This window comes from Biomphalaria glabrata, chromosome 13 (genome assembly GCF_947242115.1).
Source record: "Biomphalaria glabrata chromosome 13, xgBioGlab47.1, whole genome shotgun sequence".
Taxonomy (NCBI): Eukaryota; Metazoa; Mollusca; class Gastropoda; family Planorbidae; genus Biomphalaria; species Biomphalaria glabrata.
This window is the reverse complement of record NC_074723.1, coordinates 533,879-594,826: the sequence shown is the minus strand read 5'-3', so window position 1 is coordinate 594,826 and position 60,948 is coordinate 533,879. Positions and strand designations below refer to the sequence as shown.

Here is a 60,948-nt window from a genome sequence, read left to right as displayed (position 1 = left end):
GTTTATCATAGTGTGCATCTTCAAAATCGACACTAGCGGCTGGGGAAAAGGTGGCACTGGATAGATCCACATGGAGAGAGAGCATAAAGGAAGGGTCTCCGATTGCAGATGCCATACACAACAGCAGCAGGAAGAAAGGTGACAATGCAATAGTGGCTGGTGATTACATGTGACCACAGCTGTGTATCAATTGGCCTCTTTAGCCACACAAGAAGTTGCAAAGGGAAAAGATCTTTTCTCGAGACGTAAAATGCCACAGACATGAAATCTTCAGGCAGCATCTAGATCTAATTGATGTTGTCAGCATTAGAATATATGTAGTAAATTTAAAGGCTGTTATGGTTATTTTTCTTTCAGCAGCACTTGCAGGTAGTATTATTGGAGTTTCAGAAGTTGTTGATCTAGTTGTATTCAAAACAGGGCTGCAATCAAGAAAAAGAAATACAAAATGTTAATAAAAGAAATAATTCAATTGTCTGAAAGTAAACATCTAAATATAATGTTCTTTAAAAATCTATTGTTTATGCGTGAAGAGTGTTGAAATTTTTACAAGTCTATAGATTGCATTTTAAGAATCATGTCATAATAATCAAATTAGAAAAGTCTAGATTTAGAATTATTAAATAGAGATATAGAATCTAGATCCAGCAAGACCAGCAAGTGAAATGTAGGATACTAAACAAAAAAAGTTCGTCAGTTTTTAGTCAGTACAACATGAGTCATACTCTAGAAAATAGATCTGAGCCTAGATTCGACTAAATACCTAATCTAGGCAAAAGACAGAGAGGAATGGAGAAAGACGTTCGACGAATCTTTCATGGTGCCCCAACGGTCCATTAGACTAAGTGTAGTTCTTTAAAAACAATTGTTTATGCGTGAAGATAGTTGAAATTTGTTTACAAGTCTATAGATTGCATTTTAAGAATCATTTATTATAATAATAATCAAATTAGAAAAGTCTAGATTTAGAATTAATAAATAGAGATATAGAATCTAGATATAGCAAGTAAAAATGTATGATACTAAACAAAAAAGCGAAGCAGCGAATAGGAAAACAAAATGTCACGAAATTTAGGAGGGACTGAACAAAAACAGTAAAAAAAAAAAAAAAAACAGTGTACCAGCTGTAAAGGACCTCACAACTCGGCCAAAATTAAAACTGGCCAGTTCAGGTGTGTGGTCATTACTCGATGCACTTGTAACTAAAAGTGTTTATTCTACTTTGGCCGGCCACTTCGCAAAATGCCGGGGAATCCCTGGCCAATACCCAATTTGCGGATTCAAGTCTGTTAGGTATTGCTGTAACGATAATTTTCAGCTTGCTGCTTTTTCAAGAAAATGCCCTGCCCCCGTCATCTGTGTGTGTGTGTTTTTTTTTACTGCAGTTTCATTGTTAGTGTTATTCCTCGGCTCGTGCGAAGCAGAACGTTGTGACACCGGACATTTTGGTGCTAAATGTATTTGAATCATTATACATTTTCATTTATTATGTCTTTTAAAAAATGATCCTTTTCAATGTTTTGTATGTTTTTGGACGCCTCCAAGCGAGAGTGTGGCGGAAATGGAATAAATCGCCCTGGCTGCCTACAAAGATCAGTGTCTATCAAGAACTTCGAAGAAGTGGTTCTCCCAACTCTTCTATAAAGATCGGAGAAATGGGTACTATACAGAAAGCAGATACTTCTTGAAGGCTTTTCCCAATGACTTCTGCGCTCCTTCAGGAACATACGCCGGCAAGAGCAGTATTGTTCTTGTGAATGCGGTATGGACATGATATAGGTATTGCTTATAATAGTTTGACAGCGACGCTGGGCATGGCACGTATATCGTACTGGGGACGACCGTATGCCAAACGCAATCTTTTGGTAAGATGAAAGATGGTTGGAGTCTTTGGAGCAAGTATCCAGCCATGCTTCACGCCATTCTTTACAGAGAAATAAGCTGATATGTCACCATTGTATCTGATTTGACTCTTTTGAGACTCATGCTGTTGGTTCAAAATAGTAGGAAGGCATCCGATCCAAGATAGTATCCTACACACGGCATCGCGTACTCACTGTGCCAGATGTTTTGGTAGTAGATTCTAGTAGCAGTAGTTTTTGGTAGTAGATTCTATATTTATAGTAAATTTACAATAAAGGTCATTCATGCAAGAGATACCAAACATTGTATTGACCGGGTTTCTTAATGTGTTAGTTTGATTTTTACATGAATTGTTTCAGACACGGAAAAAAAAGTTTGACCTATTTTTAGTGAAAGTAGACGTGTTATCATTGCAGTTCATGCGCGCACATATTTCTTTTCGATCATTTACTTTTTGTATAGAAATATGCTTCAGTGAAGGTCAGATATTGGAATAATTAGATTCTTCAACAGATTGGATTATTATAATCATATGGGTATTACAGGCAAAGTTTGGATTATTTATTACGCAAAGGTAAGATTCTTTTTCTTAGAAGAAAAAAGAAATGACATGAACATCCAACTTCATGAAAAGATCTATTAAAAAATGTTGGCCTAAGTCCATATAAAAAAGACAACTTACAAATAATGAAAAAATAATAATACTGTATAAATGTCTCTGTCTCTCTTTCTATGTATAGGCCTATATAAAGCAATAAATATATTGTTGTAAACCTGGGGTGACACAGATGGAGGTAGTGCTGTGTATTTTTAACCTACCCAAATCGCCACTGTCCAGCGCAGGAAGAGCGGTCAACTGTGACCAGTGACAGTACTCGCCAGTTCGGCAACGACCTGTGTGTAAATATTACGCACGCAAGTCACGGCGAAAGTGATCAACTGGAGTGGTCAAGAAGGTTCGAGTAGGCCAGTAGAGACACTATATAAGAGCGAGTGTGTTAGAAAGACTTTTTGTAAAGACAGTGTTAATGTTGTTGCCAATTGCGATGTATTTGTCATTAAACTGACTGATCTGATACTTTGGAGCACTGAGTTGTGAGGTTCTTTAAGTTCGTTGTGTCGTAAGGTGCAGTTAGAAGAGAGCCTGAACAGTAGGAGAGACATAACAATATAGATCTATATACGCAGGGCTTTTTTTGTGACGGAAGGCATCGCTACGGAGTACCGGCACCTTTTTGGAATGTGGGGGAAAAATTATTACTTTTCTTGTATTTTAACGTAGATCTATATTATTAATTTATTAGTAGTTAAAAGTTAGGCAATCAATCACTGAGTACCGGCACCTATTTTTTTTTTAATAAAAAAAAAAGCCGTGATTCCTTCATTGTGAAATGCTTATTGTTCTATTATAGTACATTATTGACACGAGACATGAATTCGACAATTATTTGCATTACAAAGAGAGCAAAAGATTCTGACGATGGCATTGATTCTCATCTTATAAATTACTGACGTCACTTCAAAAAAAAAAGATGATGATTACATCTTACGCGTGTCAATCTAGTCATGCATGTTATCCTATGACTTAAATTCTGCCAAGTCATTGGTTTTCCTGACTGACTCAAATAACCCATTCAATGCTCTAATAGCACAAGGAAAGCACTTACTTTTAAGTCTTCTATCCTAAAGGTTTCTAAATTTAGTGATTTTACAAAAGGTGTCTAATCAAATAAGAATATTCGTTTGCTATGAATCTCGCTGCTCTATTTTGTGTCTGTTACAGTTTGTTCACTTTCTTTGAGTTGAGGGGTTCCAAACAGATGCATATATTCTACTATTCGCATACTATGAATAACAGCACAATAAACCACTTTTTTTTTTTAAGGCAAAACAAATCAAAGTCGATTAAAACTATTTTGTTATCTCAAAAAATTGAGAAACTATTTTAAGCTTACTTTATGTATCATCATTTGTAACTGTAAGTGTTCTTACATAGCTTATATCAATTCAGCCTATCTTAATGTTTTCTTGAGTTGATTGCTGAAACCTAACCCTTCCTGCCATAAATAGGCTTACTGCCAGTGGAAGTGTATTTTCAATGTACATTGACAATCAGTGAGCGAAGGCTTAAGCTAAGCCAGAAACATAAAAATAGTGATATTTCTCAAATACAACATGCAGCCCTGATTGATAAACTGACAGTAGTCCAATTAGATACTTTATATCAATAGTCATCCCTTTTACTGCTTCGATGCTATGTGTACTTTAACTGCAGCAATTTGAATGTTTCGTGTTTGCAATAGCTAGTGTGTTGTAATTTTTTGTTTTATCAGAGCATTCGGGTAATCAACCCTAGGGAAAAAAAATGTAACACTTTCATTCACATCCCCCCTCTCTCTGCCCTAGACTGAACACTAAAAGTTGGACAGTAAACCATTAATGTGTTGGATTGGTCAGATAGACCTAGCTTGTATAGTCGATGTCTCGATACGTCGACTAGTTGCTATATATGATGAAAAGACTGCCTTGTATTTTTCCTTGTGCGTAATACTAATAGCGTTGAGTTGTCTAGCGATCAAATAACACATCTGTCAATGAAAAATCTAGATCTGGGTGTAATAAAACGGTTGCCTGACCTAGTCAGGAAAACCAGTGCAGACCTGCCTACCAAAAAAAGTCCTAATGCGTAACGCTGATGGTCAAAATGCGTATTTTGGCACCAGAATGCGTAACACTTACGAAATCCACTATTTTGTCATATTGTTACGAATCTCACTATCCAGGCTCTCTGCAAACTGCACCATACACCACCAACTTAAAGAACTTGACAAGTCAGGGCTCCAAAATAACGTAAAGGTTTAATGTCCATAAATAACAGCCAATACTGTACAATTGGCAGCACGTAGAACAGTACAAATAGCTCTGCGATAACAAATATCTCTCCGATAACACCGTTTCGCCGTATCAAGTCTTGCACTGGCCTCTCCGTCTCGTTCCGGGCTTGCACTGGGTTCAACAGTTCGGGACTGACTTCACACACTTGGGCTCGTTGTGTCGGACTCGATCACAGACCAAGATCAAGACGCCGTTCGTCTCAACTGTACTTGACAGTACTCCGCACTGAACCGTCGTAATGCTCCGTACAGAACTACACCGTTGAACTGTGCTGTAGTCGACCGTGTTCTGAACTCCTGTCGTGAACCCGCGACTGAACCTTGCTGTATTGAGCCCCTTTTCTCGACTGTCTTGACTGCGTCGCCTCCGCTCTTATATAGGGTCCCTACTGGCCTTCTCGAACCGGACAGAACGCCGCTCGACGTTTCTAGGTGGTCAGTTGACTACAACTCTCGTGACGCTGCGATCCTTCTCGAACCGTCCTGTTGACACGACTCGCCTGACAGTCGTACCTCGTCACGGTTGACCGCTCGTCTAGCGCTGGCCTGGGGCGATTTGCGTTGGCTGACTACACACACACACACTACCCCCATCTGTGCCACCACCAGGTTTATAACAATATAAATATATATATATATATATAATATTAGATCTCGATGTCATGATTAGATCTACAATCTAAATCTAGATCAATACGACAATAGAGATGATATCTAGACTAGATCTGGATCTATGTCTATATAATGAATATAATCTACTCTAGATCTGGGTTCGAGAGTGTTACCGATGCCGTGGATCCGCTACAAACGTAGGTCTACTCCAATCTTTCGTAGGCCTACCTTCATCCTTGATCTATTCTATACTAAGACTAAGAATCTAGTCTAGATCTAGACTAGATGGTAGTAGATGTTATCGATCTAGATCTGGACAATCTAAATCATACTACAACTAAATTGAATCTCTAGTAATGTAGAGAATCATGACATAACGTAATGACTAGCTAGATCTATTCCTGTATAACAGGTTATCTAGATTCTAGATCTTGAATCCAGATCTAGATTAGATATCTACAATGTCACTCAATGTGTTTTGAATCGATAGCACTTCGATATTTTTTTTCTATACAAATGAATACGGGAATCAGGGATTCAACATAATTACTTTCTACTAATGAACTTACAAAAAAAAAAGTCACGTTGGTGTATCAGCTAACTGACAGTACCAACCTGGTACCAACCCGCCACTTCCTCACTCTCGCGTTCTTCATTTCTAGACTAAATCTAATTGCTTTTAAGAACCAATCAACGTATAAACCTGGACACAATGTGTTCCCCCACCTTTTCTGTCCTCCCCCCCCCCAACAGGACGGTTTAGCGTGACCTATGTGACCGCTCGTAAGCTAATCAAGAAAGGGAAAAAAAAAAAGGATACGAAATGCGTAACGCGGCGGGTTAAATGCGTATTTGCGTACTGACGGTCATTTTTGGGACATTTCGCGTAATGAATACGCATTTTGCGTAACGGTAGGCAGGTCTGCCAGTGACTTGGCAGAATTTAGGTCATTGGTTAATATGCATGACTAAATGCATGACGTGTATGACGTAATCATCTTTTTTGAAGTAACGTCTGTATTATTATATAAGATAAGATAAAACGGGACCTCAAAACAGTGAACATTGATACTGGGAAGACATAGCCCTAGAACACTACGCGGAGAGAGATGGTGACCAAGAAATGTATGGACAGTGAAAAATCACGGGCCTCAGCTCTGGAAGAAAAGCGTGCCATACGAAAAATGTCCAGCTCATCTAGATAGACCAATAAAGCGAAATAGGCCACCTGTTAATGCGTAAAATGTGGACTAGAGTGTCTCTCCACAATAGGGCTCTACAGTTATATACACGAAAAAGTGTTCTGCGAGATTAACCTTAGTCGTTGTACGACTGAATGAGGCCAACACTTTTACACAGGTCAAATGTGTCTTACCCCGCCCTATTTTTGAAAAATGGATCTAGCGTGCACCAGTTACGTGTGTGTAGGATTTTTTTAAATTTCAGATCTACTTGTGACTATTCTAATATAAGCTATTAATAATACCGCTCTAATATTGACTATAAGATAATTATTTATTATTAAACTGTATAATTATAACTGATTTAAAAAATAAAATACGCATTAAAAAAAAACAACTTTGCGTCCTGAAAAAAAGACCACGCATTTCCCCTTTGTTAGCACCTCCTACCAGCACAGTTGACTACACAGTTGCGTATTCCGCGTTAAAACGGCGCCTTCGACATACACTGAGGTCACGGTTAAAATGCACAGAACACCTTGTGATGTTTTTGCTAAATCGGAAGGCGTGTTTCACAGACTAACCAATCAAATCTTCCTAGGCTTTCAAGTTAGGCAGACTCTAGAAGCACGTGTAGTTGTTAATGTCTATTATTTGCGGCCAAAATTTTAGGTGATCATATTCAAATCATCATTGCTCATTACTTCAAATCACTACACCTTACAGTAGATTATATCTAGATACAATAGAGGCACATTCCTAGGCCAAATTTCTACAAATGCTCCAGCTTCCCTAGTGATATTAGAGCATGGAATGGGTTGCAGAATAAATGCATGACGCATAGAGGTTTAAAAAAGACCATGCGTTTTTATCGCTATAACAATAGGTCTCGTTTTTTATATGTTAATAAATTAATAATGAATCTAGTATTTATTTTATAATCAATATAATAGTAATTATATCCAAATAGTATAGTTCTCTCTTTTTAAATTAGTTTAAAATAAAAAGAAAGGGGGAGATATAGAATGTAGATATGGTATTTTAAAATTTCTTTGGGTGAGGGGAAGATACTATCAAGTAACAAATCTCAAGACTCAATCCAATCACAGCCATCAGACCAACACACATTAGAAAAAGTTCATTAATAGCACAACACACAGGTGTATACCAGGCCATCTACACAGCCCCAAAACATTGCTCTAGTTTTATTGACAATAATGATGAGAGAAAAGGGGGAGGAGCCAATTATTGATCGGTCAAGCCGTTAATTAGGTCACACACTAAGCATGCTAGTACGTTGATGCTTTTTGTATGTGTGTGCAACAGACACTGAGCGTGCTCTAAGATACGTTTTCTTTTTTGGTCAACTAGGTGGCTTGGAGAAGGCGGAATTTATCTAGAATCTAGATGTATAGGTAACACAGTTCACAAGCTATCATAGCTTTTTAGCCCCTTCCCCGGAAAAAATATTCAGTACTGACTTTGGGGCCTTTTTCTTTTGTCAGACTGTGTTATAATATAGACTATAGAGATAATAGACTACATAGATTAAAGATACTTAGAGTAAGTTAGATCAGCGCATGTTTTGTTTTTAGGTCAACCAGGTAAACTGATGTGTCCTCGAATGCCTAGGGGAGGGCGGGATTATCTAGATCTATATACTTAATATAGACTATAATCTATACGTAGATCTAGATTATATTCATTATATAGATCTAGATCTCATTCTATAGTAGCCTTTACTATCATGCTATGATTTAAACGTATTTTTAAAAATCCTTTTCTTTTTCTTAGAAACAGGTTAGACTAGGCCTACTCACTGTTAGATCTAGATGGTAGACCTAGATTCTAGATCTATATAGACTAGACAGTCTAATATTCTTATAATTTAAGATCGATCTAATTATCTGATCTAGCTAGACTAGAATTGACTAGATCTGATCTGAATGGATTGTCAGGAAAAAAAAAGGATTTAGTCGGCTTAGTGGCTTATACTGTAACTTTAGTTTGGTCTTAGTGAAGTAATACTATTATTAATAGATCTAGTAAGGCTAAGGTACTAAGCCTAACTAAGGTGTTCTTGTTTTAGTGTTAGTGTTATGGGTTGGTTGTAGTAGTAGAATATTGTAGATCTAGACTAGTTTATTGTAGTGTGTTTGTGTCTAGTAGATCTAGTATCTAGGTCTAATATAGTACACAGTAGTTGTAGTGATTTAGTTAGATAGTTGGTTTTATCAGTTTGTAGATAGTTGGTTTGGTTAGTTTGTTGGTGTTTGGTAGTGGCGTAGATTTAGAGGGTTTTAGTTAATTTCTGGGTTCAGTTGTAGTGGTTAGTGTATATATATTATATTTTATTATTGATTTATTTTTCATGCAAATAAAGTATCGTTTTATTTTTAGTATTTCAAGTAAAGTTTTTGTTCTTGCTTTCATTTTAAATTTAGTTAGTTTAGTGTAGTCTAGTTGTCTGGTTACTTAGGCGACTCTAGCCCCTTGGTCGCAGACCGAGGTGCACAGATTGAGCCCACCCAGTAGCGCTAACATCTGCCTACTGTTATAAAATTTAATGTTGAGCAGAGAGAAAAGGTCTCTCTTGCGCCTCCTGACCTGCTCACATGTTAATTCACAGGACATCACAAACACATAATAATATGTCTTGAGCATAGGTTGTTCATCAGCCCTAGACTTGGGGAGGGAGGGGGGGGACTTTTTCTTTTCAATGTCAACATTCCTTCTCAGTCTAGTCTCTAACAGTGCACACCTACTGCACTACTTGAATGGTGGTGTGCATGGCAGGGTTATAACTATATATAGATAATAATAAATAAAACATGATGATTGTTATTCTATACTGATTTATTTTCTTGCAAAAACAAAATAATTTTTTATAATAATAATAATAAAAGTCATGTGACCTTCACATTCCAATATTGTTTGCATAGTTTAAATTTGTTTAATTTTTTTTCCCTATAGCCTGATGCCTACTTATGTACAGGTTATCCTGTTGAAGATGAGGAATATTATATTTGTAAGTCAGTCACACTTTTACTTTGTGTTGACAATGTTAATATATTACTGTAATATGCATGCCTGACTCATTCTAAGACAGGAGATCTAAACAGATCTCATAGCTCACTGTCTCTCTTTTGAATTTGCAAGTGTTATTCTGAGAAATGCTTATCTCAATTCAGTTGAAGAAACAAGTTGAAGTTGAAGAATCCAATGCATTTTATGTGTAAATTTAGTCATGCATGTTAATCAATGGCTTAAACTCTGCCAAGTCATTGGTTTTCCTGGCTGATTCAGGCAGCCCATTCCATTCTCTAATGGCACTAGGAAGAAGAAGCACTTGTACGAATTTGTTACTACATCCTAAATAGCTTGTATCAACCAAGTCCAGCACCTGTCATGCTAATATAACTTAAACTGTTGTAAAGAATACCATAGTTAGTTCTTAAGTTTTATAGAGTCCTCTCAGGATTTTCCCTCAATCTCTTGTGGCTTGAAACTGCTGCAGCTTGTTTGGAATTGGGAGTACTAGATAAATATTCATATTATATAACTACACAATGGCTACAAATGCTAAAAGTTCACATAACTAAAAGATTGTTTATTGATGTTACTACTCAACTACTTTGTATTGTGTTTGAATGTCACTTACTTTCTGTCTCATGAAATACTGCATTCTTCCTTAATCTTTGGACTTATTATTATAATTACCTTCTATCTACTTAATATAGCCTGTAGTGTTGTGACTTTGACTCTTAATATTTTATGTAGATTCTGAGCCTACTGATCATTCAAGTCTTAAGATATACACCACATTTCAGAAGTAAGTTTTTAAACCCTTACTCTTGTATTTTAATTTGTGTAATCATTTGTATTGAAGTGTCAACACTCTTATTACAACCGTTCTTTCTGCTCCAACTTCTAGGCCTCAGTTTGTGGCTGGAATATTTCTTTTGGCTAGTTACTGGTTTCAAATTCCACCCCAAGTGTCATGTAAGTATTGACATTTCATGGTAACAATGTAACAGTTCAACAGACATGCACATTATAAGAGAGCCATGTAAGAGAAGTATGTGATAGCACTGTAAGAGAGATATATGATAAAGTGTAACAGATCTATGTGATGAAACTGTAATTGAGATATATGATTAAGTGTAAGAGAAGTATGTGATAGCACTGTAAGAGAGATATATGATTAAGTGTAAGAGATGTATGTGATAGCACTGTAAGAGAGATATATGATTAAGTGTAACAGATCTATGTGATGAAACTGTAATTGAGATATATGATTAAGTGTAAGAGAAGTATGTGATAGCACTGTAAGAGAGATATATGATAAAGTGTAACAGATCTATGTGATGAAATTGTGATTGAGATATATGATTAAGTGTAAGAGAAGTATGTGATAGCACTGTAAGAGAGATATATGATTAAGTGTAAGAGAAGTATGTGATAGCACTGTAAGAGAGATATGTCTATGATTAAATGTAAGGGAAGTAATCATAATTTTCAAAATTATTTATTGACCATAAAATGTAAGAGCCCTAATATCTGGTCTTTTGGAATTGTTGAGAAATGTAAACTGTTTGCTATTCTTTGTATATTATAGCATATTGTAGCATATCCTGTAGATATCAGCTGTACTTTCCAAAAAGAGAAAAGTATATTCCCCTTTGCATATAGAACACATGCTCATAAACTAGGTAAAACATAATTTTTAAATTATAATTTTTTTTTTTTTTAAACCTAAAACAATTAAACTCCAAAATAAAAAATGTTTCTTTAAACTTAAATATTTTTATTTTTAAACTTAGGCAAAGTAATCACAGGCTATCAATACAATGGGACTTATCATGAAATAGGCAAAGGGAATCCCCAATGGCCACAAGTGAGTTCTAATATTGACACTACTAGTGACACCAGCATTAGTTTGATTTATTTTCTGCAAGTGTAAACTTACATACAGCCAACCGGCATCTTATACCATTTCTTTGCCGTTGACTCACAGTTATATGATTCATCAGTACCCTCAGAGGTGTCGCATCTGGCAGAGAAAATCAGTGGTACCATTGCAAGGGTGAGCGATTGGATGGTTGAAAATAAACTCAAGATGAACGAAGACAAGACAGAAATAATTAAGATTGGCACTAGGAACAATGTCTCAAAAGTTGAAAGCACAGATTCTCTCTTCATCATGATCTGCCATGTTCCTTTTGTCCATGTAGTGCGGAATCTTGGAGTTTTCTTCGACTCAACACTATCTTTCGACCCACACATATGTCAGCTCTGCAAAGGTCTTTATCTGCAGCTGCGCAGATTAGGCCAGATCCGACCATATTTAACAATGGAGTCAACAAAAACGCTAGCTGTGGCATTCATACTCTCCCGCCTTGACTACTGCAACGCCGTGCTAGCAGGTATACCTGATGACAAAATAGCCACGCTGATATGTATACAGAACAACGCCACTAGAATAGTCCTTAAAAAAACTAGACAAGATTCTGCTACTACGCTCTTGCGCACGCTCGATTGGCTTCCAGTGAAAGCGAGAATCGATTACAAGGTCGCCACACTTTGTCATCAGTGTATATATAACAACGAGATGCCCTTGTACCTTAGCAAACTGATTACTCCATATGTCCCCCAGAGAGCCCTGCGCTCAATGGACTCAACGCTTTTAATAGTGCCACATTTCTCCCTCAAAAGCTACGGTCTGCGGGTTTTTTCAGTTCACGGACCAAAGGTTTGGAACTCACTCTCCATTGATCTCAGACAGACAACATGCTACACCACTTTTAAGAAGAACATTAAGACCTATCTGTTTAAAACTTTTTTAGATTAACTGTCATTTTAGCTGTCGTGTTTGTGTTTGTAATCTTATTACAGCGCCTTGAGCCTACATTTTGTTTGTTAACAGCGCTTTATAAATAAAATTATTATTATTATCATTATTGAATAGCTTTGGTTCTAAGAAAGATCATTATGGCTGAAGAAGCTACTCTTACTTCTTTATCTAGTACATGAGGTTGAATTACTTTCTAGTCATAAATCTTAAAATACAAAGTTGCTTTTTTTTAAAAATATTCAACAAAAACCACTAAAAAAAAATTGGATACTAAAAACAAAAAAATGAATCCACATATTAATTTACTGCTTTTTTTTTTTTTTTGCAATAGCAGTTTTTTAGGTTATTTAACAAAAAATTATTGTTTAAAAAGTTTTCCTCATGTATTTAAAGAGGAGTTTCATTTGTCTACATTCTATTGGCCCACAATGATACTTCTTTAAAAATAAAGTTATCACATGTTTACAAATATAAATCCAAACCCTTTGAACAGTTTTAGTCTTAGTTTTAGTCTTAGTGGGAACTCCACTAATTTCTCTATTTTACTATTCCATTTTTCAACCAGTCTAAATTGATTCCATATCTGATAGTCTCAAAACATCTGGTAAAGAAAAGAAATAATGAGGATAAAACTCTTTCAGTTTTAAACCTTAAGTAAACACTTTTTTTTTCTCAATTGTATTATTGTTGATTTTCAAAACATTTTTTTCTTTTAATCTTGTACAGGTCAACAGGAAATGATGAGTTGTTCACTTACTGATGATAGTTTCTGATGCAGGTCAACAGGCCATGATGAGATGTGCAATTATTACATCATGTTCTACACAAATAGGTCTGTAGCTGACTCATCAGGAGATTGTAAATTCAATGAACTTACACCATTGACAGGAGATAACTTTCCCAAAGATGTTAGTGTTCCACTTCTACCCAATCCAGCTCTTGAAGAAGCAGCCATAGGATCTCACAACCATCCAGGAGTAAATCCCCCAGAACAAAACAATGGTCAGTTGGATTTTATTGATTAATATCTTAGCAGTGTCTGCTTGAATCCCAACTGAGCTTTGTGTTTGCTGACTGCCTAAAGGCAGCATGAAAACTTCCATAATACCTTCTCTCCCCCCCCCCCCCCCCCCCTTTTGTCCATACAAGAAATTTGACAGTAGTGCACTAAGCATGCTTTCCAAGCACTATATAAAGGCAATTTATAAAAGAATGAAGCTTTCTCCTTTAAGAAAAGATGAACTTGATGTAATTTATTTGCACACAAAGACCTTGGAGTTGAGTCTTCTTCTCGAGAAGCAGAATACATTGGAGACATTAAGAGGATTCTTTCAATGGCATAGCTCAGTAAAAGAGACTTACTGAAAGGCTTATTGACTTCTTAATATTTTGAGCAATTTTCTAGATATTTAAAATACCAACACTCTTACAAAAATACCAACACTCTTTAATACAAATAATAATACAAACAAAAATGTACAATTAATCAACAGAACTTTGTTTTCAACAATGTTTTTACAAAAATGGACATGATCTTAAGATGTCTTTTTCTCTCCTAGTTAGTCTACCTTTATTTGTCTTTAAAGAAATATTTCTCTTTTATAGATATAAATCCCCCTACTGGAACATAGTTGGCTTTCTAAGTGGTGGACATTATTAAATGGCACTTTTTTTTTTTCCTTGAGACTTCCATAAACTATTCATAAAAACTAAACATCAAAAAGTCAATTTAAAGGGCTATTTGATGGTCTTGCAAATCTTTTGTATTCATTTCAAACCATTGCAATGCTTATGTAAAATTCATCTGTGAAATGAGCTCTCCATACTTTAAGAGCAACTATTATTTTTTTAGTCTGACTTATTTGAATAATGTAAAAGTTTTTAAATATAAAAGAAATAATCTTTAGAAAGAAAAGTTTGGTGGATGTTAAGTTTCTATTCTACTCTACTCAACAGGAACTGTCCACTAATGTGTAAAAATGGTCAGTCCTCAATAATGTTTGCCTGGGCTAAGAATGCTCCTCCAACTGTCATGCCCAAAGGTAAGGAAAATTTAAAATAAATATTTGTGTTGATGAATTATTTAATTAATTATTAATGCCAATGTGCTCTATCAAACCACATTTTGTATGAATTGAACAAGGGAAGACTGACTGAGGTCTTATAATCCATCCATTTATTTATACATGTTAAACCCTTTAACAATACGCTAATTATTTTTATCAGACTTAACTAATTTAGAGTGACAACTTGATATTTACAGCTTTGGTTTTGCCACAAAAACATTCATAGCTCAGTGGTCTAAGCTAGCCAGGAATAGTAACCATTCATAAGACTATTCCTTAGTTCTATAGTTAGCTATCTACATGTTTTTATTGAAACCATTAAGGCAACATTTTCTTTACTTCCAGGTCATCATCTAACTAAAGACCCTTATATAATATAACAGTAATAACTTGTATTAATATTTTTATTTTCTACACCTTTGATTTGATTGCTACTTGATAAACTGGTGCATGAAGACCAGAATGTGTGGGATTTTTTTTTTTCTGCTTTACTGATGCATTGATTTTGTGTTGCAGCTTCTTAGTGCCATGTGAACTTAAAATGATCAAAAAATGTTTAGGAAATTAAAATAGAGCTATAATAGTTGGCAGTAAAACTTCCTCACTAATCTTTGGACTTGAAGACAAGCTTTATTATTATTATTAGTAAGTAAATTAAAACTATTGTTTTATAAGTAAATTATGCCAAAGTTTGTTTTTTTTCTATTTAGGTGTAGGTCTGAGAGTTGGCAGTAAAACTTCCATTCAAACTATTGTTGTACAAGTACATTATGCTCAAGTTTTTAAAGGTACATTTTATTTTCTAATGTTAATCTAAATTGAATTTTTTTTGTTTAAGTCACTGAGTTGTTGATGATTTTTTAAATTTTGTGTTTACATGTTTGAATTTGTTTTTAAAGAACATTTAGTATCTGAGCATTAAAAATAAAAATAAACTTTATAGAATCCTAAATGCTGCTGGTAAAATCATTGGCAAAAAACAAACCCCATTTGGTCGGTTGTTTGAGACAAACATCTATAAAAAAGCTAACAAGATCCTCGAAATAAAGAATCACCCTTTGTGTCAGGATTTTGTGATTTTATCATCACAAAAGAGATACAAGACACCGATAGCAAAGACTAACAGACACAAACTCTCTTTTGTTCCCCTGGCAATCAAATCATTAAATAAGAACAATCTGGTATAAACTTTGTCACATGTAAATTATGAGTGAGTCTGGTGTGAATGTACACTTTGGTTTCTTATAGTTATGTTTTTTGTTTGGTGTAATGCACAAATTGTAAGACAAATTTCCATACGGACAATAAAGATTATTATTATTATTATTAATAGAAATAACCAAAACAAATGAAAACTGCTTATCCTTATTATTCAAAACCAATATCTCAAAGCTCAAAATACCTTGGAATTATAATATTATATTCATATTATGGAATTAATTTAGAAATCAAACAAATCATTAGAGCTTAAAAATTATTAAAAGAAATTTTTAGAAATCCAATAGGAACATACAACTGAAATTCTATTTAATCTTAGCATTATAAGTTGATCAGGTCTAAAATAGAGCTGTTTAGTTTCTAACAAATGAATGTTTACAATTACTGGAGTAATACTAAGAGTAAAGTTACTAGGAGACAATTCAGAAGTAAAGTAACAAACAATATTACACAAGAAAAATACGTAAAAATACTTTAAAAAAAAAAACAAGCTTATATTAGTGTAATTGTATCAATTAGTTTGGATCGGTCATGTAATTAAATTTGTAATAGATCTAGACTAACAATAAGTCTGTGCGATTAGAAATATTTCTACCTATTGTTTTTGTTTAGCGCAATTTCCTGCCCTTAGCTCTCTCTTATGGCAGCCTCTTTGTGGAATAGTGTGGTGGCTTGTTTGAACTCAATGGGGACCATATTCACCTGTTGCTTGCAAATCCACTTTCCACAAAATAAATGTTTCCGAGCCGCCTCGTTGATACCATGGGAGCTGGAATCTTCAGAAGTCTTTCAACAGCTTGTTTTATATTTTTAAACGCTTTTAGCATTTGAAGGCTCTTAGCATAATTAACATTTTGCTTTTTAAAGTTCTATCTTCAAATTGTTCTAAATCTAGTTCATTTAATCAAGGATTTTTTTCTATTTCTTTTATTATATACTCTTCAATGCTTACTTACAACCTTCACTTCTAGGCCCCAGTATATTCATCATCATCATCACTCCTTTGAGTTCCTCATGGAACATAGGGCCTCGACAAAAACACGCCACTCTCCACGGTCTCTTGCTAGCTTTTTGATGGTGTCCCAGCTCTTCCCGGTCTTCTCTGCTTCTTCAAGTACACTGCGTCGCCATGTTCTTTTTGGTCTTCCTCTGCGTCTTGTTCCCAGGGGGTTCCACTCTAAGGCCTGCCTAGCTCTGTTGCTGGTATCTTTTCTAAGGGTGTGACCAATCCATCTCCACTTTCTCTCTAAGATCTGCACTTCTATATTTTTTTGTCCACTCATCTCCCACAGTTTGGTGTTTTCTACTTTGTCATACGAGTGTATTTTTAGGATATTTCTCAGGCATCTGTTGATGAAGGTCTGTATTTTTTTTGTTGTGGCTTCAGTTGTTCTCCATGTTTCAGAACCATACAGTAGGACAGCCTTGACATTAGAGTTAAAGATTCTTAATTTAGTCTTGTTTGAGATGTAAGGAGATTTCCAGGTTGGTTTTAGCTGTGTAAATGTCTGACGTGCTAGATTTATACGGCGTTTAATGTCTTCATCTGTTTTACCTGATATACTGACTACACTCCCAAGGTATATAAAATTTTCTACTTGGTCTATTGTCTGAGAATCCAATACTATGTCTCCGATTTGTTTATTGTTTACTTTAAGTACTTTAGTTTTTTGATGGTTTATTTTGAGGCCTACTCTTTTTCCTACTTCGCTTAAAGCTGTGACCTTTTCTTGCATATCCTGTAGTCTGTGTGATAATAGGGCTATGTCATCAGCGAATTCCAGATCTTCCAGCTTTTGTGTGAGAGTCCATTGGATTCCTCCCTGTTTGACTCCTGTTGTGACTGGAAATACCTCTGACAGCTTGCCACAGTGGGTTACTTGGCAGGTGAAACCATCATAAAGGTTCTTGATTATGGTTATTATTTTATTGGGGATCCCATAATGTCTCATTACAGTCCAAATAGATTCTCTGTCGACACTATCAAAAGCTTTTTCAAAGTCGACAAAAGTTGCATAGAGAGGAGATTGCCATTCAACACATTGTTCTACAATTATCCTGAGTGTAGCTATTTGGTCAGCACAAGATCTCCCTTTTCTGAATCCGGCCTGTTCTTCCCTTAGGTGTTCATCACATGCTCCCTTTATTCTGTTTAGTAGGATTCTGCTAAAAATCTTGCTTGGTACTGACAGCAAAGTGATGCCTTGCCATTTCTCACATTGTGATAGATCTCCACTCTTTGGTATTTTTATTAGCAAGCCCTTTTCCACTCACCCGGAGGTGTTTCTGTTAACCAAATTTTGTTGAATAGTTTGTGCATTTGGTCAACTATTTCACTTCCTCCTTCTTTTAGGACTTCGGGTGGTATGTTGTCAATTCCAGCCGCTTTACCTGTCTTCATTTGTTTGAGTGCATTCCTTATTTCTTCTTTTGTTATTTCTTCCATGTTTATGTCTAGTGTTGGTCCTGCATTTAGATCTGGTGGATTTCGTGGTTTAGGTCTATTGAGCACTTCTTGAAAATATTCTTTCCTTCTTTCAAGTTGTTCATTTATTGAAGAAAGTAGTTTTCCGTATTTGTCTCGGACTGGATCATTGCAATTAGCCTTTTTGGTACTGAGAAGTTTGGTGATTTTGTATAGTTGTTTTATATCTCCTTTACCTGCTGCTTCTTCTGCCTGTTCTGCCAGATTATTGTAAAATGATCATTTGTCTTGTCTAAGCATTTTGGTGACTTTCTGTGAAACTGCTTGGTAGTCTTGTTTTGATTGTTGCTTGTGGTTTCTTGTTTTTGCCTGTTTAGCGCATTTCCTTTCTTCGATTAATTTCCATGTCTCGTCACTAATCCACTGTTTTTTCTTCTTAGGGTTAAGGCTTAGTACTTCATTGCTTGTTTCAGTAATAATTTCTTTGAAATTTTGCCAAGATTTATCGACGCTTTGTTTGGCCTCATCTAGTTGTAGCACAGCAAATCTATTTTGAAGGAATAGTTGGAATTCCTTTTTAATCTGGGTGTTGTTGAGCTTGTCTAGGTCAAATCTTTTCCTTTTGTTTCTTTCTGTTTTATTGCTGGCCAGCTTCATTTTTAGTTTGGCAACAACTAGGTGGTGGTCTGAGCCAATATCTGCTCCTCTTCTGTTTCGTACATCTAGTAATGTGCTTCTCCAGTTCCGCCATATGGTAATGTGGTCGATTTGATTCTCTGTTTTATTGTCTGGTGAAACCCATGTTACTTTGTGGCATTTTTTGTGGGGGAAAATGCTGCCTCCTATCACTAATTCATTAAATGTGCAGAAGTCTGCAAACATTTCTCCATTTTCGTTTATGGTGCCAAGTCCATGGGTGCCCATACTTTTCTCTCTCTCTCTGTTGTCACTTCCCACTTTGGCATTCAAGTCTCCCATGACGATCAAAACATCTCTTGTAGGTATTTTGTCAACTATACTTTGCAGTTGGTCATAGAATGTATTTTTGTCAGTATCACTTGCAAGGTTGGTGGGAGCATAGCACATAATGATGTGAACATTTTTGAACTTAGACAAAAATTTGGCTCTAATTATTCGTTCTGAAACTGGTTCCCATTCTAAAAGACTTTTGAAAGCTTCCTTGTTTAGTAGTAGTGCTACACCATTTTCATGTAAGTCATCTTCTTTTTCCTTTCCAGAGAAGAGAAGGGTTTCTCCTGATTGCAGTCTTGTTTCACCGAATGTGTTCCATCGAACTTCACTCATTCCCAGGATCTGTAGTTTGTAGTTGGCCATTTCCTTGGCAATTTGTGCACACCTACCTGGTTCTAGTAAAGTACGGACATTCCATGTTCCCAAGTTAAATGCTGCCTTCTGAATAAGGAAGTGTTTCTTTTTCATTGGTTTAAGTAGAGTGGTCGGCCTCACAGGATTCGTTCGACTTTCCCTGCATAGCTTCATAAGTCTCCTTTGTGGAGCTCTACTTTCGCCTCTGACAATGTTTAGTGTTTGTGTTTTTGTTCTGGTTTCTATAACACTTTTTTTTTTTCCATGGACAGGTTGTTAGCCTATCGCACAACCCCTGTGTCCCGGGGAGGGGGATGCACCTTTTGTCTGGCCTCTTTCCTAACAGACCTGTCCGGCTTGGTAGTACCTGCCAGGAGTGATGAGCTCCCGCCGGTATAGCTCTGAGGGTCATTGAGGCACTCAAGCTGTCACACCACGGCAAGGTATGTGCATCAGGTGACAGCCCCAGTATGTTGCTGGTATATTTTTGTTGGCTGCTGGCTTCACCATCCCACCACATGTAAATTGTAAGAATTCTTAAATTCTATAGACTATTTTCAGTAGATATTATACCAAAGAAAAAGCTTTTTTTTTTGTTTAATGAAATTTAATAATAGTTGAATCTTTTTTTTAAAACATTATAAACACCCAAGGACATACATTTTTTTTTAAATTTCAGTGTACCCTGTAGATATAAGCTGTACATTCAGAATGGACAAGAGTATCTTTCCCTTTGCCTACAGAACACATGCTCATGGATTAGGTAAGAGTTAGAATTTTTCTCTTTTCTCCTCTTCAAGATAAACTATTTCACTTCCTCATGTCTCACACACTAACTAGAAAATGGATTAGGGTCAAACTAGATCTAGGTAACAGCCTTGTGCCTTTCAGTTCTCTTCCACCCTAACTATTGTTCCAGGTTGAGTCATCACTGGTTACCAACACAATGGTTCTTATCATAAGATTGGCAAAGGAAATCCACAATGGCCACAAGTGAGTTAGCTTGACAATATTATATTAACATTAAGAAATTATATGTAAAGACTAAGCAATATTTTCAAGACAATATCGAGCACTGTCTATTATATCCTTTGTATAGGCTTTTTACCCAGTGAAAGATATTATTGAAGTCAAACCTGGAGATGCTTTGGTATGTTTTTAGAATTCCTACTACATTTATTTTTTGTTATACATTCATTATTCTATAATGCTAGGACAAATTTGTACAAATACTCCTTCTTCCCTAGTGCTATTAGAGCATGGAATGGGTTGCCTGAGCTAGCCAGGAAAACCAGTGACTTGGCAGAATTTAAGTCATTGGTTAATATGCATAACTAAATGCATGACGCGTAGGACGTAATCATCTTCTTTTTTGAAGTAACGTCTGTATTATATAAGATAAGATAATGAAATTTTCAGTTAATGTGTTTTTTTTATTTGTTGAAAATTGAATTGTTGGACCTAATCATTTAAGAAATTACATCACATTCATTCTCTAGAAAATTGGTAAAAGTAAGATTGTTTTTTTTTTAAAGAATTTTTATAAGAAAAGTTCACTAAGCAATGTCTAGAACGTACTGATATTTTATGTTAAAAAAAACAAACTATATTGTTATGTTCATATGTTTAACTAGTTGTTTATTTCTTGTATACTAAGTGATTGGTTTTCATGTCTGTTTTAGGCAACCTATTCCATCTCTTTAGAGAGTATACACTTTAAGGCACTGCACATTTTAATGTTTTTTGTTGTTTTTTTTACATTGAATGATCAAATAAAAAAATATGATTGTTATTCCCAAGACATCACATTCTTTCATAGGTAAACAAATGTGTGATATTTATTTGCTAATTTCTTTTTTGTTTTCACTTCCTATGTAGGCTGCTAGATGTACTTATAACTCAAGTTCAATGGATCATACTGTTGGGTGTTGGGTTAGTGTATTGACTTGTATTGTATTTTCACCTCATTTGTATTTATTTTCTAAATATGTGTGCTGATAATAATTTAACCATTAGTTCAATAATTATTTTATTATTCATTCTTTTTAAATGTATTATACTGTGTTTAACAAGTCATGAAAGGATTTTTTCCAGTCATCATCATTAATTTAAGGTTTACAAGTAAAGAGGGGGCAGCAGGGTGGCTGAGTGATAAAGTGCTTGACTTCCGCACCAGGGAATCCCAGGTTTGACTCCTGGTCAAGACTGGAATTTTTAATGTTGTGATCTTTGGGCACCTCTGAGTCCAACCAGCTTTAATGGATACCTGTTGTTAGTTGGGGAAAAATAAAGGCGGTTTTCATTATACTTGCCACATAACACCATCGTTAACCAGAGGCCACAGAAACAGATGACCTTTACAACATCTGCCCTATAGACCACAAGGTCTGAAAGGCACTACATTTTTATGTAGGAAAAACTTTAAAGTATTAGTCCTCAGAAAATATACAACTTAGTAAGGGACTTGACTGTAGCATTTGTATGAATCTAATGATTGACAGTCCATTAAGTTCCTTCACTCATTAAAAAAATGTGCCACATGACCTTAATTTTTTTGATCCTCTTGTAAATTAATAATGTACTATTGAAATTGTAGTTTGTATACCATAATTAGAAGCAAACTAAATAAACCCAACTATTTAAAATTCTTATTGACAATAAATATATCCTTTTGCAGGTCTACAGGAAATGATGAGATGTGCAATTTTTATATTATGTTCTACACGAACAGCTCTGTGGCTAATCCTTCATGGCATTGTGGCACTAATGAACTTCCACAACTGACAGGAGATAACTTTGCCAAAGATGTCAGCGTTCCACTTCCACCAAATCCAGCACTTGAAGAAGCAGCCATAGGATCTCACCACCATTCTGGCATAAATCATCCAGATGAAGCCAATGGTTAGTTTTGTAGCATATAGAAGCAATTCAATTAATTGTTATGCATTGTTAAACCTTAATTTTGTTTTGTTGTAAATAGATTTTTTTCTTGAGCAATTAGAATCATCATTTATTTGTATTACAAGTGATATATTGAATACACTGTCACTTTCCAGAGAACTTGTACCAAGACACATAAACTCAAGACATATTGATGCCTTGTGCTAAGCCTAATACAGTAAGTGTTTATGAAATATAAAGAAAAAAGCTTATCCCACAAGCTGACATTCAAGTTTTAGATGTACTAAGAAAATATTGTGATGGTTGCTGGTATTTTTTAAATTCAGTCCTGTGTTATTTCTAAACAATTCTTTATCCAAAACCAAATTTTTAAAACATGGGCTAACTTTGGAAAACATTTGTTTCTTAATCAAGATATTGAGAGGGATTTATCTGTGAAGAAATTGAGTTAGGCATACTATTGTTGAAATGAGAAGATTACTGAAACTTTACAGATCAGATTATGTCCACCTGCTCTCCATTGAAAGTATTTTAACACAAGTAAGGGCTCAAGGTAGCAAATGTAATTTCCAAGATATAAGCTGCATGATCTGTGATAAAGTTCTGAGTTGTGTTCTTAGGAACACCTGACCAACTTATTGGTAAAACATTGAAAGGAGGTTCATTAACATATATGCAGTGCAGTGAACAAAATAGTTTGGCAGTAATGCATTAAGAACATCTGGGTTAACATTGACAAAAGAAATAGAACACTTCAACAAGATACACTGAGTGTTTCATTGGGAACGTTTAAGAAGAGAGAACTTATTCTGCAATTCTTTCTATTAATAATCCATCATGTTGCTTGTATCACCTTTACAAAAGGTTCCTTTTCACCTATTCCTTACTATTGCTAAAAAAAAAAAATCTAGACTTTAAAGTCAGTAAAAAAGTAATTGAAGATCAGATTTCTCCTGTCTCTACCATTACTTGTCAATACTCACACACACAACATGTAGGAATTAAAATGTTATCAAGAATGTCATGTTCTTTCTTTAAAGGTGTAGGTCTCAGGGTCGGCAGGAAAACATCAATTAAGACTATTGTACTCCAGGTACACTACGCAAAGATTTTTGAAGGTTAGTTTTATTTACTAATATATAAATGTAGATGAACCTATAAAATTGTATTCTATGGAATTATTGACAAAAAATTTAGACAATGTATTAGAATGCATTATGGGGGTGCGGTGGCTGAGTTGTTAAGTGCTTGGCTTCCAAACCTGGCGTCCTGGGTTTGAATTTCAGTGAAGACTGTGATTTTTAATTTCGGGATTTTTAGGGCACCCCTGAGTCCACCCAACTCTAATGGGTATCTGACTTTAGTTGGGGAAAGTCAAGGCAGTTGTGCTGCCCATTAACCATTGGCCAAAGAAACAGATGACCTTTATGTCATCTGCTCTATAGACCACAAGGTCTGAAAGGGAAACTTTTCTTTATTAGAATGCATCATTGAAATGATTTGAAAACTCAAACTTCAGATTTTTTTCCTTATATGAACTTAGTCATAGAAATTGATTAGATGTCATTGTGTCAACTAAATTGTTATTTCTCTTTCTGCTAACATTTTATTTCATTATGTATACCTTAAACAATATTTCATTCAGTGATGTTATTCCATAATGTTTTATGTAACACTTCAATCTATTTTCTTTAGTAACTACCAATATATTTCAGACTTAGAACCTGCAGATAACTCTGGACTTAAACTTTACACAACCCACCAAAAGTTAGTAGTTCATCTTGAAATAATTCTCTTGTATTAGATTATTATTGATATATTTGCCCCTCCTCACCCCCCCCCCTGGAAAAAAAAAACTGCATGTTTTGACACCTTGTATTTGTCATCTTCACTAGGCCTCAGTATGTTGCTGGTATATTTTTATTAGATTCTGGGGACTTCACCATTCTTCTACATACTAATTGTAAGTTTTCATAATTTTTTAAAAATATTACATTGTCTGCTTAACAACTAGTTTACTACTTTGAATTGTATTAGAAGATAGTGTGTGTGTGTGTGTAAATTATGTTAAACCTTTATGTATGATGATGGCCAATAGATTACTATGAACATTGCCAAACTCATTTCTAACCATAACAAAAATAATCTGAAAAAAAAAAAAAAGATTATAATTTTTATTGATTGTTATGTTTTTTTTAAGAATAGATTACTTATATTTATAGATTTTAAGAATCAAAAGTTTCTTTTAATTTTATTCAAATGTGGTTTTAATAAGGAACAGTGTAGTCGTATTTTTGGTTATTATGATTTTTCTCATACAACTTAAGGATCTAATCACAGATGAATTGCATAACTTTCACCTAATTACTTCAGATTACATTGATTTTCATGTGTTTAAAGTTAAATAAAATTGTACAAGAAAACATACAGAATTCAACATGGTCTTCTAATAATATTTTGATGATGGCCTGATTAAAATCTGACTGGTCAATCAAATTTCCTCTCATAAAATCGAAAGAACTTATTTGTCTTTGCCCTTCATAAAATGTAAAGAAGTTATTTTTCTTTGTCCTTCAGTGTATCCAGTAGACATCAGCTGTACATTCATGATGGACAAGAGTATCATCCCCTTTGCTTTTAGAACACATGCACATGGTCTAGGTAGGAGACAAAACACTGTCTTAAAATATCTCTTTGTAATGTCTAAGATTTTATCATATCTCTTCTAATTGTTATTAATTGTAATGTTCTTCAGGTACAGTCATAACTGGTTATCAATACAATGGAACGTATCATGAAATCGGTAAAGGAAATCCACAATGGCCACAAGTAAGTCTTAAAGTGACCATATTTGATATTAAATTATTCTAACATTATATGATCTCATACAAACTTACACTTAAAGTGCCACATGTTTATGATATGAAATGTTCTTTCAATTTATTTTTTTTTAAACAAATCTAAAGGCCTTCTATCCAGTGAAGGAAGTAATTGAAGTCAAACCAGGAGATGCTTTAGTAAGTCTGATATAAATATTTACCAACTGTAATGTCAGCTTTTCTTTTTCTGAATTATTATTAAAGCTCTTATGGTATTTTTTGTCTAAATTTGAAATGTAACTTATGTTCCAGGCTGTTAGATGCACTTATAACTCAAGCTCGATGGATCATCCTGTTGGTGTTGGGTGAGTTTCTTGAAGGTTTAGCTTTTAACTCTAAAATTGAAACAAACTAACTAAAAGTAGTCAAAATTGCTGAAATGTGATTTCTGTTTACAAATTCTGTCATCAGCAACATAATTTTTTTTAAAAATAAAACATTCATCTGTAATATGGACACCTAATAAATAATTGGAGAAAGAAACAAAACTGACTTAAAAAAAAGTAAAGAAAAATATATTTGTTGAAAAACTTCATCTCTAATATTAACTTTAAACATAAGAAAGATTAATATATTTCAATTAAACCAATTTAGAGTTGTTCACTTACTGATGATAGTTTCTGATGCAGGTCAACAGGCAATGATGAGATGTGCAATTATTACATCATGTTCTACACAGACAGTTCTGTGGCTGACCCATCAGGAGAATGTGCTTTCAATGAACTTACACAGCTGACTGGAAAAAACTTTCCCATAGATGTCAGCGTTCCTCTTCCACCCAATCCAGCCCTTGAAGAAGCAGCTATAGGATCTCATCACCATGCTGGCATGAATCATCCAGGTGAAGCCAATGGTAAATTTTTTCTCAAAAGCTTTAAGCACAACATTGCCAATAAGATTGCATAGTCTTGTAATGTTTTCAGTCTATTGTTTGTTGGCTTGTGTTGTGCATGAACAGAGCAAATTTTAAAATATTGTTCAGCATTTCTGATTCTTTTTTATCTGTAGTTGACTTTGAAGACAAATAACAAACCCCCAACCTATAAAAGGCACTGACGACATAATAACAGAAAACCTTAAAAAGGCTGAAACCTTCAATAAATGTTTTGCCAGCATTAACAAGTCAAAGCCAAGAAAACAACAGGGCCAGGCCTTTAGTAATATCTTAAAGAAAGAAGAAAAAGCTCCAACAGTCAACTGTCAGATCTTTGACACTCCCTTCACTCTACACGAGCTCAATACTGCCCTAAAAAGCCTCAAGTCAAGAAAATCCCTTGGTCCCGATAAAATAAGAAATGAAATGATTCGGGGACTAGGACCACAGGCCCAAAACTGTATACTTAACTTTATCAACCATACATGGTAAACTTGAGACATACAACAGGAACGGAGAACCGCAAACATAATACCCATTTTAAAGAAAAATAAACCACCTGGAGACCCAAAAAGTTATAGACTAATATCTCTAACATCCAACATTGGCAAAATGTCTGAAAAAATGATCAATAACCGACTTTATTGGTGGCTAGAAAGCACTTGCTCACTCCACAATGCACAAGCTGGCTTCAGGAAAGCAAGTAGAACAGAAGACCACCTCTTTCGTTTTATCCAGGACACAGTAGAAGGGTTTCATGAAAACAAGCACACTACAGCAGTATTTATAGATTTGCAGCAAGCCTATGATAGAGTGTGGAGAAAAGGTCTATTTTTGAAGATGAAAAAAATGGGCATCCATGGAAAAATGTACAGCTGGATCAGGGCATTCTTAAAAAACAGAACCATCCAAACCCGATTCGAAGGTGCCATCTCTAGTAAAAAAAGTTTGGAAGAAGGACTACCACAAGGTTCAGCCCTTAGCTGCACTCTCTTTCTAATCTTCATGAATGCCCTCCCGGACCTCATTTCGGTCAATAAGGCACTTTATGCAGACGACCTTTTAATTTGGACTACAGAGAAATATCCAGTACTGACTAGATCCAAACTAAATAGAGCCCTCACAACTATCTCCACATATTCAAAATTATGGAAAATGGAATTAAACAAAGAAAGTAAGTTTATTCAATCTTTAGCCACAGCAACAAAACAGCAAAAAGAAACTACATCCTAAAAATAGATTCACAGCCAATAAATAAAGAAGAAAATCCAACATATCTTAGTGTAAAACTAGACCAAAGACTGTCTCTAAAACACTTTATGGCAGATTTGAAAGAAAAGGCATCACAAAGATTAAACATAATAAAACACCTAGCAGGAACATCCTGGGGAGCTGAAAAGAAAACCTTAAGACAGTTATACACTGGATACGTCAGATCTGTAATGGATAACTGTCTCTCCATACAAGTAGCTGCCAACAAAACCTATCAATCATCATTAGATACAATCCAAAACAAAGCCTTGTGGCTAATTAGTGGAGGTATGAGAACTACTCCCACAGCAGCCTGTGAAATAGACTCCAATATTGAACCTCTTAAGTTAAGGCGCAACAGAGCAGCATTAGAAACTATTGAGAGATACAGAAGGTTGGAGGACGATCATCCAAATAAATTACTAACACAGAGAAATAGGAAAAACAATTAAAAAAAAATAAAGGACTCTGATTCAACTTACTGACGAACTAGCCCTAAAACACCACCTACCCAATAACAGAGAAAAAATTACCAGATTTTCAAACATTACACCCGGACTAAGCTACAATTAACCAACCATCAAAACACATTTACTAAATAACACCTTAACAAAAGAATCAAATCCACTGGAGCTTGAAACAATTGAAAGCTATCAAAAAACAGCTATCCATATTTATACAGACGGATCGGCTTTCAAAGCCACCATCAATGCTGGTCTTGGTGCCTTCCTGGTCTTCCCTAAAAATAATCACAAACCGAAATTGAGGCAATTACCATAGCACTACAGACAGTGGAAAACAAATTATATGAAGGAGTGCAACCACCATCAGATATTGTTGTCTTTACAGACTCCCAATCTACTCTGCGAGCACTTAACAGCAGCACCTCAAACAGCCCAAGAGAGTTGACAACACTCATTGTGATAATCCATCAGATGATATCAAAATTAAATATCAATATCACACTACAGTGGATCCCTGGACACATTGGCATCATGGGAAATGAAAAGGCAGATAAGCTATCAAAGGCAGGTTCATCTATGGAACAACCAGATAGACCTGTTAACTACCTCACCCAAAGGTCAATGTTAGTCAACAATCACAAAGAGGAGTGGCTCAACCAATGGGCATCAGGAAACACAGGCAGAGCCATGTAGAAAGAAATGACTACGCCTAACAAACTGGACAGTATTAACTTCCTTCCCCGCAAAGAACAATCTAAAATCTTCCAACTAAGAACAGGACACACACCACTATTAAATTACCACCTGAACAAAATAAACCCCACACAACTCCCCTTTGCAGACACTGCGCCCACCCATTTGAAACCGTAAACCATATCCTCTTTGAATGCCCCTCACTAATCCACCTTAGGCAGACCCTACTTCCACTACAGCCCAACATGACCAACACCCTGTACGGCAGTGCTGAACATCTGAAGAAAACAGCACACTTTTTTTCCTTGGCAAAGTCTGCAAAAGAGCTCACAGCTCAGCAGCAATAAAGCTGGCTAGAAGAAGAAGAAGAAGTAATTGTTCATGGGACATAAGAAGAGAGCGAAGATGCTTACAAGGATTCTATTTTAATAATCAATTTAGTCATATTTCTATAAAGTACTAAGAAATTGAATAAGGAAATCAAAATGTGTAATTTCACAACTGAGTTAGGAGTAGTCAACAAAAGAGAAATAGTTGAATATCTTAACAAATTGAGTTTCTGTTTTCATATTTTTAGTTTCTGCCTTTATAAATAAACAAATATTTCTACAAAATCTTTATTGTGTTTAAACATTTTCAGACGGATTCTTATTTATTCACAGCTTACCCTGCACAGGATTTGGAATCATATATTTGTGAGTGTATAATCCACATTTTTTTAATGATAAACATAGCCTCTTTCTATTCTTTAGAAGATTTCACTAATTTAATATAATACAGTATAGGCTAAATTGTATGTTGAGCAATACAGCAAACAAGTGACTGAAAGGTTATTAAGTACAGAAAATGTTATTTAAAAAAAAATCATGATGAAAGCAATTGACTTTTATTGATGAAGGCATAAAGTCTGATTTGTTGTTGAAATAGAGTTCAAAGTACATGTTTCTTTTTTCCTTGTTTTGCATTAACTTTTGGGTGCCTAAGTTTTTATCTTTGCTCTGAAGCCAGCCTTCTCCCCATCATTCCCATTTCTTCAACAAGAATATAAAACTTCTCTTACAAACATTTATTGGTATTCTGTATAGTAAAGAGCTTAAATCATAGCTTGCCCTGAAGTTGCTGTTTGTCCAGACAAACCTACTGCTGGCTTATTTTTTTAAGTATAATGGAAACATCTTTCTTAGCGAAAATTGAAACAAGTATATACTTAATATAGGATCTTATGTACATTATGTCATAGGCCTTTTTTTTGCTGATACCTCAAGTTAGTTTTGAAGACCTATTTTAACTCTGGGAACTCTGTAGTTACTGTTATGAGTTTGGTGCTTTTTATTTCAGATAAGTTTGAAGCTGTAGCTGACGCCAACAGAGCTCATCACATGCTGTTGTATGGATGTGAAGGTGAAGCCTATTCTCAGTAGCCAGTTTGGTAAATATTTTCATTTGTGCATGATAGGTAATGCAAGGATAGTCATTGTAGTGTATTGGTGTAGTGGTGTATTGGTTGTGATACGGTGGTGAAATGGTGTTCTGTTATATCTGTTCATTATTCATTAAGATTTTTTAAATGTTTCTTTTAGGAACTGTCCTGCAATGTGCAAGAATAGTCATCCTGTGATTTTATTTGCTCGGGCTAAAAATGCTCCTCCAACTATCTTGCCTAAAGGTACATTAATAAACTCATTGTTATTTTAATTATTAGTTATTGGTATTGAGAGAAATACATTCAATTGAAACTTTTTTTGGTTACTTAATGTTCTTTGTATTATCTTAGATGTTGGTTTGAGATTTGGCAACAGAACATTCATTAAAAACATTACTAAACATTAGTACTGCAAGTTCACTATGCTAGGATATTTACTGGTGAGGAAAGAGAATGTAACCATATACTTCACTATAGAAAACTTTGTAACATGTATTGTCTATACTTTTTATTTTGTATAGTTATACTGTTTTGTTTGGTGTAAAGAGATTTTATCAACTCTCTGTTTCTTAGTTAAATAACTGAAAACAAAAACCAAAATGTCTTTCTTATTAATTGAACAGATGCTGAAGATAAAGACCACTCAGGTTTGAAGATTTATGTCACACACAAAAAGTAAGTCAATCTGATAAAAATAATTAATTATAGGCTGTTGTAATTAGAACTTTTTTTTAGAGCTAACTTGGCTGTAAACTTCATTTTGTGTTTTCACAGGCAGCCATATGTTGCAGGAGTTTTTTTCTTGGCATCTGCATCGTTTACGATACCTCAAGGACATTCCTGTAAGTACAAGCCTAGTTTGTTGTGTCTCTATCAATATATCTCGCTAGTGGCATGGTTTTATCTGGTCACTTTAAACTTCTCCCATAATATAGAATATCAGCATTAAACAAGACTCAGAAATGTACTTCATCATTGTTTTATGCCATTTTTTAGGCTAATCAGCCTCTGTAAGAAATGTAAATCCTCCCTCCCCCCCCCCGGCTGAAAAATAAAAGTGAAGGATCACTGTTTTATACCATTTCTTGGGCTCTGTTAGTCATTTTTGACATTTCTACAAGGCTATCCACATGGTTGAAGTTCAAACAACCTTGACCCAACAATTACTTTACTCAGTCAATTACAATTACCCACAGTTCTCCACAGTAAATGACAAGAGACCTACAGTTAACATTTAACCTTCAGAGACCTGCAGTTAACTTTTATTCTTTTTTTTTAAATATTTAATATTTAATAATAATTTAATAATATTTAAGATTTTGTATAGAAAAAAAGGCTGTAACATTTGTATTCAATTTATTAACAGCCTTCCCTGTGGATGTCTGCTGTAGATTTTCAAAAGAAAAAAGTATTTTTCCATTTGCCTACAAGCCACATGCCCATGGTTTAGGTGAGAATATCTTTGTTTTTTTAGTCTAATATAAATAGTTTAGGCAAAAATATAGTTATGATTTTAGTGTAAAATATGTGCCCATGGTTTTAGAGGAGAATATCTTGGTTTTTAGTGTACAATACATTCCCATGGTTTAGGTTTTCAGTGTGTACTAATGACACAATGGTGTTAAGTTTTTAGCCATGGATTTAAAACTTTTAAGCTGGTTTCTTGAACTACCCACCTTGATGTTATCAAAATCACTGTATCCTGCAATGAGAAACAAGCGACACAATACATGCACCCAGTCGCTTTGTAGGCAATTTTGGCTTGCTGCTTTGTCAGTCTCTCTATCATGTGTGTGTTTTGAATTTGTTAACCTTTTGCCCATTATTATGACTCCCAAGGTTACAGCCAACTCTTCTGATGTCTGTGCCCTCTACTTTAGCTACCTCTCCAGATTCACCTGCCCCAGTATCTTCAGCTACTTCCGCAGCTTCCCCCTCCCAATAAGTCTGTCCTTTCTTTTTTTTTTTTTATTGCTGTTTCATTTCATTACTAAACGTATATATTTTCTTAATGTGTTTTTTGATAATTATGTGGGATACTCTGTTAGGATTGGTTTTAGGATAGGATAAGTTCTTATTGTATTTACATACAGTGGGTATGTATTTTCCAACTTTACACCGAAAATTGTTTTACAACACAATGGATCAATGTCGAAACTCTAGAACCCCTTGTATATTGCTAAAAGACAACTACTTTCTTTTTCTATTTCTCCTTTTTAAGGAAAATTGTTTTTTTCAAAGTTAAAACTAATTGAAAAAAGGAATTACAATTGAATAGTAACAATGACGCATGTTCAGGAATATTATGATGAATATGCTGCCAATGATATGAGAGAGAAAGGAATGTATGGAACTGCCACCTCTAGCGAGGAAGGACTCAGTCAGAACAGGAACAAGGGGTTTGAAGCCATCAGTCAACAGCTAGAGCATTTCCCTCGCAAGAATCAATCCCAGCGTTTGGATCAGAATCAAGGGAAACAGCCTCTGTCAGAGAACACAAATCATGCCTCAATCAACAGACAAAACAGTGAGCCCAGAAAACACCCTAACTCAGTTGTAGCTATAGAAGTTGGTCAGTCAGAAGCAGTCCATAAACCACATAGTTGTGAGTGATTTAGAAGTTGTGTTCACCTCAACATTATCTTGTACCTTTTTTTGTTATTGTGGCCTGCACTCTGTATGTTGTAATCGTGTGTTGACTATGTTCCCACAGCTGTAAATGGCATGAGTAAGCAGCTGTAGTGTGCTCACACATTTATGTTTGCTGTATGTATTATGTAACTTGCACAATATGTGTTGTTGCTTTATTCTAAGCTTTATATGAGTGTAGCTCACCAATAGATCTAGTTTTTGCATCAATTTTTTAGTAAATGCATGGCAATAATAGCCACACTGCAAAGTGAATATTGTGGTTAAAAATTAAACTGGAAATATTTGTCTTTTTAACTTGTATAATAATGAGAATATGTAGTGATATGTTGACCCTTAAGAATGCTAATAACATATCTGAAAATAAAAGATTGCCCTTTGTTAGTCTACATTCAGAGGACATACATGTGTATAGTTATAAGCTGCAACATAAATTCACTGAGTTATTTTTCTTCAAATAATTATTTCAATTAAAGTATAAATTCAGTTATTCGTTATAGTTTATATCATCTACATTTTTTTTTAGATTCATACATGCAGAGCACATTTCTAACACTGTTAATTTGTTATGTAGTAAATCTTTTCAAACCTTTAGCAGCTTGTATGATTTAGTTCTTGGACTCCATCTGTAAACAAATGTGCATTAAGCTTTTTGAAGATAATCGAAAGCTAAAGATTTGCTGTTTACCATCCACACATATCTCAAGGCATCTTTCTGCTATTCTAGCATACACTGATAGTGAACTTTATAGACATTCTGTATTAGCTAGTTCTTGTAAAACATTGGTGAAAGAAAAAATAACATGCAAGATTTCATTTACCTTGTATAAAACAGAAACAATTTTTTCAAATGTGAAATATAGATTAAATAATGTTTGAACACATTACAATATTAAATTAGCTAACTCATTGTGATATACTTTGATTCAATACATATATAATATAAATGATTGGATCAATCATTTGTGAACTGAAACCCTAATATTAATTTGTTGCCATTTGCAATTGCTGCATAGAAGGAAAATAAGTACTGACATGCATTTGAATAGTTTAATTTTGTTTTCCTTAGTGTCCTGCTTCAAAATGTGTTTGGAATAATATGTAGATTGGTGTGGTATTAGTTATATTCATAATTATCATTAGCTGGTAACTTGATGATAGACTAAGGCAGATAGTTTGTACACACTTTTCCTATAAATTTAAGTCCAACTTTAAGACCCTGTGATTCACTTCCATTAGATATGTTACATGTACCTTAGTCAGTGTTATTAGCTTATGACTCTGGTGTCTCTCTCTCTCTCTTATTATAGAAATATTAAAAACTCACATGAGTTCTCCTTTATCTTTTGCTTTTGTAGTGTGATACATTTGTTTACTTTCTACATTTATTTTGTTTGGAGAGTGGATGTTTAACTTAATCCTTAGTCATTCAATCTTGTAAACAAAAAATATTTAGCACATGTTGTATGTAGAAGCTGCATAGTTGTGATCCTGTTGTGTAGATTTGTTAATTGCACAAGCAATAGAACTTTTGGAATGATATTTGTTTACTGTTTTCTTTTTTGTGATTTCCTTATATCATACCTTAACATAGAATTTAAAAAAAAAAAAGAAAATTAAGTAAATCAAATTAGGATGCAATAAATGTTTAAAGTTACAAAACTTCATCAGATAATGGTAATAAGACAAAATATCATTTAAAATATAGTAAAGTAAAAAGTTGAGTTCCCCTTTCAGACCTTTGATCTATAGGGCAGATGGTGTTAAGGTCATTTAATATAAAAATGGAATAAAAAAAAAACACTTGCACTTTTGGTAGATAATAGATATAATGGATTATATTAGCTATTTAACTCGTTTCTTTTTAACTCATTCTGTTCTTCAGATGTTCATTTGGAGAAACCTATATTCAATTCATCATGGCCAGAAGAGTCTATTACATTTGGTCAGGTGTGGCTATTGACACAAGTGGCTCAAAAAAATGGACTGCACAGTAAGTGTTGGAACCTGATCGTCTTTTCTTCCTGTCACAGATCTATAATGATCACATCAAGAGCTAAATTAAAGATTTCTTTATTTTAATGGGAGTCCTCTATTCTTTAAAATAAAAAAATTAAAAAAAAGAGAGTAATGCAAAACTGGTTTGTAGGCTTAACCTCTAAATCAAAGTTATACAGAGAAAAAGGGGGGAAATAATTAATTTGACTGAGTTATTTGTTAAGGATTAACTCTTTCTCTCCGTAATTATTTACCACATTCTGGTGGAATCAGCGCTGGTATCGTCAGTTAGAAGAGAAAGAGTTTAGGAGTACAGGTGCAAGGTTTCTTTTAAATAATTTTTTATAGGAATGGAATATATCATCCCATTTTTCTCAACTGAGGACAAGTCTCTTTAGAACTAGATCTAGATTATATCTAGGTAGTATTTAATGATCCAAATTGAACTAAAAGTATTTTAATGATAGTTATTCATATTTTCACAAAACTTAATATCTAACACTTAAAATAAATAAAACATTTAAATTAATTGTCTTGAGGTCACTATCCAAAATAATCACCCTATGAAAAATTAATATAGAAAAAAAAAATTTTTTTTTTGTTTACTCTTTAAAAACCTTTTTTTTTTTGGTAAATGCATGTTGAAAATGAAATGAATCTATATTTTTTCCTAAAGGAAACTTTTAAAGTGGGAAGCTTGGTCGAGAGGTTAAGGGCTCTTGAACTTGGCTTGGCTTGGCTACCAATCAAGGAGGCTCGAGGTTCGACATCCGACTTAGGCAGAGTTGTGTTTATTGAGCGCCTAAAGGCAGCACAGAAAAACATTCTCCTAGATACCCCCTCCTCCCCCACAACTGAGATTGGACCAAAGCGCTCAGAGCATGCTATAAGCATGAATCTCTCTGTTTCATTGTATCATAATTTATTTATAATGTTATGAATGAAAAAAATTGTATTTTTTGTAAATTTAGTTACAGTTATTTTGAATAGAATTATTTATGTTAGCAACTTTTGAATGCATCACATAATTTTAAATTGACACAGAAACTGAAAATCATTTCAATTAAAGATGAAACATTGTCTCTTGTTGGTGGGGTATGCAAGACATTGGTTCTATGCTGTTGGTAAAAATTTCTCATCCTTCATTGACTTCCATTGTACTCCACCTTGCACTTTCAAAATAGTGATGTCATTTGTTTCTCAAATGCTAGTAGCATAGAAAACATGGACTGTGTGGTCTATTTATCTTAATGTGTGTTTCATGTATTGTAAGTGATCATATGTAACAGTTATGGGTATAGAGAATAAAATACAAAATATTAAACTCATTATGTTGTTTCATTTTTCTTAAATAGATGACCAGACTTGAATAAATCCACCATTATGAAACTGCCAATCATACCTGCTTAAACACAATTTAAGTTCCCTCAGACTGACTTTATTAAAGCTAATCTTGAGATAAAAAAAAACAAACTTGATCATTTAGCTTTAAAAAAAATAATATCATGCTTCTCTTGAGGTTAAGAAATTAATATCTGGTTAATAGTTAATGAATGTGAGGGTAGGTTATGTTGACAGTGCAGTGTGTATAATCAAGATCAAATAGCTCTTAGACCTGAGTGGACTTATGTTTTGAAATTTCATACCTACATCATAATGAGAAAGTAATGTTCTCATTTCACCTATTAAATATTTGAACCACAAAGCAAGGAATCTTTAAATGCAGACAAATATCAAGTAATTTTTTAGATTTATTTTACAAAAAGGAATGATAAATCTTCATTTTCATTTCTTAGTTGTAAAACATGTAAAGAGATTTAAGTCAATTTGAAACATGAGAGTTTTGATACCTGCTGCTGAAAAACCTCTTTACCTATCCCTTAGTCTGTTGGACCATTGGGGCACCATGCAAGATTTGTTCACCATCTTTCTCCATTCCACTAGTCTTTTACCTTAGTTAGAACCTCTTTCAATGGCAGGGCCATCCATTCTTTTATGTACTTTATCTTTCCATCGCTTTCTGTCTGCCTCTTCTTTTTCCTGGTACTGTTCCCTGAAGGAAGGTCTTAGCGAGCCTCGAAGACTTTGTAATATGGCCATAGATTTTTAGCTCAAGTTTTTTTATGATAGTAGGTCATCATGGGGTCTAATCGCTGCAGTAGCCCTGCTTCTAATATCTTTGTGATGTGGTTTAAAATGTGATACCTAGGATCCTTCTGTAGCAGCTCAATTCCATTGCTAGGATCCTCCTCTCTAGCTCTGCAGTCAGTATCCAAGACTCACAAGCATATAAACAATGAAAAGTAGGCATGCTGATGCCTTGGTAGTAAGGGCACCTAAATTCCCTAAGTAATGATGCCTATAATATAGCTTTAAAAAGAAAAGGACAATGGGCATTGCTGAAATCGAAATTTTCAAAACAGGATCCTTACTTTACATTCAGCACTAATTTTGTAAGCAGCTCAAAGGCAGATCCAAAACATTTTTTATGGGCCGAAAGTCGAGAGGCACTGAAGGGAGCACAAAGAAATTGTCGTCCAAAGCAAAGCTGGCTGCACAAGGAAAAAAGGCCACTCTTTGGACATCCTGCTAATAATAATAAGGCTAGTGTTCGAGTCCGAAGATCAGTGAGGAATGCAGTATTTCACGTGGCTGCGCAGTCCCAGCTGTGACCTACATATTTTGCCACATCCAGGGCAAGCATAACCATTGTCCGCAGGTGGTCGATTTAGATTTTCTTTTCGCCGTTTGTTCTCGACAGCAGATTTTCTTTTGGTTTTAAAATATGTATCCCGCGGCCTTCGTAAGTGACCTCCAGCTGTCTCGTTCTGAGGCCGCATGCAACCAGGTGCTCTCATCTGTCAGCCAAGGAAAGTTGACGCCTAAGCTGGTCTTTGAAGCGTTTCCGCGGGGAAAAAAATGGGGGTGGGGAGGATTTAGATCTAGTTGCGCCATAAATCTAGAATCTAGACTATATGTAAGAAGAATAGAACTACAGAAAACTGAAAAATATCCTTGGTAACTGATAATTTAGTTTATTTGATTTCGTGGCTTTTCAAAAAAAACTTTTTTAAGCTTACGTACAGTCAACTCATTTGTTTTGAAATCACGGAAATGGCAACACTCAATGTTTGTCGTAGAAATTGAGGGAAAATTGATAGATTTCAAATTCCCATCTCTAGATCTAGATGATTCTGTTGATTCTCTTGCAATTGAAATTAGTAAACAGATTCTAACTGACGATTTCGGTAACCTAAAATTTTTATAAATAGTTAAAAATACTTTAAATGAATCTGGTAGATTGGTAGATCTATCATCTTCTATAAGTTCTAGACATCTCTCTAGTCTCTACTACTCTGACTCTAGATCTAGTAGTATTCTTTATTTCTTAGTTCTAGACTAACTCTTGAGCTAGGCCTAGTACTACTACTAGTACTCCGAGTAGTACTCAGTGTGTAGTAGTACTATTAGTAGCACTCTTAGACTCTAGTAGTAGTAACTAGATTCTAGATCTGATCTAGATCTACAGTAACTTACGTTTATCGAACAAGTTAGCTCATTCGCCGACATTTTTTATGTTTGAATTTGTGTATCTCCGTAAAAATTAGACCTAGAAAAAAACTGATTATATCTATGAACTCCTCATCCATTTTTCTTAAAAAGTAGATATGTTTTATTCTATTACTACTCAAAGTTAAACTTATATTTGATGTTAAAGTGAGTCAGGTTGATGATTTCAAAAGCTTAAATTATCGAACACTTTTTTTACCTTTATCTTATCTTATCGAACATTAAGAACTTATCGAACACATGAGAAGTATGGTGTTTAAAAGTGTTATAATCTTAAAATTTTGTGAAAAGTATGGTGTTTCAAAAGTGTTATAATCTTTTTTTTTTTTTTTTTTATATCATTTTCTTTTTACGCCATGTCAAGACAGACAGATTTTAGTCATTTCCACATGGTCCACATCGAAGGAATCTATAATCTATCACTGATCAGCTCTGCTTAGAAACTGACGGTGCTAAGCCCAGTAACGCATTATCGTAGTACTTATTTAGGTCTAAGCTATTTTGAGTCATAAGGTCATTAATAAATTAAATCCAGATATTATCTATTTGAGGGAGAGCCTAATAAAAGCTGAAAAGCTATGGTAGCTTGCGAGCTGTGTTACCTATAGATGTAGATAGATCCGCAATCCCTAAACCACCTGGTTGACCAAAAAAAAAAACGTATTTTAGAGCACGCTTAGTATTTGTCACACACACACACAAACAACATATCTATATATCTATCACGCCTAGTGTTTGTGACCTAATTAGCGGCTTGACCTTAGGTATTTGTATGCATAGGTTACCACACTCTCTATATACATGAAATTTTAAAAATAAATCATCAACCTATTCCTTTAAAAAAAAAGGGTCATCACCAAAGAATAATTTTAATGGAAAATATCTTTTTTTTTTTTTCAGGAGTGCAATGCCCAGAAAGAGACTGGTACCATCATTTAGACAAATTCTCATGCACATTGAGATTGCCTCTGCTGAATTACTTCGGTTCAGTCTGGAGGACTTTTCTGAATCTCAAGTAAGTCCTTTACTGATTGACACTATGGGTTCTGTCATTATCAACAAGAAACTCTTAAGAAATTATCTGAGGTGTTCTCATTTTCCCAATTAAAATATACAGATGAAAAACCTGCCTTTGTGCATTATGCATATATATATACATTATTATTTGAGTAAAGAGCAGATGGCCTCCTGACTTGTCATATTCTGCTAGAAAATTTGTCTTTTTATGGCATTTAACGTTTAACAGTACACATGCTTTCTTCATGCAGCTGATGTATCCAAAGGAGTGGCAATTGCTGATACAGTTTGGTATCAGTGGTGTTGCAGGCTCTGCAAATTGTCTAAGGGTTGCGGTCTCCTGATTTTTTTCTCAGGGTCAACTCTCAAAACCTTTCCCATGATTCGGTATAGCTGCAAGGCAGCAGAGCTTTTAATTCAGAAGTTTCCTTCTCCTAGGTGGGTACAAAGAATTGATATTACTCTAGTATCAGCATCTTGGTTTGTCATCAGAAGTTGGCTTCGTACTTAATGTAGCTGTGTGATAGCAGTGCTAGAGCCAGAAGTGAACTTGTGCTTTGAATGATTAAAAAAAACTTTTTTTCAACCAATGCAAAGCTTCTAAGCTTTCTTCATACAAAAAAAAGAGACAGCCTCTTATTTTCTAGCCTTCTTTTACACTCTGAGAGAGAAAAGCTTTTACACTGCAAGTATCCCTGCTGCTATAAGGTAGTAATGGTGACCATCTTTCAGACTCTATTCAAACTTCTTATTCTGACCAAGAATGACGTTGAAATAATTTGACCTGATGCAGAAATAAAGCAAATTTAACTCCTTTCTGTTCCAGCTCTGGCTTATCTTCTAATGTCATTAGTTCTTAAAGTGAACCAATTCCTATCTAAATATTTTTTCATGATACATTTTTTTTTCTACTATATATATTTAAAAATGTTAAGAAAATATTTAAACCTTTTTTTTGCTTAGGAAATTTGGAGGAAAGAGATTCGTGAAAATTTCCAAAAAATGAAAGCTGAAGGTTCCAACTTACTCCAGCTGGAAGAAGAGCTTATAAAAAGAAGAAAAGAAGAATTAAGGTATTTTGTATGGAGAAGATTTGGTTTTTTTTTCTTTCTCATGAAATTAAGATCATTTATTTATGCAACTGAATTTTTTTTTTCATTTGACTTTTAAGTACTTTGTTTTATTTTTAAGTAAGACATAATAGACTTGACAATTATATTTTTAATTATCTCATGTCCTGACTTGTATCTATATAGACTTTGACTAAACATATAGTAAATTTGGATATTTCCATTATTTGTTGCTATGAAGTGTTAACTGTTATGTTTCAATATGTTAATTATTTTGTTTAGATATGCACAGGATGTCAGAGAGCATTATGAAAGCAAGTTGAACAATTTGTATATAGAATTAACAGCTTGTATGCTGCAACTGGAAAAGAGGGAACGGGAGCTCATCAAGTAAGGACATGTTCTTTGGTGTTAATGTTAGTCATGCTTTACAATGTTTTAGGGGTGCTTTTCTCACCCTGTGGGCCATATCACAAAAGGACCCGCTGACAAGGACTTGACTTATTCCTGTGCATTCCCAGGGGAGCATAGGGCCACAATCACACCTCTCCACCAAACTCGGTTCTGAGCAGCTTTCTTCACTTGTCATTCAAGTACCCTCAGCTTCACGGATGACTGACCTCTTCCAGGTTTGCGTGGGTCTGCCCACTTTCCTCTTTCCTTGCAGATTCCAATCAAGTGAGTACCTTACAACATCGGTAGCTGGTTTTCGCAGGGTGTGTCCTATCCAGCTCCACTTTGGCTTTGTGATGTCTTGGGCTATGGGCTTTAGTCTAATTCTCTCCCACAAATTGCTGACAAGGAGCAGTCACATATCTGGTCCCTTTTTTTAAAAAAAAACTTTCTTATGGCAGTATTAATAAAATTACTTTATATTGTACAATTAAATTTTACTAAGATTATATATCAGTTATTTTTATTTATATTATATTTATGTTAATTTTTGTTGTAAATGTTCTTTTTCAACGGATACACATTTAGATACAAGTAAAGTAACTTTAATGTTGCGTATACTACCACTTTGGAAAGCCTTACTATTTTACTATTGATATAGATGTTTTGTATGAACCACAGCATAAGCACAGTATATTCTATTATAGATGTATCTAAATAAGTGTTTCCCAAATATTGGAATATAAATATTGCACATTGGAAAAAAAATTTAGCTGAATATTTATCTTATTTTTAAGGTAGAATATTCCTTACATTTAAAATATATAATTTGTAAAACACTTTCTGTTTTGTATTAGAATTTATGCTAAGATAAACTGTTATTATAATTAACCCATTAGCTCCTTCTGCAATCTGAAACATTTTCTCCTGTCATTGTTGTCGTAAACTGTTGTAGAACGTTTCTAAAATCCCCTTTTTCAATATAGGCCTACTTGCTTTAAACTTTTTTAAATAGAAGATTTCTCCTAGTCTTGTTGCAAGCATGACTATAAATCATTGTGAAGATTATCGATTCTATTTTTAGTAAAATCTGGAAGATTTTTATTGTTTAAATAATTTTTCAAATGAAATGGCCCATAAACCCCAGTGTATAAGCCCCCACCTGAGAAAATGAGTTCTTCTTCATCGTTCTCATTGTTATGTTGTAGTGTTCATATGACTAGAGATGAACTGCGCAGTGGTTTCCATATAATTTTCTTTCTATTGGGGTGATTTGGGGTCAATATCTTATACTGGCCTCTTGGTAGAGAGAGCAGTTTTGGAGGACATGGTCGGCATTTTGTGGGAAGCGTGGTCGAGGGGCTAAGTGCGCTTGAACTTGGCTACCTAGAAGGGGGCTCGAGGTTCAACACCCGACTCGGGCAGAGTTGCGTTTACTGAGCGCCTAAAGGCAGCACGGAAAACCAACTCCTAGATACCCCCTCCCCCCCACCGGTCCACAAATGAGATTGGACCAGAGCGCTCTGAGCATGCTATAAGCATGAAAGTAGCGCTGTATAAAAGCTATAATAATAATTTTCTGGTGATACTCCACATGGGCAGATTTCACTGGTTCCAATTTTGAGCTTCCGGTACATTTGTTGTTGTATTCTGTTGAGTCCGGTCCTGAGTCGAAAGATTAGACATTGGTCTTGTCGGGATAGCTTGTAGTAAGCGTCATCTTTCTTGTGATTTGGATGGGAGCTCGTCCATTTCTCATTTATTTTATCTACAATTAATTTCTTCATTTCTTCTGGATAGAGTGCAGAGTTTACTTGTGAGTTTGTTCTCCCACTCTTGGCGAGTGTGTCAGCCTTCTCATTTCCTGCTAGTTGTATGTGAGCTGGTATCCATTGAATAACAGTTTTTTTTTTGCTGTTGTTGTTGAGCTTTGTAAGTGCTGTTCTGAGGTTTTTAATATAAGGGGAATCAGAGTTTTGCAAGCTTTGGAGGGTTGTTTTCGCGTCTGTTAGAAAGACAATCTGACTGTGAGGAGAACTTGGATGATTTGCTAGCATGGTAGCAGCTAGTGCTAGTGCTTCCCTTTCTGCTCTGTGACTGTCAGAGAGCTTTCCAGTTGCAATGGATTTTTCTAGTTTTCCTCCATCTGGCCATTCGATAAGTATTCCAGCTCCTCCATTTGTGGTGGCTTTATGGGATGAGCCATCCGTGTAAACTCTGATCCATTGTTTGCTAGGGTAATTGGTATGTAGAAAACAGTTCACTATTTCCTTGAGCTCTGTTGGTCTGTAATCAGATTTTCTTTTTATGTTTTCAATATGGTCCCTTATAGTAGGAAGAGGGCCTTCGTCCCAGGGTGGAGATTCATTATAGTGTATTGAGGATTCCAGAGTAATTTTTTCAAGTTGGTGTTTCTTTTTTAGGCTTAGAGATTCCTGTATGAAATTGGTTCTTTTGAGACGGTTTTTTGTGCCAGTTTTGTGGATTTTTGTTCTGAGTGGGTGCTTTTTCAAGGTTTCCAATTTAGTGAATTGGGAAAGGATTTTTATTTCTCTTCTTTCATTTAGAGAGATCAGGGCAGCGGTTTCCTCCATAGCTCTTATGGGTGTTGTTTTGATTGCTCCTGTCATTATCCTTTGACCAATATTTTGAACCTTGTCTATTTTTCTTAGGTTGGTTTGGGCTGCTGAGCCCCATGCTGTGGCACCATATTCTAGTACAGGTCTTACATAACTGGTATAGGTCTTTTTCAAGATGTTGTGATTAGCTCCCCAATCTGTGCCAGCTAATTTTTTCAAGAGGGATAGTCTCTGGATGCCTTTACTCTGTGTTTTATCTATTTGGTTTTTCCAGGTTAGTCTTGGATCATAGGTGACTCCAAGATAAGTAGGGCTGTCATTTTTTTCTAAAGCTTCCTTATCTAATGTTAATTTTATTGTTTTGTTGACAGTGAGAATATGGTATATGTGGTCTTTTTTGTGTTGATGGACATGCCCCAGTCTTTGGACCAATTATTGAGTTTATCAAGAGCATCTTGTAATCGAAATTTCGATGCTCCTACATATTCTTCTGTGCTAATTATGGCAAGGTCTTCTGCATACATGCTGCTTTTAACTTTTCTTGGTTGGTTTTGATTTAGATCGTTTATGAATACTAGGAAAAGTGTTGGGGATAGGACTCCTCCTTGGGGGACGCCATTTTTTATACCCACTGTGTGGCTTCTTTGTCCTTGCATGCAAACTAAGGCTTTTCTATTATTTAGATATTCCTTTATCCAGTTGTACATTCTGTGGGATATGTGATGCTGGATTAGCTTGAGCAAGAGACCTTGTTCTCAGACTTTGTCAAATGCTTTTTCTAAGTCAACCCACACAATTGTTGGTTTCTTTTCTTGAAAGCCGTCTTCTATTTCTTGTGTGATGAAGGCAATTTGATCTTCTGTTGATCTGCCTTTTCTAAAGCCAGCCTGGGCTTCAGTGAGTAGATTATTTGACTCAAGGATCCATGTCAGCCTTCTATTTATCACTCTTTCCATCAGTTTGCAAGTACAGCTATCCAGTTTATTTCTTGGTTTGCTTTGCTTTAGTATAGGGATCATAATGGCTTTTTTCAGATGTTTGGAATTCTGCCAGATTTCCAGCTAGCATTGAATATTTGTAGCAGTTTTCTTTTGGCTTGAGGACCCAAGTGAAGAAGCATGTCATTTGATATTTTGTCCGAGCCCGGGGCTTGTTTTGGTTTGAGGACTTTTAGGGATTCATCTAGTTCCTTCATTTTAAGATTAGTGGTCATTCCCAAGGAGTAAGCTGGATTGTTTTCTTTAATTTTATCTGGGATTTCTGAGTTTACATCTTTATTTCTACTTTCATTAATTTGTATTTGTCCTACGCTTTGGAAAAACTTAATGAATTCATTTGCTGCTTCTTGGCCTTTCAGGGGTTTGTTGTCCTTTTCTATTACTATAGGAGTTGTTCTGCTTTCTTCCTGGTTGAGACATTTGGCTATACGCCAGAGTTTGTGACCATCTCTATATACGTTTAGTTGTTCTCTTTTTTCATGCCAACTTTTCCTCAAGGCAGAAAGGTAATTTTTCCTGAAAACTGTGTTAGCTGCTTTTAGATTTATGTTATTTTCTATACAAGGGTTATTTTCTACTTTTTCTGGCTTCAATAGTGTCATTGTGGAGTTGTTGAAGGTGATCAGACCAGTTGGGGATATAATCTTTTCTTGCTCCTCTAGGAATTGATTCCTTAGCTGCTAGGAGGATTGCTTTGGAGAAAGCTGAGAATGACTTATTAACCTGATTTGATTTGCAGTTTATTGAAGTTGTGTATAGGTCTGTGAGCTTTGAGAATAGGTGCCAGTTGGCTTTTTTATAGTTGCATCTGGGGATGGTGGAGTTTTCTGATATTTTGAAGGAGGTATCGATACTGATCAATATGGGTCTGTGGTCACTGGTGGCTAGCTGGTCTGCAACTTCTCTGCTGCACTTTTTGGATAAGTTGTCAGTTGCAAAGGCTAGATCTGGAGTGGTTGATGTTAGCCAAGCTCTTGAGAAAAAGGTTGGTTTATCCTCAGGTTTATTAAGCAATATACGTCTGTTCTCTGCTTGCCATTCTTCAATTTCTTCTCCCCTGGCATTTAGGTCTGGGTATCCCAAGCTCTGAGAGTGACTATTCATATCTCCTAAGATTAGACAGTCTTCTTGGTCAGGTATTTGTATGTGGTCAATCTCGATTTCCTTGTCTGGTGGGAAGTAGCAGTTAAATAGATAAATATTTCCATCTGGGAGAATTAGCTTAGTTCCCATTATTTCTGATTCTGAGGAGTTGGGCATAGTTATGTCTGTGGTAGGAATATCATTTTTAATGAGGGTGGGGATTCCTCCTTTGGGTCTGATTTCTCTATCTTGTCTGATGCGAGCTTCTTTTTTCTTGGAGTGTTGGCCAGTAGTATTTACTTTCTTGTCCCTGCTCCTGGCTCCACAGGCAGAGATAGAAGAACCACCAGCTCGCTTGTGTGGGCTCCTTCGAGGGGGAGAGCCCGGCCCCCTACCTGCGCGGCAGGACGCCACATCTATTACAATCGTTACTGAACTCCAACATAGATGAAGTTGCTTGTCAATGTGTTATGCGCCAGGAGGCCCATTGACTCCGACTTCAGCCTGCTTTTCTTTCTGAGTGTGCTCCCATAGCCTTTGATCATCCAAGATCATCTGCAAGGTAGCAGGTGTTTATTTTCTGAGTTTTCTCTCCTAAATGAACTACTATCCCTAGCTAACGGGTTTCATCTACCCGGGTTTAGAGTTAGAGCGCCCTATACTTGCTTTTTGCAATCATTTCCCTGGATTTCTCAGATGTTTTTAGTAAATATTCTAACCACTGGAATACTTCACCTCATCCTCCATGACTGCAAACCAGTTGGTCCTCAGCTGTTTATTTGCTATTCACAGCTAACCCTTATATCTAAGGGTCTTTCCCCTATCCGCCACCTGGGGACGCGCTTGGTAGAAGGTGGTAGCTCCCCCAAGAGAAAATTAGTATTTTTGAAGCTTTTTTTATATTCTAAAGGTATTAAAAGTATATATTTTTTTAAACTAGACATATTGTTCTATTTTTTAAAGTTGTTTGTTTATTTAGTATTAGATCTTAAGTTTGATTACTTTTTCAAAATATTTATTTTTTAGGATTCAAGGTTATCCCTCTTTGATTAGGGCCTTGAAAGGTTTTTTTTCTAACTGGAAATAGAAGCTATTGGGTTAAAATATGAAAAAAAAAAAATGACTACATGATTTTGGGTTCTTGAAGTGCATATCTTATTTAAATCAGGCCCAGTATTGGTAAGTTCAATACTAAAAATGAATTTTGAACCCAAGATTGATTTCAAGTTATATAAAATAATTTTGGATCATTTTCAGCTCTTCATTCATTATTTTTTTTTTTTTTTGAGACTATCTCTTGTTACTTATGCATGATGTTGATATTTTCTGTATGATTATTTTGTATCATGGCGAACATTGAATTTTAATCATGAAATATTTTTTTTATCAGACGAGAACAACAACTGACTTTGTACAATAAACATAGAAAGAGTATCGTTCGACCAATCATAAAAGCTCAAGAAAAGTTAGATCGACTTGGTAAAAAACGTACACATAGGTCAGGGTCTGAAGTCACGATGTAAGTAAATTTTCTTGTTGTGTGAGTGTATCTTTATATCCACAATCTATAGCTCACACTCCACTATCATACTGCAAGGGATTCTTGGCCATGTAGGCATAAAGCATAAAGAGAAATGAAAAGATAGAATTTAGGTATAGAATGAAATAAAGAGACAGACTTATAGGCAAAAAGGGAAATGACAAGGCACAGTCTTACAGAGGGAAATGACAAGGTAGACCTAATGTCAAAGTCAGGGTCATTAATTGAGGAACTGGAAAGACTTGTAATCTATAACACTGTTAAGTAAATATTAACTAGCAATCATAAAGAATCTCTTCACCAAATGGTATTAAGATGTTTTGTATAGATAAATGACCTGCCATTAGACCTATAAATGTTTGACTTATTAAATTTATATATGTCACAATATGAAAATGGTATTTAGAAAAAGAAAATAAGAAATTAATTTTAGAATATATATGTGGTTTTTAAAAGATGAATAACAAGAGATGGAGATGAGATAATAAAAATAAAGACTTTTTATTTCTCTTCTGACTTTAGGCCAGACTCTATGAAAAACACAGAAGGGAGCATGACAACTAGCTCTGAGCTGGTACCACCGTCTCCTACGAAATTGCGTACCAGGAATACTCGTCATCGTCAGAATAACAGCAGAGGGTCTATGAAAGACATTACCTCTGCTCAAATCTCAATCTACATATGAAGCATCACTGGACACCCAAACATCAGACAAACTTAACCCTGCAGGGCTTCATCCTACTGACCATGCACCCTATCCTGGGACATTTAAATTTTTGGGACCTGCCACTGCAATCAGGGAGTATCAAAGTGAAGATGAAGCGATGGCCAAGAGACAAGGTTAACTCATATGGAAAACAACATTAAGAAACGTCAGGAGTGTTGTAGCAGAAACTCATCCACTTCTGCCACCAGGCACTCGCCAATCTCAAAACACTCACCTGTAAGTAAACACTTACCAGCATCAAAACAGAACTCTTCATCCTACCAAGACAATAACATTAATGATGTCTGCTTTGGCTGTGATGGTGGCTGCAGTGATGCTACTTGTAGCAGAAACGCTCATCCCAGGTCAGTGCAGATGTGGAGAACACATGTGACCAATCCCCTCTGTCCAGCCCAAAACAGAACTTGGAAACTATGAGTGAAAAATCCTCTCCGGATATTGACCTCTCATCCCGACCTGAAACTGGGTCAGGTTCATGTTCTTGTTCACCGGTTACCTCCCCTGCTGAAATACTGGAGGATCAATCAAAACCGGTGCGAGAAAAAGACTCATATAAAAATTTAAATTACTAATCAATAGCTCAGCCACTGAAAGTTGTCATTTAACATCTGGACAGAAGAATAGAAGCCCCTCCAGAAGGATTCTTGAATCTGATTTGATGGAGGGAAGGAGTTATAAAAACATTAGAGGATACAATACGCTAGGAAATTTAGAGACCAACTGTTTCCAAAGTGGAATAGAAAAAAGAAATGAGTCACCAGAGAAGACCAATGCTCCGAAGAAGTTTAGAAATACAAAGGTTAGTATAGTAAAATATTGTATCAATGTTAAATGACCATTTTTGTTGTGTAGTTGTGTAGGTCTTATCTACACTGATCTTAGTAAAATCCTGACTTCCCTGTTACTTTGATCCACACTGTGTCAGTGGGAGTCTTCCAAAGTTGTAGTTTGATCATGACTCAATTATTTATTCCACACAGTGTCAGCGGTGATAATCCCCATATCTTGATAATAAAAGACATAACCATATAAATTTCACTGAACCGAAGGTTAAACACCAGTCCACTAATCAGGACTGAAGTGCCAAAGTGTTCTTGTATCACATAGAATAATCATTTAATTGGTTCCAGGTCACTTCATCCCATGGTCATTTCATCCGCTAGTCATTTCATTCTCTAATCCATCAAATTATAATTGTAAAAAGTATGAAATTAACAATATTTCATATATTTATTTTTATTATTACACATTATAATATAATAATTATAATAAGTATAATAATAATAAATATAATAATTACACATTAATAAATAAGAATAAAGTATAATGTCAATATAAAAATTGTTTTTGCTTGTTAATTGAAATCAATAAGATAGTCTATTGATAGTAGGTACAGAAGATCTTTTGATTTCTATTGCTGTACATTGTTCCTAATTTCTCGGCCAGTGTTGCATATGTCTTGAAGTCAGCGTTTATTAGAATAAATAAAATGTTATATATTAGGGTTTGAAATGACACGCACATATTGAAGAAAAAAAGTTTGACAAAGAAAGATAAAGTGAAAGATGGCAGTCAGGTGATACTTTATCTGCGGTATGGTCATAAGTATTCTAACTATTCTCATCTCTCAAAAGATTTACACTACTTCCACCACACCTTGGCCTTTGATGATAAAATTATGAGAGCAGAGTGGCATGATCATAATTATTCAAATTGTACTTCTATTTCTAAAAAGATTTTCCCCACTTCCACCACGCCTTGGCCTTTTGTCATTACATCACGCAATATGCACAGGATAATATTGACATCCCTACAACAAACAGAAACTATATAACTAAATACAAACCCTTCATTACAATATATAGGGGGAACACTATAAACACTATAATAACATGTTCAAACATAAAAAAATATTCTAAATAAGAATATTTATATATTATATGAAATGAGTACTTAAAGGCAAACCCTTAACAACACAATAATACAATGACTAAAAACATTTTTAATTGGGAATGATCTGACCAAAAGTGAGAGGGATGAAATAACCAGTCACCGTGTAATTGGACCAGCCAGTTATTAGCACCAAAATGATAATTTCCTGGTGCGGTCAGATTAAACAGACTCAAGTCTGTAAGGTTATACAGCCTCGTATGAATTTTTATCTTCAGCCTATATGGTTTGTTAGTGGGATACTTATAAAATCACAGATGATAGATTTGTATGTTTGTATCATTTTTCTTATTTCATCTGGTTTGTAAAAAACAACAACACTTGAAATAAAAAAAAAACTGAAGGTGAAAATGCTCCTCATGAGTTATGAAAATATGGAATCAAGATTAATTTGTTAAATATTAAATCCATTGCCATGTCTTTTCAATTGTAGCAGGGATATCAAGGCAAATTATTGCAAATGTATGTAGGCTTTGCCCCTCACCACCCAACAAACAAGAGGAGAAGCAGTCTTTATAAGACATGTATCTAGAAACTTTCATTTGAACATGACAAATCTAAATGATTACATACTTCCTTTGAATAATTATTGTATTTGCAATGTATGCAAATTTACTTTCTTCCTCTATGGGGGACATTGCCTGCCAAACTCCAGTTGGTGCCTTCTGGTAACTTGAGGGAGTTTACCCTCTTGAATGTTTTGAAAAGAGCTAACATTGTGAAACATCTGACAGTCGCTGGCCTCTGCAGGCTAACTGGTGATATGCTAGTGCAGGCTAACTGGTGATATGCTAGTGCAGGCTAACTGGTGATATGCTAGTTGGTTGTTTGGGGATAGCAATGAGCTGTGGCTTACATGGTTCTTGCATGCTTGTCTGGTTTAAGGGCTGTGATTGTCAGAATTTAGAGCTACTGCTGGAGTTGATCTGCTGCCTGTTCTGAAGACTTTTGAAGGGTGGTATTAAAAAGGATCTCTTGCCCCCCTTCACTTTTGTGGATTAAACCCTAAAGATGATGCTTCCTTCCACCTCACAATTATTTGGCTATGTGAGAAAAATAGTCAGAAATGAAACATTCTATATTTTCTTGCCAAATGTTTTAGTGTTCAATGTACAGTGGATATGAAATAATAATAATAATCTTTGTTATCTGTAAAGACACTTGTCTTACAATTTGTGCATTACTTCAAACAAAACATTATAACTATAGAAAACCAAAATGTACATTCACACCAGACTCACTCATAATTTACCTGTGAAAAGTTTATATCAGATAGTTTCTGTGAAGTAAGATTTCATTCACATAATACTTTGTTCTAGTTATCATCATTCATTATTTTTATAAGCTCTAGCTTGGGATTGCACTAGACAAATTGTTAACAATCTGGGCCAACTTAGGAAATGTTTTGACCACTTTCTGAGCCAGGAAATTATTTGATGAAATATTTTTAAAATCTTTCACATAATTTAGATAAATTATAAGTCTTGGGTTAGTTTTGTTTTATATATTATATATTTTCTTCAGAAATTTAGCATATTACCTCCTAGTTCAAACATCCTGCAGGATGACAGGTTTGAACCCAGGGCCATTGTAATGACAACCAAAGCACAGACCACACTGCTAAGAAGCCATTTTTACTTAGTAGTCAGTTCTTCCATCCATCCATCCCAGTGGCGCTACAGCCCATGGAGGGCTCTGGCCTGCTTTAACACATCCTTCCATTCAGATCTCTCCTGGGCCTTTCGTCTCCACGCCCTAACCACAAGCTGCTTCAGATCTGCTTCCACGTCATCTATCCATCGCATTCAGGGTCTGCCTTTGGGTCGCCTGCATTTTGGTTTCTGCCTGTATACGATTTTCGCCCCTCTGTTATCTGACATTCTTTCAAGGTGACATGCCCAACGTAGTCTGTTCTTTTTTATTTCGTTCACTATTGGTGGGTCTTCATACAATTGATATAACTCATGGTTAGTGCGTGTCCTCCACCCTGTTTCATCCTGTATGGCACCATAGATTTTCCTAAGAATTTTTCTTTCCCAAGTGTTAAGTAAATTTTCAGATGTCTTTTTCAGTGTCCAGGTCTCACTTCCATACATTGCTGCTGGTCTTATTATGGTTTTGTATATTATTTTCTTGGTTTTCCTTGAAATCGTTTTGCTCTTAAGTAAATGGTGGGTGCTATAAAATGCCCTGTTGCCTGCTGCTATTCTTTCCTTTATTTCTGTTAGTAGGTCATTTTTTAAATTAATAGTACTTCCTAGATATTTGAAAGTTTGGACGTTTTCAAATTCGTGGTCTTTGATTTTGATATTTTGTCCCTCTGTTTGATTGTCTCTTGTCATTGTGATGTACTTGGTTTTACTGTCATTGACCTCAAGTCCTGCTGGTCGAGATGCTTCTTTTAGTTGTATGAAGGCTCTAGCGATGTCAGAGGTTTCTTTACCCAATAAGGCAATGTCATCGGCATAAGCAAGGTATTGTTGAGGTTGGCTGTATATCGTCCCTGTTGGTTGTGGACCCATGTTTTCTCTCCTGAAGTAGTTAGTAATAGTTCCCCTTGTGTTTATGTGTATATTTCTTATAACTCTCTCCAGTGTTAAATTGAAAAGCATGCAGGAAAGTGCGTCTCCTTGTCTTAATCCTCGTTTAATCCTAAATTCCTGTGAGTGTTCTCCTTGTATTATGACTTTGCTTTTTGAGTTGTTTAATGTCATATGTATAAGTCTTGTCAGCTTGTTGGGTATTCCAAAATCCTGTAGAGTGTCATATAGGTATTTCCTTCTGATACTGTCATAAGCCATTTTATAGTCTATAAAGAGTTGGTGGATTGGTATGTTGTATTCATGGCATTTTTCTAGTATACATCTTAGTGTGAAGATGTGGTCGGTTGTGGATTTGTTGGGTCTGAAACCACATTGGTAGTCACCTAAGATTTCTTCTGAATATTTTCCAAGTCTCTTAGTTATAAGCCTAGACAGTATCTTATAAGTCACATTTAGTAGAGAGATTCCTCTGTAATTACAGCACTTTAACTTGGATCCTTTTTTGTGTATTGGGGTTATAAAAGCCGTTTCCCATTCTGTTGGTATTACTTCTTCTTCTCAAATGCTTGATATTAGTCTGTGTATTTGGGAATGTAAGTCTTTCCCTCCATATTTAATTAGTTCTGCTGTGATTTGGTCCTCTCCTGGTGCTTTGTGATTCTTCATGGTCCTAATTATTTCTGATGTTTCAATGAGTGTTGGAGGGTTCACTAAGGGATCTGGTCCCCCATGTGGCAGTTCATATTCTCCATTGTCTCCATCTTCAGTGGTATTTAGGATCTCCTCAAAGTATTATTCAGCCAATCTCTCAATGACCCTGCTGTTTTCTGTAATAAGCTGACCATCTTTGTTCTCACACATGTGTGATCTAGCTTGAAATCCGTTCTTTTCATCTTTAATTTTCATATACATTCCTCTCATGTCTCCCTCCTTTGCTAGTTCCTCTATTTGAGTAATCTTGGACTTTTCCCATTCCCGTTTTTTCTTTCTTACAACTTTTGTGGCCCTTCTTCTTGCTTCATTGTATTGCTGTCTAGTGTTCCTGGTTTCTCTCTGTAGCATTATCATTCGGGCATTGTTCTTCTCTTCTGTAGTTTGTCTGCATTCATCATCATACCACCCTATTTTCTCGTTCTTTTGTTTAAGTCCAACTACCTCTTCTGCTGTTCTTTTGATAGCATGCTTTATTATTTCCCAATGCTCATTTATGTTATTTTCGCTGTCCTTTTCTAATGTTGTCAGTTGCATTTGGAGTGCCATTCTATAAGTATCTGCAACAAGTGAATCCTTTATGAGTTTTTGACTATCATATTGCTGTGCTCTCTTTCTTTGGTAATTGTGTATGGTACTTATTCTTTGTCTAAGTTTAGCTTTTACTAGTAGGTGGTCTGAGTCAGCATTAGCTCCTCTGAAACTTCTTACATCTAGTATGTCTGATCCATGTCTCTTATCTATGAGTATATGATCTAGATTTGATTCTGGGTGTTGCCATCAGGTGAGATCCAGATTACCTTGTGAATATTCTTATGTTGGAATTTTGTGCTGCTGATAGACATTCCTTTTCCTGATGCAAAATCCACTAATCTTATGCCATTATTGTTGGTCTCTTCATGTAAGCTTTCTTTGCCAATTATTGGTCTGAATGCTGGTTCCTTTCCAATTTTTGCATTGAAATCTCCTAGGACTATTTTGATGTCATGCTTTGGTGCTTCATCATAAATTCTTTCCAGTCCATCATAGAAGGCTTCTTTTGTGTTATCATCTGCATCTTCAGTAGGGGGTATGGACATTGATGAATGATATGTTGAAGAATTTTCCTTTCAAACGTAGTGAGCAGAGTCTATCACTTACAGGTTTAGATCCAATGACATTACCTACCATTTCCTTTTTAACAGCAAAACCTGTACCTAAGTTGTTAGTGCTTCCACCACTATAAAATATAGTATACTCCTTGGTTCTGAGAATGTCCGAGTCTTTCCACCTGATTTCCTTTAGGGAAGGGGTATCCTATATTTCTTTAACACTTCAGTAAGTTGGGCTAGCGCACCTGCTCTATAAAGGCTTAGCACGTTCCATGTCGCAAAACAAAAATCATGTCCTTTTCCAGGCCTAGGTCGTTTTCCGTTGAGATCCGTCCAGGTTTTCTTGTGTGTATTAGCTTTCGTAACAGTATTTTTTATATGACAGAGTTGTTAGCCCTGTGCATAACCATCTGGGGGGCTGCCCCTTTCAGCTCTCTGGATAGCTGCCTTTATTTTCGGGTAAGGTGCCCTAGCTTTTGTGGATCCCTCCACTTCCTGCAAGGCAGCAGGTTTGATTTTGGTCCACCCCGGGTATTTTATTTCCCTGGTACCCACCATATCTGGAGGGCATTCCCCTATCCGCCACCTGGGGAGGCGCTCGATGGGAGATCAAAATCTCCACACGAGAGTCAGTTCTTCTCTTTAGATAAAATCTGTGAAGAAAACTGATGAGATTTTATGTTTAAAGACAAATTTAGATTAGGTTTAAAGAAAAATTTAGATTAGGTTTAAAGATAAATGTTAAAAAAATAAGTTCATCCACAGTAATTATAACTTCAAACTAAATGACAACTGTATGTTTTGATCACAACATTTTGAACTGTGCCCACAGCACTCTGAAGATTCATGCTCAGAAGAAGTAGGAGACATTAGTGAGGATGATGAATCAAATAGCCACCCTCCCTGTCGTCAGTCTCTCTCAACTCTCAGTTCTGAAGGTGTGTTGTCTGAGGAGGACATGAGTAGCAATCGCTCTGGTCATCAAGATGGCAGTGGTGATAAGGGTTGTTGTCTACGGGTAGTGCAGAAAATTTACAAGCAGAGTTGACAAAGTTTACAAATATACCTGATGGGTTGTCCGACAGGGAGAAGACTGTCAGGAAGATGAAGAATAAAGTCAACTCCCCTGACAGAATATTTGAAGTAAGTAGAAACTATTAGTTTTGTTTGTTTCGGATGTACCTTCAAATTTGAAGATTATTTTCCAAACCTCCTGCAGGATGATGGGGTATGGGACCGGGCAAAGTTTGAACCAGGGATTATTGGAATAACTGTCCAGGGCGCATACCACATGACTAGGCAGCCCTACTTTCCACTCCAACCAGTTGTTGATAAATAAATTTGAAAAACTAAATAAAATAGAAAGAGGCATTATCTCTGAACATCAAGAGGCTACACTGAAATGGCCTGGAACATATATTGCATATTTTTCCTCAAGTAAAAACACATGTTAAAATGTGAAAGGTTGGGGTATACTAACTTGTGCCATCTCTACTTCTCTTTCATGAAAACTTTCCTTAAAAAGATGTACAGCTATGTCTGTTGTAGCGTACTGCTCAAAAGAAAATAGAAGAAATGTGGGGGAAAATAAGGAAAACATTCATGCAGCTCATTAGAGAGTTTAAAAGCAAACACTGCCTCAGGTTATAGAAAAGAAAATTAAGAGGGCTAAAGTATAGATGGGGGTGGGGGCATGGTTGCAGAGTGAGTGTTTGGCTTCTAAACAGAAGACAGTTGGTCATTGTGCTGGCCACTTAACACACTTGTTAACCATCTGTCATAGAAACAAGGCGACCTTTATATCATCTGCCCCAGCATGGTTCAAGGTGTGGGTGACTGCCAAGGGCCTTGTGGTTTTAGGGGCCTCACACCTCCAAGGTTTATCTATTGCATGAAAGACGCGCATCTAGTAGAACAAAATCATTTGAAAAAAAAAATCTTCAATTTCTATAGCGCTGTTAACACACATAATGTAGGCTCAAGGTGTTGTGATAACATGGCTTAAAGAAAAAAGTTAAAATGACAAACCAATTTTTTAAAAGGTTTGAGCAGACAAGTCAAAATTTTCTTTTTGAGTGTAATGAAGCATGTTGCTTGTCTAAGGTCAATGCTTGCATGTACTGAAAAAAAAAAACCTCAACTTTTGAGGAAGAAACTAGACGTGTTTAGCCCAAAGCAAGGCTCTTAGAGGGTCACATGGAGTGATCAGTTCACTAAGGTTTAAGAGCATATCTTTGTTCTAAATGCAAAAATGACAAAGTAAGGCCACCCTGTAGTTGATCTTGTACTCACAGAAAACCAATCAAGTGTATACTAGAGTGTACAGAATCTCATGTTGTTTTGTTTCTGAATTCACTGCAGCTTATCAATTTTACATGCTTGCATTGCATTTTATTAGTTAAGCCAGAAATGTATGAATGCCTAAGCAAGCTTTTTTGTTGACACACTTGTCAAATATGGTAGAATCTTGCCCAATATGTGCAGCTGCAGAAAGAGATGCTTACAGAACTGAATTATGTGTGGGTCAAAAGATACAGTTGATTCAAGAAAACTCTGAGATTGTGAACTACATGTTATGCAGATTCAACAGTGGATATTTAATCACATCTGTCTCTTCTGCCAGTCAATTCAAGTGTAGTTTTTTTTTTTCATTATCTGCCCCATCAGCAGCGGGGTGGGGGAGGTCTATAATGTATGAGCTGCTGTCTCTGTAAACTTGGAAAAATTTAAGTAATTCTGCAGTCAAATAGCTGTATATAAAAAGTATGAATAATTTCAAAAAAAAATTTATTATTCACTATAAGCTCTAAGTAACTCTAATTCTGCTTCACTTACTAACTATATTTTTATTTCATTTTAGAAATGTGATACAGAAACTAGTTCAAGTTCTGATGAATGCTCTGACATGACTGTCTCATCAACTATACACAAAACCAGATCTCTAGAAACTAGTACACACTGGTAGTAGTTTTTCTCTTAGTTCTATTTCCTCCAGACAGAAGTCATCAGTTCTATCACTTACAATTAGTGTGTTCAGTGAACTGTGCTAGATAAACATCATTTGGACATCGATACAGATGGTTAGACAACCATTTACAATGTTTTGTTTGGACATCCATCAAGTTGGATAGACTACCATTTACGCTGTTTTGCCATTTGTTTAAATCAAGCAGTAAACTAGTCCTGTGACGTCATGGATTCAAAATTTCACTATAACAAAAACATCTTAAAACACAAAGACAGCATCTTTGAATTGCATTACTTGGAGGATGTAACAGTGCATCAAACCAATGTTTTCACTGCTCTTGGTCTGAGACCACCATCAATTGCACATAAACGGATTCATTTATCATTGTGCACCATCTTTAGAAATGAGGAACTTCATGGAATGCATTCAGTTTAAATCTGAATTGAAGTCATGTAACAATCTCAATTTTAAAAAAACTCAACAATTGACATGTCGCCACTACAGCAAGTCAGGAGAAACAGAATTTCTGTGAATTGTGTCTTAATTTTATATCTTTACACTTAAATAAATAAATAAATTATTGCTTTAATATAGTGCTACTTTCATGCCTATAGCATGCTTATAATGCTATGGTCCAATCTCATTCATGGACCAGTGAGGGGGTATCTGTGAGAAGGTTTTCCGTGCTGCCTTTAGGCGCTCAGTAAACACAACTATGCCTGAGTCAAGTGTCGAACCTCAAGCCCCCTTCATAGGTAGCCAAGCCAAGTTCAAGCGTACTTAGCCTCTGGACCACGCTTCCCACTTAGAATAAACTTTAATTGTATATTTTTACACTTAGAATAAGCTATTTAGTTAGTTTGGCTACCATACACAAACTGTCTGTCATTGCCACTGATACATCAAGACTAAAGAGTTTTGATTTTCCCTACTTATGCTCTTCTTTGCATTGATGCGAATATGTAATTTTTTTTTTTGTGGCATGATTCTAATTATCTTATACTAATAGTAAAACTTTAAATGTTTATGTAAGCATCACCTCACCATATCCTGATTGTATTATGCTTGTCACATATAGAAAAAGTAAAATGATTGCTATTAGGGAAAATCATATTAAAATGATGGCAAATTTGTGCATTTTCTGCCAATAGAAACTTGATCTAAACTAAATAAAAGCATACACTAAATCAATGAATGAAAAATTGTCATTTTATATCAGATTTGTCGATGGTTTATACAAGTCTAGAATAACTTTTCAAAGCTAACTCTGGGCCATTGATGCATTGTCTGGATGAGCAGTATTTTTTTAATTGTTGTTGTTTTATGTCCATTCTAACAGTTCTGTGAACTCATCCTTTCTAAAACTGCCAGCTGTTTCAATTGAACTAACTACTTACTGGTTAATAGATTTTTAAAAAAAATTGCATTGTTAATTATTTTGATCTAAATGAGATTTGATCAAAGGACATTAGTACCTTTAGATTCTAATTTTGAAATGTATTTAGTTAAATTATGCTACAAATATTAGTGATTTTCACACATTTTTCCATTTCTCTGATTTTTGCTTCTTAGATAATGTACACTTATGACATAGACCTATTTTTTTTGTTTCTAGTATAAATAATCAATTTGAACAAGTCTATGTGAATCTTGTGCATATGAAATTTACCTTCCAAAATCCCCCTCAACCCCTCCCTTTTTTAGTTTTATCAGGGGAGTCAATAATATTTAAACTTCAATGAGTTACCAAAATCATTGTAGATCAGTTTTATAATTAGTACTGGATCCACTACATCTGTGGGGATATGATCATTTTGAATGGTGGCACTTCATATGGGGATAGAGCCAATGATAGAATCATCAGATGTTTGTGGGAACATTTGGAAATAAAACTAAGTGGGCCTGTGAAGAAGTAATAGTGATAGTAAGTGTATGTGTTTTGTTTGTTTTCAACAGTAATGAGTGAGTTCCATTCGTTGCTTAGACTATGGGAGCCAATACTGCCGATGAAAAATGTTTCCTCAACGGAGTCATCTCGACCTTCTGACTTCACTATACTTACAGGCTTTGATCTGCACACTGACGAAAAATGACCTTTTTTATGACATTTGTGACAGGTTTCCCCATAAGCTGGGCACTGACGTGGTCTGTGTTCCTTGCCACAATAGCTACAACTCACATTTCCTTTTGTTCTTTTAAAGCTATTGGTAGCTGAATTCACAACTTGTACCCCACTTTCTTCATTCATGAGCTTAAGCTGCCATTCAGTTGCCTCAGCTGCCCGACATATATTTTCTGCCTTGTTAAGGTCTAGATCTGGTTCTCTCAAAAGTCTTGCTCGGGTGTTCTCATTCCTTATGCCACCAACTATCCTATCCTTTATTAGGGAATCTTTAAGCAAATCAAACTCACATGTCTTTGCCTTGAGTTTGATGTCAGTGACAAAGTTGTCAAATGACTCTCCTTCATGTTGAGAACACTGGAAAAAAACATGTCTTTCAATGGTAACATTTTTTCTTGGTAGACAGTACTTCTCGAACTTATTAAGAATGCAGTGAAGTGTATGGAAGGACTTGCTAATCTCACATTCATTACATTCATTGTCGGTCCATTGGAAAGTGTTATAGACTTGCACTGCTTCTTGACCGATCACATGCAGTAATGTCATAGACTGTACTTCTCTGCTTTTTTGTATCCAGTCCACTTGCTATCGAATATATCTGAAAGGATTGTTTGAACCTTTTCCAATTTTCTGCTACGTTGCCATTTAGTTGTGGCGGGTGGAGTCGGTCCATCTGACACCATGTAATAGACTAAAACAACATGATGGCACATTCAGGTTGGATACTGGAGCACAAGTCAATATTCTCCCATACAGAATCTTCAAGCAATTAAAAAGAAAGAAACTTCTCAAATCAACATCCAAACTTACTACTTACAGTGGAGAAAGATTGAAGGTTGTTGGCAAAGCACACATTAAATGTACTGTTAAAAGTGAGACAGAAATCATTTGTATAGTCAATTGATATCTCAAAGCTTTTAAGGAGGGAGATGTGATAGTAAGTGGATGTGTTTTGCGTGGCTGGTAGTGCAGTGTGTGTGCCTGTGTATGAAATGACCAATGGACCTTGAGTGTACATGCTTGAGTGAACAGCAGTGTGTCAGGGACAGTGTGTAAAAGGAAGCCAGAGTATAGAGAACAAGTGGCTGGAGTAAAGAGCATAAATAAGGACGAATAAAATCATTGTGTTTATTGAAGCTCGTGTTGTCTATTACAGGCATCTATGAGTATGATGCTTGCTATATATTTTAATTTATTTTTAAAGTGAACTAACTTTTGCACTAATGATTTATTTCCTTATGCCAAACCCAGTCTAGCTTCAATTCATTGTGATTGAGCTATCTATAAGTAGGCCATCTCTGTAGTCACTTTCCCCACTATGTAGTTTTAAAATGTTGTAAAATGTTTTACATGTTTCGGATGTTCCTTCAGAGTTGAAGATAGTTTACTTCCTAGTCCAAACCTCCCGCAGGACGACGGGGGATGGGAGCGGGCAGGGTTTGAACCCTCGACCGTCGATAAATCCGAACGACAGTCCAGCACGCAAACCGCACGACCAGGCAGCCATCCATTTTATTTTTATTTTATTAGTTTTATTACTTCTTTCATCTTAGGGAATCCTATTCAATATGTCATTTATTAAATGGCTTCACCTTCTGAAATAATTTCTTGATATGTCTGGTAATTATTAATGCCAAATCTTCAGAGATCAGCTCCAACAGCAGAAATAGATTATACCATAAACAACATTTTAATACTAGTCATTTTGTTTTAAAATAACACAAATTGTTAGTTGTATCAAGTTTTACAACATTGGCAAGATGTCACAAATTATACATTCAACAGTGGTGTGCCTGGCTGTCTGAAATTGCATGAGTGTTTTTGTCTCTCATTGCACTTTGTTTTAAAAGTTTTTGTACCAGACTCTCCAATGAGACCAACTTTTTTTTATACACTAACTTCCTTCTATTGTCTAACGGCATTAACTGATACTTCTAAACAAAGATATTTATTTTCTCTCTTTGTTCACTTTTTTTTCTCTTTCTTTACTTTTGGATTATCTTCCTTTTCTTGTT

The 60,948-nt window shown here is 35.4% G+C and overlaps 1 protein-coding gene and 1 pseudogene across 1 annotated transcript; one reads left to right on the top strand and one right to left on the bottom strand.

The window, feature by feature from the left end:
• The first annotated feature begins 2,035 nt into the window (after nt 1–2,035).
• Nucleotides 2,036–35,099, top strand: LOC106053614 (uncharacterized; annotated as a pseudogene).
• Nucleotides 35,100–58,600: 23,501 nt separating this feature from the next.
• On the bottom strand, nt 58,601–59,479 carry LOC129922374 (uncharacterized). Its single transcript, XM_056008254.1, has one exon. It carries the CDS (start codon nt 59,477–59,479, stop codon nt 58,601–58,603), a length of 879 nt encoding a protein of 292 aa, XP_055864229.1.
• Between the last annotated feature and the right edge of the window lie 1,469 nt (nt 59,480–60,948).

Bases quoted from the DNA above. Each gene is read 5' to 3' on its own strand.
- LOC129922374 (XM_056008254.1), bottom strand. From the start codon at position 59,479: ATGACATTACTGCATGTGATCGGTCAAGAAGCAGTGCAAGTCTATAAC.